This window comes from Pteronotus mesoamericanus, unplaced genomic scaffold (genome assembly GCF_021234165.1).
Source record: "Pteronotus mesoamericanus isolate MK-2021 breed Mesoamerican mustached bat unplaced genomic scaffold, CSHL_Meso_final contig_221, whole genome shotgun sequence".
Lineage (NCBI taxonomy): Eukaryota > Metazoa > Chordata > Mammalia > Chiroptera > Mormoopidae > Pteronotus > Pteronotus mesoamericanus.
In genome coordinates, this window is record NW_026555092.1 from 9,681,607 (window position 1) to 9,752,117 (window position 70,511).

Genomic DNA, 70,511 nt, shown 5'->3' on the forward strand with positions numbered 1-70,511 from the left:
CATCAGGATATATTGCCTAAGAACAGGGACATTCCCTTACATAAACCAAAATATGATTATCAAAGTCAGGACATTTAACATAGGAACTATGTAATTATCTAACTTACAAACCATATTCTAATTTTGCCAACTGTCTTTGTAATTTTTTTTCCCCTGATCTAGGATCACGCATTGCATTTTGTTTTCATGTCCCTTTAGTCCCTGATAGTCCGTAACAGTTCCTCATCCTTCCTTTGTCTTGAAAGATTTGACATTTCTGCAGAATACAGGCCAGCTGTGTTTTACTGCTCTTCATTTACTCAGGAGAAGACAGATTCTCAGAGAGGTAAAGACATTTGCTTGGAGCCACACAGCCTCTGAGTGTGGCCACCTGGATCCACGGTCCACATTCTACCTGGATGCTCAGCCACATTCCGACTAATTGAGGGCCCACTAATAGCCTCATGATGAGTGAGGTGCTTAGAGCCATGAGCTTAGTGCGTCTTTACAACAACCTTGTCAAGCTCAGAGGGGTGAAGTGGCTTGTCCAAGGTCACACAGCAAATAAGTGGGGTCAAGCTCAAGCTGACCACGACTCAGAGCTGCCTCTTGAAAGGGGTCTGGCTTCCAATTCTAGAGTTTGCCTCGACTTTTAGATTGCCCCCCCGCCCCCGAAAAATAGGGAGGGTGATTCTGAACTTACAGGTTTAAAGACCTGATACGAACACCATTTTAATACAAATTTAAGTGTGACTTTTTAGCTTTATGTCAAAAAGCTTCTAAAGCGTCCATCCCCTTGGTCCAGCATTGGAGGCCTTCAAGGCTCTGGTTCTATTTTTACCCATCCAGATTCTCATTCACTCTTTTCCTGAACTTCTGTAAAGTGAGGGTGTTAACCCTCAAGGCTACTATAGGTATAAAGTGGGATAGGCACCTTGGCAGGAGGCCCAGTATAACAGGCACTTGGTAAACCTCATTTTCTCCTCTGCACATTCTCTGCTCTAGCCTGAGTGGCCTTTTCCACACCCTTGGCCCCGAGTAATCCTGGTGCACGGCTTTGCACGAGCTCTTGCTCCCTTTCCTTCTGCCTCTCTGAATCGTTTCTTTTTTCATCCCTCAGCTCTGCCGACTGCTCCCCGTTTCCAACTCATGCAGCTCATACTGGCCTCTGGCCTCTCTGTGACTGAGAGTCTTGGTCTGTTCTCTCCAGCTGGAGTAGAATGGGCTGCCTTGGGAGGCGGTGCCCTCCCTAGGCCTATCACTAGGGGGAAGCCTTTACGTTTGCCAATGACTCCCGTGGCCCAGGCATTAAATCTCTAGTTGGTGGACAGTGGGGAGTTCTGGGGGTCCTGGTGGAAGGGCTGGGGCAGCCAGGGTGGTGGAAGATTATTCACGGATTGGGCAGCAGCCGGATACCAACCGGTGTGAATGGGCTGTTTGTGTCTACCACTTAGTGTGGCCTCACTGGTATATACTGGTAAATCTCAGACCTGCTGGAGGCGCCAGCCAGTCCCATTCTTTGGGCATCCTCAGGACCCCCTGGCTGGCCCCCACCCTCTGGCCCTGGTTCCCCTCACCGCGGCCCATCAGCCAGTCCCAGCCGGTCAGTGCAGACAGAGCTCTGCAAACCCCAGTGACTGATTAATTACAAGTTGGCTCCAGTGAAACAATGAAAGAGCAGCAATTCCAGACAATTAATTAGGAGGCCCAGGAGTAGAGTTGTCACAAGTGGAGTATTTACTCTGTAAGCCACTCGCCCAGGCCTTCTCAGGACTATGCCCTGAGGCCATGAGGTGAGTACACTAGGAGGGAAGAAATTGCGTCTTGGCTGCTTGCGGCTCCCCCTCTGCTGGGCAGGCCACGCTGACCAGCAGGATGACTGGGGCATAAAAGTGGCATCTGGGAGTTTGGAGGAATGAGGTCAGGGGAGAATTGAGGATGTGGTGGATGGGTAATAATTATATACAAGCTGCTGTGTACTGACCACTGACTTTAGCCATTCACTGTTCTACACACACGATCTCATTTAATTCTCTAGACAGTCCTCAGGAGGGAAATATTACTCCCATTTTACAGATGAAGAAACTGAGGTTCACAGAGGTTAAGCGCTTGTCCAAGGTGACACAGCAAGTGACTGGTGGAACCAGGATGCCACTCCAGGTCCACTTCACAAGCATCTATCTAGCCACAAAGAGGGAGCAGGTTCTAATCTGATCTTTGCCTTCAATTCCCTTTCTGAGCCTCTATTTCTTATTTGGAAAATGGGGATCATGATACTTACTCTTCAGGGCTGTTGTGAGGCTTAGCATGTCAAGTATCTGGCACATAGTAGGTGCCTGGTAAATGGTAGCTAGTATTATTGTTCCAGGCAGAGGCTGTAAATGCTAGGAAATCTGCGATGTGCAGGTGTATTTGGTTGTGGCAGAAGCACCCACCAGGGGAGGCCTGGTGGTAGAGAGGTCAGAAGGAACAATGTGAAGTACTTTGAATGCCAAGGGCCAAATGGTTTGGACTTGGTACAGAGGGCAGGGGAAGGTGCCAACTGCTTTCAAAAGGGGAGTTCCTGCCAGATACCCGGCACTGTGCTCAGTTCTGGGGATATGGGCACTAGCTAGATGTCCATGGTCCTTATTTGTATGCTGGGGACTAGGAACAATCCAACAAAGGCGTAATTATTTCCAGAGAGGTGTCCCCAAAGGAAAAGCCCAGGAGGCTCTGTGCCAGCATGTGGGCCCTGACCCAGCTTGGATCAGAGAAGGACTCCCTAAGAAAGCACCATGTAAGCTGAGCCACAAGGAGGAGTGGGAGGCAGCAGAAGAAGCGTGGGGCAGCATCCAGAAGGAGCTGAGTGCATGGCAGGCCTGGAGGGAGGCCTGTGTATAACTGGAAAAAGGGGGCGGGCTGCTGGGCGGGGGACGCGGTGGTGGAGATCTGTGTTTGGAAAGAGCTTTCAGAGGCAGAGTGGGGGACAGACCCAAGAAAATGAGGTTGGATGAGACCAGTGTGAAGGCTAAAGCTGGATCTGAGGCAGAGTAAATTTTGGTATGGGAGAAGAGAGGCAGGATCCTTGGAGATGGTTTCAGTAGCAAAGAGCTGGAAGATTGAGACAATGGCTCGGTCCGGTCCTTGAGCTCCAGGACCCAGCCTATCGCACAGGCCAAAGCCCACGTGCCTTGTATACATTTAGCGCGAAAACCTTCTTTAGCATCCAGACCTCCAGAGCTCCAGCAAGTGGCGACTTAGTTTCCTGAGCTCCAGCAAGTGGCGACTGCAGCCTGGGCCAAGCAGAGCCCAGGTTGTCCCCACCTTTGGCACATGCTCATTTGCGTTTATTTGCATAATGTTTCCCGCCTCCTCTGGGCCCAGTGCCTCCGGCCTTTCAGCCCGGGGTGCTGCCCAGCGCCCCCTGCCGGCCACAGCGGCACTGCAGCCCAACGCCCCCTGTGGGTCATCGAGCGCCAGCCGCCAGGAGTTTCTGAGAAGCAGTGGTAACTCCGTAGTGACCTCGGAAGCCTCGGCCCCGATGTCCTCCAACATCTCTACACATCCCTTGTACTCAGCCACCCCAACATTTTTGGCTCCCGCTCAGATCTTCCCGTTGAGGGTCTTTGAATATGCAGATCCCTCTGTCAATAATTTCTTTCCCACCTAGCGCTCCAGGGGAACTTGGTCAGGGCTCACTCCAATAGCGCCCCCTCCCTTTTCTGGGCAGCTTTCCCAGATACTCTTCCCTGAGCCCCTCTCCCCACCTCACCCTGGCGGGAGCGACAATCGTCTGCGTACCAGGGGGCGTTTTTAAATGTTGGGGCTTGAGGAGGGGTGGGCTGAGGCTGTCCCCTCTCACTCCCTACCTTCCCCTCCCGATTCCCAGGCCATTTATAAAATGGTTTCGTCGGTGATGAAGATGCCGGAGGACGAGTCGACCCCGGAAAAGAGGACTGAGAAAATCTTCCGCCAAATGGACACGAACAACGACGGTGAGAGGCAGGGGCGGGCGGGCGCCACAGCCCTTCCCCTCCTGCCGCTCGGCCCCGCCCCCCCCTTGCTTCGGGGCTGCCTTCGCCCCGCTCACTGTGCCCCTCGCCCTGCAGGCAAGCTGTCCCTGGAGGAGTTCATCCGCGGAGCCAAAAGCGACCCGTCCATCGTGCGTCTGCTGCAGTGCGACCCCAGCAGCACCTCCCAGTTCTGAGCGAGGAGTCAGGTTCCCCCTCCTCCCTACCCTCACTGGCCCTCTCCCGGCTCTCGGCTTCCTCCCCCTTGTGTCCATCCAGGCTGGGAGGCAGTTGGGCCTCCCCCCAGGGTCTGCACTCTGCGGGGAGCCTACGGAAAAGGGACCCCTGCAGTCCCCCCAAGGCCCAAGCACGCGGTTAGTACCCCCAATCCCAGAGGCAGTATCTCCCTTCGGCAATGAGAGGGAGACACAGGCTCCGAGTCAGTCTTCCCCTTCCTAGATACCGGAATTTCAGTCATGCTACCTCCCCACAGCACGCGCAGCCAAGAGGTCAGACTTCCCTCCCCCAACCCCGGCAAGCCCCCCACCCTTGTAGACCTCAGCCTGGGTGCAGAGGGGAGGGGAGATTTGAAGCCCACCTGAGGAGAGGTCTTTTTATTTGGCGGGGAGAGAAGAATGTGGGGCAGGAGGGGTAAGGAAAAAGCTTGAGTCACCCTTTCCTGCAGGAGGGCTCGACCCTTCCTGCTCTGCTTTTGTTGGCCAGGTCAAGCTGCCAATGGAAAACCTCCCAATTCCAGCACCCAGCCCTGAGTCCCGCAAACCCTGGCCTGCCTTTCAGCACTTGGATGAACACAGACCCATGGACCCCTCTGTGCAGTTTGCTTCCTCAGACACACACACACACACACACACACACACACACACACACAGATATGAGGGCAGACACACGCTGGAGCCCTGCCCCTCTCCCCGGACACTGCATCCTGCGTGGGAAAGAAGCACAGGCCCCCTGGCCGAGTCCCTCCTCCGCTGCATGCATCCTTGTGGAGCATCTCTGTTCTTTTTAATAACTTCAGAATAAAGTCTTGTTTCAGTGCAGTGGGCTGGGTGGCCGGGGTGGGGGTGGGGGTGGGCTAAAATCCCCACTCAGGTCCAGGACTGGCCACTGAGTCTTCACGGGCGGGCTCCAGGAATCCTGGCGTGGTCACGGTGCGGACTTGGTTGCAGGGCCCCAGTGGCCACGAGGTTTGGTGAGGCATCAGCTGTCAGAGGGTCAGTGGCCCAGAGCTGGAGCAACTCATGAGGTCATGGTCCTCCGCAGACTGTAGGGTCTCCTGCATCTGCAGAGAAGTGGGCGGCTGCCAGCCTGCGGACCTGTGTCTGGGTCTCCTCCTCCAGGGCACCCAGGGAAACGGGAGGAGGGGACGGCTGGGGGACCTCTGAGGCACAGGGGCATCACTGCATCTGCTCACCAGGCAAGAGCCGGGCTGTTTATACCCAATTCGATCCCAGATACCCTTCGCCCTCCCTCAGATCCTGGGCCTTGGGTAAACCAGGTGTCAGCTGGGAGACCTGACCTCTCTGAGCCTCCAAGCCACTCCCTTTGGTCCTGGGGAGAAAACTGCTGTCCTAGTTCTCAAGTGGAAGCCCTGTGCAGAGGGATGGGGGCTGCCTGGCAGGGGTTCCCAGAAAATCTGGGGAGTCAAGGCTGTGGAGGGGGTGACAGGCCTTACCGTGTGGTGGCTGTTTTTCCCCCACCAGGGCCTCAGCTCCAGCAGCTGGCGGGCCAGCTGGGCGCATCGCACGGCAAACACACTCTCTGCCACGCAGAACAGCAGTGAGATGCCCCAGAGGCACAGGCTGGAGCTCTGCAGGGGCAGGGGGCAGAGATGGTCGGTCGCAGGGGCTGGGGGCGGAGGGTGGGGCTGACTCCGAGACCCCTCCCCACTTCTGATAAGCACCTGGGTGAGCACCTGGGCGGCCCCCGCCCCACCCCAGGCCTGAGCACTCACATAAATGCGTGTGGGGTCGAAGGGACAGTCAGGCGCCAGTGCCAGTAGTTCAGGGCTCTCAAAAGTGCAGGCAGCCAGCAGTGCCTGGCCCTGGGTGGCAAAGGTCACGGCGATCGAGGCCAAGAGGCCAAGAGCACAGGTCAGAGAGAGAAGGGTACAGGCCACGCTCGAGCTAAACACTGCCCAGCGCTGGAGAGGAGAGGCCACCGGTCAATGGATGTCAGGCTTGACGCCCACGGGCAGCCCTGGCCCCCATGGGGTAAGCTCGCCCCCTCCAAGCAGGGGTTCCCAGGCCCAGGCCTTCCGACCCCTAGGCCCCATCCCAGGAGGTGCCACATACCAGGGGGATGCTGGGGAGGTAGCGTGACAGCACGATGGCTGCAATGCCCGAGGTGATGACCTGTGGGGAGGCGCACATCAGCCCTGACCCCCCTGCTGGAGGGGAGTGGGCAAGGGGCTCAGGGCTGCTCTGGGGTAAGGACTCCGCTGGCGCCAGGTGCAGCCCTCCAGCTGCCTCCTCCTCCCCAGCTTGGCCTCGTCCTCATTACCTTGATCTGCAGGGAGGCACTGCCTCTTCATGGTCCAGCCCCGAAGATGTTTCTAAAACAATCGCTTCCTGCCTGCAACCTTCCATGACTCCCCACTGCCTACAGCTGTGTATCTCAAGCAACGAATGAATGACCTGTATATCCCAGGACCACAGGGACATGTACCAGGATAAGTATGACTTGCCTCCCTGGAGTGGAAGAGATCTGGGAAGAAACTAAGTAACTCAACTGGCAAGGAACTAAAAACAAAATAAACAAATCAGGACACTTTGTGGAGCAGAATTCAAAATCTTAGAGGAGTAAATCATCTCAGGCTCTCTGTGACCTGGCCTCGGTCCCATGAGCTTCTCAACCCGACCCTGGCTGGTCCTGTCCCCCATTGCCCTGGATATGGACACCACACACAGCCTGCTCAGGATGCTGCCCACCCGGCGCCCTCTCAGGAACGCCCTTCCTGCTCCCCTTCACCTGCTTGCGTTCTTGCTCCTGCAGGAACCCCTAACCCCCTCAACGCCCAGAGGCAGGGGTCCAACCCACCAGCTGCACCCTGTTCCTGAGGGGCTCCATTCAGCCGGCTTCCTCCCTGTGCTCCCTCCCTCTGTCAGGCAGGGGCTGCGGCCACAGGAGGCAGGTAGGGCGACGGGAGCCCCGCAGCGTCCTTGGTTCACTGCGCAGCCACAAGGAGGTGCCTCTACTTGGGCTCAGTCCTGCTCCACAGGATGAGCTTATGGAAAAGACGCTGGCTTTGGTGTCAGACACAATTATTTCAAATCCAGCTTGGCTTTGTATCTGCAGGAGGCTGAGTCCCTGAGGCTCGGTTTCCCCCTGGAAAGTAGGGATCATAATGGCCCCATGTTGCTGTGAATGGTGAGAATTAAATGAGGAAAGGAGGGTAAAGCTGAAGTGGTCCAGCCCAGAGCCCATCCTTGGTAGACCTCCTAACCCTGAGCTCACTGCCTCCCCTGCCTTCTATCCAGGCTGGTGAGAGGAACAAACAAGAGTAACAGTAACTCTAAGGGACGCTGCATGCCGCACACGTCCGCGCGGCCCAGCCCTGCCCCACTGACTGAGGCTCCGGGACTCGCTGGCGCCCCTGCTCCTCTTCAGCCAAGCCTTGGAGCCCCGCAGGCCGCCCAGCTTCATTATGCAGGGAAGGCAACAGGCTTGGAGAGAGAAATAAGTCCCTTAGCCAGGAGGTGGCAGGGAAGGAGCTTGGACACCAATGTGCAGATGTTGCTCAAAGGCTGTGGCCGCCTCTACTAGGTGGGGAAGAACTTTATGAACTTGAGAATATTGAACCCCTTCATTCACATTCTCATCAAATAGGTACTGACATCCAGCCATAGCCGTGGCTACCACTAATTCAGTACTTACTATAGACCAGGCCTGCGGTTAAGCTCCTGATAAATTGTTTTTTTCAGTGTCTCCAGAACAGATCTTAGCCACTCCTACCGTCCACACCTTTGCGTCTGCCATTCTCTGTGCTTGAAATGCCACCCCAGCTTCCTCCACTACCTGGAGGCCCCAGCAGGCCACAGACCTGGGTTATGGTAATTGCAGCCTGTCTTTGAATTTCTACTCATCTGTCCATTCCCAGCTCAGGGGCCTCTACCTCTGTGAACCCTACTGAACCCTCCCAAGAAGAGCTGAGGCTCCTTCCTTCTGTGCAGCAGTGCCGTGCCTATTTCCCTATTGTAACAATAATCCTAGCTCTCAGGAGTGAGCACTGAGCGTGAGCCAGACACTGTGCCGAGCACTTTGTGTGGGTGATCCCATTCAGCACTCATCAGGACCCTCGGAGGCGGACACTGTTATGACCCCCACTTTACACATGAAGAAGCTGAGGTTGAGTGGCTCATGTGGATGGTAAGTGCGGAGCAGGGGTCAGTGCTCCAGCTTTCTATCTGCCCATTCCAGGCTCTGGGTGGAGACTCGTCAAAGACCTTCCAAGCCCCCTCCAGCCCCTCCCCCTGCCCTGCCACCCTCCCAGCCTGGTGGTCATACCACGATGGCAGATGTGACAGAGAGGATGTTGACCACGCAGTACTGCAGAGCCACAGCGTCGTGGGGGGCCACCACGTAGCGCAGCACAGTGCCATGGAGTAAGGCGGCTGCGATGAAGCTCACGTGTCCCAGCACCACCAGCACCAGCCCCGTCTTCATCAGCACCTTCCGGAAGTCACCCACACTCAGGCCACCTGCAGGGGACAGCAGTGTCAGGGCCGTGGGTGGGGCTCATTCTGCTGGGCAGAGGAGAAAACTAAGGCTTTGGCAAGAGTGAGGACATTGGGTTTTAAATAATTCTGGAGAATTTGGGGTCATTAACTTGTCTTCTCTGAGCCTCAATTTCCTCATCCAGAAAAGGGGTTCACAATATCTTTGTGAAAGTCCGTGGAGCCCTAAGGTTGGAAAAGCACCAGGTGGTACTTAATAAAGAGTGGTAGTCCTTGTCCGTTCTCAAGGTCATGAGTAGCCAGGCTAGGATTTGAACCTAGCTCTCTAGCTCTAGGCCTATGACCCTTCTGTAATGGGGTATGGAGCATGGGTCGCCAGAGAATAGAGGTACATACTCACAATCATGCCTTCATTCAGGCAGGATGTGAAGCAGGATTGGAGGCAGGGAGAGCGGATGTTACAGCTTTTAGAATAACATTGCATAACAAAAGGCAAGTTAGTAGCCAGGTCTTCCTGAAGGGAAGAGGGCCTCCGCCCAGGGCAGCCGAAAGAGGGTCGAAGACACTGGGGAGCTGACAGAAATGGCAGACAGTAATGCATCATAGGAAGGGCTGGATATTAGATCACACAGCAAGTTCTGAGCTGAGCATTCAAAATTGGAGCAGGAGGCCTGAAGGTCCAAGAGAGAGACAGACACGAGGTCAGAGAGATCTGAAGGTCAGTGGGAGACACAAGGTCAGGGGAGGTCTACCCGAAAGTCTACCTGGAAAAGACAGCGGCAGAGCTGGAGGTTCTGCGGGGGACATGCCTGGCCACCCAGATTCGTGAGAGATGCTTGGAGCTGCACTGTGACTGGGAATGCTGGGCTGCAGACGTCTGCTTTTCTGAAAGGTGGCACCTCTGAGTAGCGTACTCTGAAACTGGCCTGGTTTGGCAGAGCGAGGCAGGAATATGTTTCTGGGTGTTTTTAAAGGAAGTGGGACTTAACAGCAGAAATCTTCCATTATTCTAAATCTCTATAATCTTTAAAAAAACAACCCCTTTCCTTTTTCACCAAACTCTTGCACTGGGAGTCATGCTGCTTGGCGGCGGGCAATCAAACCCCACAGCTGTTCAGAGCAGCATTGGCCGGTTCTGTAACATTTCCGCTCAGCTCCCATTCACTGATTTATTTTCTCATGTGTTCATTACACAGATGTCACGGAGTGCCCGCTCTGTGCCAGGCCCTGAGGTACCACAGTGAGCTTGGCAGGTACTGTCCTGGATCATCAGGCAGGGGTCAGGTCCTGCTTGGGATTCAGTCTGGCGGATAGGACCTGGCACACAGCAGGTACTCAGCTCACAACTGCTGAACTGAACCGCCTAGAGGTGGGTGATTCAGGGCCAGAAACTCAAGCCTCTGAGTCTCCATTTCCCCATCTGTAAAGCGGAAAGGAAAAAAACCTTGTCTCCCAGTGGGAAAGGAGGGGTGTATGCTGGGCAGATGGATAGCAAAGTGGGCATACCCTGGGGGTGCTGGGAAAAGAAGCTCTTGGTGCAGGGGGCTCTGGGCAGGGGCCAGGAAGTGGTGGTGATGGGGTGGGGGGGGGCTGGGGCCAAAAGAACATCAGGGACTCAAGCAAATTCCCAGTGGCCAAGTGCCTGTCCAGATCCTCTCTGCACATCCCCAGGAGCAGGGTACCCTCCTGCTTGGGCAGCTCAGGCTGCTCCAGGTCTGTTCTCCGGAATTTCCCCCAAGGGTCCTGGATCTACCCTCGCAGACACACCATGCTGGTCCCCTGGCCCTGCTGGATCCCTTACTCTGACACTGGAAGGCCAGGTCCCCAGAACTAAACAGCCCCTTCTTCCTTCAGCTGCACCTGGTGGGACCTAAGTCCCTTCCTAGATCTCAGTCTCCCCATCTGTGGATCAAATGGGAGCATCAAATCACTAGCTTAAATGTTCTTGAGGACCCTGTCCCAAAAGACAGTTCCCCTGAATCAGGGAGGGATGGGGCCATCCAGTCACAGACACTCTGTGTGAGCTTGTACCAGCCCCTTTCCTTACTGAGACCCAGAGTCCTCCAGTGTAAAGTGGGGAGGCTTTGGTCTGGCTGTTCTGAGAACCTGGAGCCTATAGGACCCTCTGGAACTGGAGCTGGACCAGATGTAGGATAATCAGAGGGCAGATGACAGGCTGGACAGCCAGGCTGAAGAACTGGAATAGCATTGTGAAAATTAATTGCTAGGCAAGCAGGAAGGGGCATGGCAGCTTCATTCCAGGGCCCAGACCCACCTCACCCCACCACCCACCCACCGGGCAACCCAGACGCCACCGGCTCAGGGTTGACTGCGCTCGCCCTGAAAAACAGCAGCAGCCGCCCAGGCCCATGACTTTAGACTGGAGGCGCTGTGCCATCACTGGGCTGTGCTTGGAGCACTGGGCAGAGAGTTTGAGAGCCGTCTCTGACTTCTTTGTTTCTAAGTCACCATCCTTGGAACACTTAGCAGTGTGGCTGGCACTGTGGTAAGCACTTTATTCTTAGAGCTAACTTCATCCTCACAGTAGTCCCAAGGCGGTGGGGCTACCATCTCCACTTTACAGATGAGGAAACTGAGGCTCACAAGGTCTCTTAGCTAGAGAGCAGGGACCCCCAGGTCTGTCTGATGCCCAAGAGCCGCATCGCTGTGACCAGGGAGCGAGGGCGCTCCTCTGTCTGGAACCTGTCTGCCAATGGTCCTTCTCCCCAGCCTGTTTGCGGGGAGTGGAGGGTACGGAAGTGGGAACCCTTTACAGGGCTGAGGAAGCATGAGGCAGGCAGCCTCTGGCTCCGAACTCCCTGGGCCCTGGACCTCCTCTTCTCTTTCTTCTGGGCGAGGTGGGGGCTGGTCTCTCCAGCATTTCTTCCCGGGCTTGGGGGTCCCACCTCAGCAAGAAAGGAAAGTGGGGAAGAGGGGGGAGGGGCATGAAGAAGATACCAGCAGCCCTCCTCCCTCCATATCACTGTTGGGGAAACTGAGGCCCAGAGCGGAAAGGGACATGCGGAGAAGGCGACCTGGACCCCCGCGGTTCGGGGCTCTCACCGCAGAGCCCCACTCCCTGCCGGCGGAGTTGGGTGGGTTCGTGCCTCCCGGGGCGTACCCTCGCAGCTCACCAAGGCGCAGACACATCTTGTCTCCCTCGCGCGGTCTCGGAGGCCAGCTCAGCGGGGCTCCAGAGGCGGCGGGCCGCATGGGGGCCCCGCTCCCATCCCGGTCAGCGACCGCCGCGCGCCCCGCAGCCACGCCGCGCCCACTTCCCGCCCGGAGCCTGGACTCGCGGGCAGCCGGCCGGCCTCCTTTCCCGTCACCCCCCGGGCGGCCCTGCCCCGGGAGAGCCCTGGCGGCTTGCTTGCACCCGGAGCCGGTCAGACCGGCTGGGCAGGCCTTCCTGGTCCGACCGGCTGAGTCACAGCGCTGGCCCCACCCTCCCGCTCCCGCCAAGGATCCCGGCTGGTACCGTACGGCTGTCCACACACTTCCAGCCCACCCCGACTTGTAAAAGTGATGCCCATTTTACAAATGGACATTGAGGCTCAGAGGAGCCAGTTCTCCAGGCGAGGGAGTGTGGGGGGAGGGGGGAAGGGGCGTCGTATGCATATTAGCTGTGGTTATTGTGATCTGGTGGGCAACTGGGCGGATATCTCCAGGGTGAAGGCTGGGCAGGCACTTCTTTCTAGAGGATGGGGAGACTCGGCAGCGGGTGGTGAAAGAGCACTGCTTGGGAAACCAGGGCCTGTCTTTAACCCGCCATGCGACCTCAGGCAAATTGTTTTCTCCCCTGTTCCTGGCCTGAGATTTGCCTCTGTGTTGTGGTAGTGGTAGTGGTGTTGGGGGTGTCTCTGTTCCCTTACTGGAAAGTCAGGGATAACAATTTATGCCCCCTCAGATTGTGGTGACAGAAAATGAGATAAGAAAGTGCTTTGAAAACTCTCTAGAGTATCTACAAAGTGTAGACCTGGCAGGAGCACCATAGTAGGAGCTTTACTAATCATGGCTCTTGGTTCTGAGCCCCTTTAGTGTTCCAGGCTGGACCAGTGCCCCCCGTGTTCCATCCTCAGCATCCAGAGGTGGCCTTGCCCAAGAGTGGCCAGCGAGAAGGGGTGGAGATTCCCACCCAGGTGTCTGTGCCCATGTTCTTCAGTGGGTGGCCCTTCACCTCCCCGGTCAGGGCCCTGGAGGGCAGGGGCTGGTGCTGATGGCATCTGAGTGTTCGGTCGAGCCTGGCATTGCAGATGCCCACTGAAGGTGTGCCTTTCTGCACAACTGTACCCGTGCCTACTGCGTGTCTTGTGTGTTGGGCACCTGGGTCAGCACACGCAGGGCCTCTGAAGTGTTCATGGAGCCCATAAACACCAGAGGAGGAAGTGGAGGCATCTGGGACCCCTGTGACATGGGCAGGCCGCCAGTGTTAGGCAGACGGGTCTACTAGCCCCCGAGCAGACACGCTCCCCTGTCGTAGGCTGTCTGAAGGGGGACAATGCATGACACGTACAGGGGGGGAAAACTTGTAAGGTAAAAGGCAAGGTGGGGACAGTGCCTCAAGCCATCAGCTGCCATTTGAATGTTGATGTCCATGTGGACAGCCTTTTAGTAGGGCAATTGGGCAGGACTCATCCATATTGTAAATGGTCAAATACTTGTATTTGTGACCCAGCAATTCCATTTCTAGGCCTTTACCCTACACAGCAAAGAGAGCTAAGATACACATGCCTTTAACGATGTTTATGGATGAGCTGTTCCTAATATCAAGCAATCGCACGAAAATGACAACCAAGAGAGGTGTGGGCTGGAGGGGAGCAAGGGGAATGATTTTGTCTTGCGTTTGACACATGGCTATATTGTTGAAGTCTGACAATGAGCACTTATTCATGTATTGCTTTTGTAAGAAAGAAAAGAAGTCCTCCTCATCGCCACTACCCTGTCCTCACTCCACCAACTTTATTTTTATTTTTTAAAAGATTTTATATATTTTATTTTTAGAGAGGGGGGGGAGAGAGAAAGAGGGAGAGAAACATCAATGTGTGGTTGCCTCCCGCACACCCCCTCCTGGGGACCTGGCCTGCAACCAGGCATGTGCCCTGACTGGGAATCGAACCAGCACCCACTTTCGATTGCAGGCCAGCACTCAATACACTGAGCATGCCATCCAGGGTCCACGAACAACTTTATGATGACAAAGGCCACCTACCAAGGGCTGTCCTGGGGAGCACATCTGTCACTGTGAAGCTGATGTAGAATCTCATATGTATACGCACGTGGCTTCTTGATTGGTCAGACTCAGGCAGTCCCCTTGACACTGAGCACATCTGGGGCCTTCTGGAATCGGGCTGAGGACCAAACCTTTTAAATGCCTCTGCTTTAAGATGCATAGATGAGGGTTCTCTCTTTTTATCCTTGGAACAATACTGAGAGTGAAAGATCATCACCATGTGTTACAGGTGAGGAAATTGAGGTGGAAGGTGAAGGGCTCTTCAAAGATCACACAGCATATTATCAGTGGTAGAGCTGAGACTTGAATCAGGCCTGTGTAACTGAAGGCCGCCCCTGACTTCTGAGTGTGGTTGGGGACAGTGGGGAGCCATAGCCTTCAGAGAGTGGGCCTGCTTCCTGGGTCCTCAGGAGGTAGAGCTGCCCACCCATTTCTCCCCAGACACGGTTTCCTGGCCTGGGCCCAACCTTGGCAGCCTGAAGTTATTGCTGTTTCTCTTCCTTATTGCCAAGTGGCCAAAGTCCATTAGTCCGAGCCACGCAGTGTCCCTTGCCTCTGCCCCACCCCTCTACACACTGGCCTTAGGTTCCAAGAAGAATCCCAGGCCAAATCTCTAGTCACTTGTCCCCCACCAACTCACTGTGATATCCTGGCAGCTCACTGTCATTCCCTGGGCCTCAGCTTTCCCATCTGTCAAACAGGGATAATGATCACCTTCCCTGCTTTCCAGAGTTCTGAGGCATGACCGACTTGAGGGAGATGAGGGCGGGTTGAAACCGAGCCAGAGAAATACAAGTAGTAATTAATTCTCTCTCTTCCTGGGACATTTAACCACCAAGTACGGCACTGCACTGGAGGCTGAGTCTTCTCTGGGCTGCTCAGCTGGGGGTGCTGAGGATGGTGGGGATGATGGTTCAGACTTCTCTCTCTGTAACACCCCTCCCCACCTTAACCCCCCTTCCTTTCAAAAACAGTTCCTCCGTGTGAATAAAACAATCACACACAAGTCCTGCATATTCTAATTTAGGTACTTGTATACCTGTACCCAAAACCAAAGCCAACTTGTCTGACCATGCTTGTCTGAGAAGAGGAGACAGTTACAGGGGACTTTGTGAGTTTACAATGACAAACTCTAGATGGTGTGAATGGAGGTGTTTGTTATTCTTTGTATTTTTTTCTATCTTTTACATTTCTAGAAAATACTCAGTGTAGAAAATTTGAGGGGAAAACAGGAAAGTATAAAGAAAAAATCAGAACTACCCACAGTCCTCTCTGCCCCCACAAAAACCCACCATTCCCCGCCGGCTTTGCCTAGGTGCGCGTCTATTATATTATTCTTTTTGAGACTCCTGCCACCGGGCTTGACTCTGCCACCCTTTCTCGCCATCTTATCTGTCTCCCTCCCTGTTACCCATCTCCATCCATCGAAAACTCGGGTTTCCATATGTCCGTCAGGCAATAGGTGCTACAGTTCTGCGCATCCATGTGAATGACCCTCCAATACTCTTTCTTCACCTCCGCAGTGACCTTCATCCTGACCCCAGCCATCCTGTGCGGGGCCACGTCTTGAACAAGCCCCTTATATCCCAACCCCAAGCATCCCTAAAAGCCGCTCCCACAGCATGCCCGCCTCCGGACTCCCACGGCCTCGTCCTCTGACTCCACAGAGGCCACCGGCGCCATTCTGTTTTCTGTTCGGTGAGGCCCCTGCTGGCCTCGTCACCACCAAACCTACACCACAAGGTTGAGCGTGAAGGCCAGCTCAGTTGTTTAGGTGAAAGATGAGAAGCCTGGGGGACGTGGGCTTGGACCAGGATCGTGGCTATGGAGATGGAGAGCAGAGGGAGATTTGAGATATGTGATTTGAATGCACGTTAAAATTGGAAAACACTATTCTTAACCCACGCACCTCTTTTCTTCTCCCAGCCGCTCCTCCAGTCCCACATGGACACTACTCTATCCCGCATCCTCCCCCTTTCTGCTAAGACCTTCCCACCAGCCTATAAACACGCCCAAGTCTCTTCATCCTGCAAAAACACCCTCCTCTCGACTCCCTGTACATTTTTAGTTACTCCTTTTTTTACTGCCTTCCATTCCCTTCCAAACTCCCAGAGAGGATTATCTTTACACACTGTCTCCATCTTCTCAACTCCCACCTCCTCGGTCCGCAGCGGTGTGGTTCAGCCCCCTGCTGGAAGGGCCCTCCGCTAGGTGACCAGTGACGTTTAATTCCGCTGACTCCCATGGCAGCACTTCAGGCCACTCCCCCTGCACACTTCTTTCCTGGTTTTTCCTCCTACTTCTCTGGTTGTTCCTTCTCAGTCTCCATTGCCATCAGCTAAACCTTCAAACATTAGTATCCCTTTGCATCCTATCTGCTTCATTTATTGTTCCCATTGGTCTGTTCATGCATTGTCACAGTCCCCCTTTTATATGATGATTCTCAAATCACTGTCCCTAGACTAGGTGAGCTCCCTTGGGCATCAGACTCGAATGTCCAATTACCTTATCTCTTCATCTGCGTCTCACAGTCACCTCAAGCTCAACACGTACCAATCGATGGCTTCGTCTTTTCTCCCAAACTGCTTCTCATGTTTTCCTGTCTCAGTTGCTGGCTTCATGACGGACTCAAGCCAAAACCTGGGACCTATTCTTTACTCTTCCCTGTCTTTCTATGTAAAGCCAATTATCAAGTCCTGCTGATTTACATCATAAACATTTCTATAACAAGTACCTCCCTCTTTGTCCCTGCTATTACTGCCCTTGTTCATGCAGCACTCTTGCCCCTTCAGCCATTTTTCTATACTAAGTAATCTTCCTAAAGTATAAATCAGATCACATTACTCTTCAGCTTAACATCAAAAGTAGCACAAAATAAACTAAAGAAGACATATAAGCAGAAAGTCTCCTGGGTTCATGGATTGTAAGGCTTAATATTTTTAGGATGACAATTCTCCCCAAACTGATGTACAAATTCAATGCAAACCTTATTTTATTTTATTTTTTTGCAGAAATCAACAAGCTGATCCTAAAATTCATATGGAAATGCAAAAGATCCAGAATAGGCAAAACAACCTTAAAAAGAATCAATCACACTTCAGTAATCAAGACAATGTGGTACTGGCATAAGGACAGATATATAGATCAATAGAACAGAATTAAGAGTGCAAAAGTAAAGAAACCAGAAATAAACCAGAAATAAAAATACACACATCGTCAACTGACCTTTGACAAGGGTACCAAGATGATTCAAAGGAGAAAAATAGTCTTTTCAACAAATGTAGCTGGGACAAGTGGGTATCCACTTGCAAAAGAATGAAGAATGACCCCTACCTCCTACCATATACAAAAAGTAACTCAAAATGGATCAAAAACCTAAATGTAAGAACTAAAACTATAAAACTCTTAGAAGAAAACATAGGCATAAATTCTTATAACTTTGGATTAAGCAATGGGTTCTTAGGTATGACACCAAAAGCATAAGCCATCACAGATAAATTTTACTTCATCAAAGTGAAACTTTTGTCTTTCAAATAATGTAACAAGAACATTAAGAGCAGAAGCCTTGAGTATCTCATATAGAGCTTACCACTTAATACCCAGTGCCTAGAACTGTCATATGGTAGGCTTTAACTGATGAATAAAGCATTAAATCAGTGGTTCTCAGGTATGGCCTGGGGACCCATGAGGGTCCTCAAGACCCTTTCAGAAGGTCTATGAAGTCAAAACTATTTTCATAATCATACCTAGGTGTTATTTTGCTTGACAGTGAAACGGCAATGGTGGGTAAAACAGCTGGCCCCTTAGCACCAGCTATACTTACAGTCATTGCATTGTCATCATCATGCGCTCACGATAAGAGAAATCACTTAAGAATGTCTTGATGAAACAGTAAAAATTATTAACTTTATTAAATCTCTACCCTTGAGCATACTTCTTTTAAATATTTTGACAGAATGAAAAGCATTCTGCTGGATGCTTAAGTACCGTGGTTGTCTCCAGGAAAAGCACCTGTGTCATTGTTTGAGTTGCAAGCTGAACTAGCTGCTTTTTTTCATGAACACCATTTCTACTGATTGAAAGACATACTATGGTTATGCAAATATGGGTTTTTGCAGACATTTTCCCTAAAAATGGAGGAATTGAGACTGTTAATTCAAGGGGAAAAACTGAAAATATTTGCTGCTGCCCCGGCCAGGCAGCTTAGTTGTTTAGAGCATTGTTCTGGTACGTCAAAGTTGTAGGTTTGATCCCCAGTCAGGGCATATACAAGAGCACCAGTGAATGCATAAATAAGCAGTACAACAAATTGATGTTTTTCTCTCTCTCTCTCAAATCAATAAACAAATTTTAAAAGAGAAAATATTTGCTGCCAATGATAAAATTTGAGCTTTGAGTGAAAATAGATTTTTGAAAAATTCAGCATTTGGAAGATCTGTACAACTCAGTGAGCTAATATTTTCGAGGTGACCAATACGTGATGTTACAAAATCATGAATGAATAATGGATGCATTCAAAGTGCAAGATAGACCAATGGATTTTAATTTAATGAAAAGTTGACTGAGATATGGTTTCAGGTTCTATGCTGAAACTAAACTTTACAAAACTATCAGTTGTCAAGTTTTGGTATAGTATCAAGGAGGACTACCCACAATTATGTGCAAAAACTTTTAAAATACTCATACTTTTTTCCAAGTATATATTTGTGTGAGGCTGAATGTTCCTCATATGCTTCAATCAAAACAACATATCTCAACATATTAAATAAAGAAGCAGGTGAGAATCTAGATGCTTTTTATAAAGCCAGACATTAAAGGGACTTGCAAAAATCTCAAACAATATCATTCTTACTACTTAGATTTTGGAAAATGGAGTTATTTTTCATTGAAAAGGTATTATTTATATTAATATTAATAGATTTATTAATTTTAAATAAATATTTTTTAAAATTCTTAATTTTAACTTCTAATATAGTAGGTATTGGCAATGTAACCCCCCAAAACAAAAGATCTTTCAGGTCTTCAATTTTTCAGAGTATAAAGGGGTCTTGAGACCAAAAGGTTAGGAAACACTGCTATAAATCAATAATAAAGTTAATCATCCCCTAATATTTTGGTGCATTGGTGAAAGGAAAAGAAAGATACGTATTATAAATAAGCAACCCCATTTGGAAAAGGAGAGGAGTTGAAATGATGCCCAAAGGTCTAGAGTGTGGCCTGCACCCTGTGGATCAAGAACAGCAAGGAGTCCCTGCCTTGGTAGAATGAGGCCGGTTTGATTCCTGCTCTGGCACATGCCTGAACTGTGGATTCAGTCCCCCGCTGGGGTGTGTACAAGAGGCAGCAGATCAATGTTTCTCCCTCACATTGATGCTTCCCTCTCTTTCTTTCTCCCTTCCCCTCTCTCTAAAAATAAATAGATAAAATTTAAGAAGAAGAACAAGGAGGAGGAGGCGAAATAATAGTAATATTATTATTAGAATTTTGAGGATTTCCTGTTGGTATTGCTTGAAGCCAAGACATTGCCTTAAGGGTTGATTAACAGCAGGTTCCATGTGCCAGGATTGGGGTTTCTCTGGAAAAACCACTCCCTTCAGAGATGTGTAAGTTCTCTGACTATTCCCATTTGGATCATTCCATGGGCTATTAACCAATTGGGACAGAAGAATTGTGAATTATGGCCTTTGAATCTAGACCTTGATTTTGGTGTGCCAGGGAAAGGGAAGGAATCTCTCGTAGCAACAGGACATCCCAGTCCTCTGCTCAGGGCCTCCACCTTCACCTCTGCCTTGGAACAACTGTGAACACCAGGCATGTGGGGAAGGCACAGCTGGCTGCCCTTGACCACTAGGATGCATCCCAGTGGAAGGCCCTTTACAGAGGGTAACTGTCTTCTTAGTGGGGACAAGTAGGGAGAGCTTGGGAGGGGCTGTTTGCTGCCTCACTTACTTTAGTTTTGATGTAAGAGATGCTGCCATGCCTGCCTTGACCATCAGACTGTGCATCAGCTTTGACTGTGGTCTATAGGCAGCCTCTTAGCAAAGGTGTAGTGGCCAAGCTGCCTGATTCAAGTCATAGTTCTACCCCTGTCTAGATCTGTGACCTTGGGCAAATTATTCTGTACCTCAGTTCCTAAAATGTAAACTGGGGAATAATAACAGCACCCACTTCTTTGTGTTATTGTGAATATTAAAGGAATTAATATGTGTAAAGCAATTAGAACCTGCCATATGATGAGTGCCTCAGTAATGTTAGCTTTTGTTATTCTCTCTGCAAAATTTGTCTCTTTGACTCTGAAGGCTTGGGAAAATAGCCAACACAAACTCCTGACATATTTCTACCAAGTCCCCAAGTTTTCACCTATGTTAGGTACACAGTCTGAGCTTCAGGAGACCTTGGCTATGCAGCCACATCATGGAGAATGCTGACCCCCTCGCCTGGATGGGGAAACCTTCACCCATCTTTATCCCCTTCAACTCAGCTAATTTCACATGATAGAGACATCACTAGCAATGCCCTATATCAGTCAGAATTTGTTCAGTTACAGGTGGCAGAATCCTAACAGTCATGGGCTTTGGGTAGAGGGGAGGGATTTGTTGGATTACGGGAAAGTTCAAGTGCTTCAGGCACAGTTAGCTCTCAGCATTAAGACCATGTCATCCGGTGTGTTCAAGTGGTGTCTCTGCCTCTTGCTCTCTCTCCACTTCTCAGTTCTGCTCCCTTCTGCTGTCTTGGTTACAATGTCAGGTGGTCTCTGTCCACGTAGTGGGTGGTCCATACTTACATCTCCTCAGCTTAGGAACCTCAGGAGAAAGCAGCCTCTACTCCCTGGATTCCAGAAAAGTTTGGGACTGTCTTTAATTTCTCTAGCTCTAGCCTTGTGACATCCCAGAATGACATCACATGTGGCCTCAGAGGACTGAATCTGTACCACCAGGGAGGGGACGGAGAAATTGATTATTTACCAACCATCTGTTCTGTAGTAGGCAGTTTATATCTTCTCATGGTGAAGATTATCCCCTTTTGGGAAGGACACTAAATCTCATGGTCCTCTCCACCTCCCTCCAAGCCGAGAGGGCAGGGGCCCCTTCTTGTTTCCACTACCATCCCCTCTGCTGCACCCTTGATCCCATTCATCTCTCTTCTTATAGAGAAAAAGCACCATCACGTCCCTTCCTCACTTTTATATGGTGACTCTCCCTCTTTTTACTCTCTTTTCTCCTGAGCTTCCAAACAGGCTAAGGTCTATTCTGCTAAAAAAAAACAAAAACAAAAACCAACCACCCAAATCTCTTCCCCTTCTTAGAAGAGAGTTGACTACCATCTCTACCTCCTTACCTTTCACTCACATCTCCACTAAATGGAATCTGTTTTTTGTTGCTGAGGTTGCTCTCTCCAATTATTTCCCCCATGGCAAATCCAGTCCTCGGCCAGTGTGACTTGTCTCATGTGCCAGCTAACTGAGGGAGGTTAGCAAGAAGCTATCATAGGCAAGTGAAATGGGGAAACTGAGACAGCTAAACAAACTGGCAGAGCAATTTACAGCCAGATACAGAAGGTCACCAGGGCAGAAAGCAATGGGTACCTGGCAATGGGCAAAACTGGTGTGACCACTCTTCCCCTGGAATTTTGCTGGTTTTGTGGTTTAGACCCCCTTGCCCTGGCGCTGACCAATTGGTGGAGACCATGACCTTGAAAGGGCACACCTGGAAAAGCTGATGAATATTCTATTGAGATCCCCCTAAGACCTCCCGTAAACCCGCAGCCTTTAAAGCCCTCAAGATGAAGGATTCAAGGCAGCTCTTCCTTCCGGGGGCAGGCCCACGCTTTTCTCTTCCCCCTCTTTTTCCCCCACAGGCGTGCCTGTCCTAAACTCTAAGGGACACCAATAAGACTTGCAACCAGGGGGGCAATGGAAAGTGGCAGCTGGTTCTGGGTTAATCTTTTCTCTGACTCTCCAGTGAACTGATAGCAGCCCCACTTAGGTTCACTTCTTTCCCATAATGTTTCTAGAGCCACAGCAGCCGTGCCTAGGCGCTCTCCTGTGGCTTCTTCTGTCCTAGGCCCTTCCCTGTTTCACTTGTCCTCAGCTTCAATGAACATACTCTCAAAATCACCTGGACCTGTTGTGAAATCTTTCCTACACAAAGTCAAACACCCACATGATACTGGCTGGCCTTAGGCAGGCCAGCTCTGGGCCCAGCCCCCATTCTGGTATGATAATCATGCTTTCCTTCCTGAATTCTCACCTTGCGTGGCTTCCAGTTTTCTGTTTATTCCTGGTTCTCCTCCTCCCTTTCCTGGTTGCTCCTTTCCTGGCACTTTTTGGTTAAAGCTTTATGGGAAGAGAAAGACATTTCTCCTTTCCTTCACATCTATGGTTGCAAGTGCCATTTTTCCATTGGTGGTTCCACGTCTCCATGGCCTGGGTCCGTCTCTGGGTGTCAGTTTCTGTGCCCCAGCACAGAGCCCAAAGAGAGCAGCTGTCTATGTATAGTGAGCAATGGATGAATTTCTTCTAAGGCAGGTGCCTAAGGAATGGCAAAGCAGTATCCAGATCAGGAACTATATCCCAAGCTACTCACAAAGGCAGACCACAGAGGTCAAGTTACGCAGCATCTCCAGTGCAGCTATGTTCAGAGGACTTTTGATAATGGGGAATATGGTAGGGACACAGAGGAAGTGAGAGTATCACGGGAAGTCATCTCAGTTGCCCAAGCAGGTCCCTGGAGAACAGGAACAGTGATTTGGTGACATGCTGGTGACATGCCCTGGGTGTGCTCCTAGCACTTATCTCTCCCATACCAGACAGTCTCACACTGGCGGTTGGCCTCTATCACATCTAGGTTATTCACAGCAACATTTGGCTTGGGCCCAAATTCTGTGTCCAATCAGCTGCAGTACGTTTGACAGGGCTGGCCTCACTGGATTTATATGACCTAGATCACAGTGATTTCATGAAGATCAGTTCATGTCTGCTGACCTTGGGAGGAGGCTGAGGGAGTTGCAGGCACTCAGCTTCATGATTATTAATTTTTTTTTTTTCACTTTCTAGCTGTGTCTCAGTTTATTTCCTCATTTCATAAATGAAGGAGCTGGACCAGTTGGTCTTCAAAGGTGCTTCCAAATCTGACTTTCCAGGAATTTATAATTATTATAGTTTGGCTGCACGTCAGCTCTAGCAAAACGACATGTCATATCCTGGCTTGAAGGTTTCAAGTTGTGCTATTTCTGAGTCAGAGATCAGTCGCAGGGGAGAGAAACCACTCTATTTTTAAGCAGAAACACAGGAATCAGGTGTTTAAAAAATAGTTGGAAGGGCTAAAGGAGTGGGCTCTAGGATGAGCCTCCAAGAAAGACTCTCAGAATAAGACCACAGAATAGCTGCTAACTCTGACGCCATCATGAGTCAGGAGGCTGCTACTAGAACTCTGGCATTGAAGAACACAAGTGAGGAGACAACCCACAGAATGGGAGAAAGTATTTGCAAATCATATATCTGTTAAGAAACTTGTAACCAGAATATATAAAGAAGTCTCATAGCTCAGCCATTAAAAAGACAAATAGCCTAATTTAAAAATGAGCAGAGCACTTGAATAGATATTTCTTTAAAGAAGATATGCAAATAGCCAAGGAGTACATGAAAAGATGCTCAATATCATTAGTCATTAGGGGAATGCAAATTGAAACCACAGTGAAATACCACTTCATGCCCGCTAGGATGGCTATAATGATAAAGATAGACCATAACAAGTGTTGACAAGGATGTGGAGAAAGAGGAACCTTATGTATTGCTGGTGAGTGAAATGGTATAACTTCTGTGGAAAAGGATGGTGGTTCCTTAAAAAATTAAACAAAGAATTTCTATTTAATCCGGCAATTCTATTTTTGGGTATATACCCAAAATAATGGGAAGCAGGAACTTGGAGAGATATTTGTATACCAATATTCATATAGCATCATTTACAATAACCAAAAAGTAGAAATAACCCAAATGTCCACCAATTAATCAATGTATAAACAAAATGTGGTATCTCCATATAATATACAATGGAATATTATTCAGCCATAAAATGGAGTGAAGTATTGTTACATGCTACAATAAGGACGGAATTTGAAAACCTTATGCTAAGTGAAAGAAGTCAGACACAGAAGGCTACATATTGTGTGATTCCATGTATATAAAATGTCCAGAATAGGCAAATGCATAGGGACAGAAATTAGATTAGCGGTTTCCAGGGCTGCGGGGAGGAGGGTTTTGAGACCGACTCCTAAAAGATTCCCTTGGAAGTGATGCAAATGTTGTGGAATTAGCGGTGATGGCTGCGCAACTTTGTGAATATATTTAAAATCTACTGAGTTGTACATTTTAAAATGATGAATTTTATGTTATGTGGTAATATCTCAATTTAAAAAATTGGATGGTTAAATACTACACACAGCATGCCCTGCCTGGGTGGCTCAGCTGGGCTGTTGTCCGGATGCAACAGGGTTGCAGGTTCATTCCCCAGTCAGGGCACATGCAGAAGGCAACAGATAAGTGCATGGATGGGTTCAGCAGCAAATCGATGTTTCTCTCTGTCTCTGTCTCTCAAAATCAATAAAAAAAAATACAGCATTTTAGCTGCAGCCTAAGGATCAGAAAGCCACCTCTGCTACTGTCAGTGCTGCTTTTAAACAGCATGAAGCTAATGATTGAACATTGGAATGCTGCTGGGAGATGGCCTTGGTCTTGCTTCCTCCTCCCAATTCTTACAGAAATGGATGCAATTTATGGACACTAATTTTTATGTGGAATATTAACTGCAAGGGAGTCTGGGAAATGTAGTGCTTAACTTCACAGCCTTGGCAGTATGAGAAAAAGAGTAGAATGGATGCTGACAGCCAGTTCACCATATCTACGTCAACTCCCTGCCCTAAGAGGAAAGATTAAAAATTCTATTTGTCGTGTATCCATCTATGGTGATGTCCATTCTAGCTCAGTTACAATTTTGCCTTAACAGCTGTAACCAAAGAACTACCTTATCAAGTTATCAAAAATATCCCTGGCTGGTGTGGCTCAGTGGATTGAGTGCCAGCCTGCAAACAGAAAATTCACTGATTCTATTTCCAGTCAGGGTACACGCCTGTGTTGTGGGCCAGGTCCTCGCTTGGCAACTGAGCGATGTATCTCCCACACATCGATGTTTCTCTTTCTCTCTCTCTCTTTCTCCCTCTCTCTTTCTCCCTCCCTTCCCAATTTTCTAAAAATATATAAAATCTTTAAAAAGAAGTTACCAACAATAATACACCTTATAATACGAGGGAAAATGTGGGAGGTGGGGAAAAAACAGGTTAATAGTTATAAACATAAATATAGTACAGCAAGGAAAAAGTGAAATGTAATGTAGTCCTCATTTCTCAAGTTTACATGGACTATTTATATTTATAACTTTCTCCACTACCCATTCTAAGTTCCTTTTCTTTCAGTCAGTACCTCATCTGGATGAGGTTCTTTATCTGGTGTGGTGACCCAAATCTTTATTCCTAAAGGAATTGAGCCCTTTGTGGTTTAGCCTTTTAGAACGTTGACTCCTAAATACGGTAGTACTAGAAGTAGCCCCAGAGAGTCCTTTAGGTTCCAGGCACACCTCTTCCCACCCTCCACTGAGCAACAGTGAACCTATTTTCCTTGGTCAGTGGGACCAACCACTCCACCTAACACAGTTGTCCCCTTTTAGGCTCTTGGTTTAGTGGATGCAGAACCCACATTGGCCAGAAAACTTCTGGGAGATGGACTTGTTATGTGCCTGGGTGGAAGTATTTCTCTTGTGGGTGTTGAGAATTGTAAACCATTTGTAAGTCATTTGACTATTCTGTAAGGCTAGGTGCTTTGGGATGATTCTGTGGGTCTTGGCCCATTGCCTGCTTGATGAGGGGCAGGCAGTGTTGTGTAGAATACCACATGACAAATAAGGGATTTAGTAAGTTTACAGATAATAAGAATGATGATGATCATATACTAAGTGAAAATGAAACTAGCTAATACATATAGCACTTATTACAGGCCAGGCACTATTATATGTATTCATTTAATCCTCATAGTCTCCAGTGAAGAACTGAAATAGAGAGGTTAAATAATTTGCCCAAGGTCATAAGATAATTATATGATGGAGTTAGAGTTCCTTCCCAGGCTTTCTGGCTCTGCAGTCTACCCTCTTAGCCACTAAGCTTCTCAATGTGACTATAAAATCAAATTTAGAATAATAGGGGATGGGGGAAATGTCTGGCTTTATAATAATTGGTATTTTTCTCAGTTTAAAATTTCTTTGTGAATATTTTAGGCTTGGCATGCATGGAAACAATCCATATCTTGAATAAATGAATGCCTTTTCCAGTGAGGACAAATTGCAGCTTTCTCTATTTTGGAAGGGATCTGATATAATCTAACTGCTATTAAGTGTCCAGCTGGTCCCTCCAGATCATGGAGCAGGGCTCAGTAGTAAGAGAATAGCCATTGCCATAAGTCACATGGCTTCACTCCAAAGTCATGAGGCCCTGTGCTGTGATTCTCTTACGGGAGCTTGTCACAGTGTATACTCGTTCTGTATCCTCCTTTGCCAAAGGACTTTGCATACCACTTGATCTGCAAAGTCTTAAAACCAAACTGCATACTCTGGTTTCTCTTCAGAATGTGTAAATCTTTCACCTTTTACAACCAAAGTGCTTTACAATGAAGCCTGTACCCATTGCTGACTGTTCTCTTTTTGGGGGCCTATCAAAGCTGGCAGTCTTATGGGTTCCTTGGTAAACAGGTCCATGCAGCATAACCAAATGTGGTATGTTACCTCTAAAATCAAAAGTGATCCATCATATGTTCAGACTTTTTCCTTAGTGGCCAGGAGTGTACAATGCAGCTCATCTTTCCCTTTAGATTACCGGCCATGCTCCTGACTGCTCCTCTGCATCCCTAAAATTTCATAGAGAGGGAAGTGTCCTTAATTTTCCGCAGGGTTATTGCTTAGCCTCTAAAATACATTTAAAAATTTTTTTTTGTCAAATTTATTATTTTTTTCCAAGGCATTTAGATACCTACCTGCTACTTCTTACTTATTAGGTCCAAAAACATGTCATCACATGTCAAGTGACATTCTGCTGGGAAATGTGAGGTGCTTTAAATGTCTCTGATGAGATTTCAACAGAGCTGGAGAGCTGATATAACCCAGATGCAGGACAGCAAGAGGTACTGTTGATCCTGACAGGAGGAGGTAACCTGCTTGCCATGTTTTCTGCTCTTTGGGCTAGAGGGAGAAAAAGCATATTCCAGGTCAACAGTTGCATGGCTGCAGGTGCCTGGGGCAGGTTTCATTTGCTTTATAAAGAGATATCTGAAATAATAGCTATACGCCAAGTCCTGTACAGGGCGAATGACTTAAATGTGAATAGATGGGGGTTACCACGCCTGAATTTCTCAGTCTTTGATGGTGGTGGTAATATCTACCCTTTCCTCAGGGGTGCACTGCTGCTTTTGGCTTATGATTCTGGTGGGGAAGAACAGTTCCAGGGACTTTCCTTTGTTCTTCTTACATAGCTCTCATGCTCTATGTCAATGTGAAGATTCTTCCAGTTGCCAAGTATGTCTATTACAACTGTAACTACAGAAACTGGGAAATAACCACAGTATAGATATGAGGAATAGACCCAGGCCAAAGTTCCTTTGAAATTACTTGCCCCCCACGTATTAGTGTGGTAGGTATGCCTTAACAAAGCGCCACAAACTAGGTGGCTTAAACTCTCTTTTATTGTCACAGTTCTAGAGGTTAGAAGTCTGAGGTCAAGGTGTCTGCAGGGTTGGCTCCTTCTGAGAGCTATACAGGAGACTCTGTCTCATGCCTCTCTCCTAGCTTCTGGATGTTTTGCAGCAATCTTTGGCATGCCTTAGCTTCTGCTATATCAGCCCAACCTCTGCCTTCATCTTCACATGGTGTTCTCCCTGCGAGTGTTCCTATGTCCAAATTTCCCCTTTCTATATGGCACCAATCATAGTAGATTAGGGGCCCACCTACTCCAGTATGACCTCATCTTAATTACATCTGCAACAACTCTATTTCCAAATAAGCTCCCATTTTGAGGTACTGGGGATTAAGACTCCAATATATGAATTTTGGGGGACACAATTCAACTGACAACATCCTGTATGCCTCCATTCTAACTAGTAGACCACAGAGAACTTTTAGGTTCCTTAGGATTAGTGCTGGCTTAGGGTCAGTTTCCAGATATTCCCTAAAGGCCTTGGTATTTCCATTTTCTCAAGCACAGGAACGTAGGTCAACGGCTTGAGATTCTTTAGGGGAAGACTAGAAGATTTACAATTCACTTATGATGATATGCTGGATGCCTCCTTCAGGGTACCCAGCATCTCTTTATTCAAGGGCCTTGGGTCTGAGAATTGAGTGTCTATAACTCTCTATTTTGGTGATTTAAAACAGGCCTCTCTGTTAGACCTGGAGTTTTGCTTTGTGTTATACAGACCAAATAAAAATTTAGTGGGTTATATTTCATCCCCAGCTCTGTTGCCTTGGCACTGCCCCTTGGCCCATCACTCCAGGATCCCATCATCCCGACTGGTATCAGGGATTCCATTTCAATGGCAGCCATCTCTTAGCTTCATTCTCAGCCTATGGAGAATAAACACTCCAGTACTTTTCAAGAAAAGGTGTTCCCATTATCTACGTACTTTCCAATTCCTTAGTGAAAGGAATATTCTCTGAGCAATTCTGAAGGACAAAATTAGGAAATGAGGTCACACGTGATAAATCTGCATCAACATTTCTATCTTCATGTTTTGGGCTTTGTCTTCCAATGCTATAGTAAGTAATTTTTGGCAGTTCAATTGCAAGTGTAGACCATCATTGAGTCCAAGTTTCATCTAACTAGCCAGCTAAGAGGCACTCCTGGCTGCTAAAGCCAGAATCTCTAGATTAATAAATTCTACTCAAATGAAAATAAAATCAGGCTTTTTTCTTCCTGGTCTAATACCTTTGAATCTAGTTTACAAACATTCTTCAATCAGGATACAAACCTTGAATCAGGTTTCTGCTGATTCAAATTAACATCCTATACTACTTCTGTAAGTCTCTCAAATCAGACTGTGTTTGCACACTGGGATCTGATTGTAATTATGGATCTGGTGGCAATAAGGGGTAGCAGGCAATGAGAAGTAGTACTAGCATCGAGAAGTACTAGGGGCAATGAGAAGTATTAGCATTCGCTTCCAAGGCAATTACCCGAGCACCTCCAGGGAAGACTGAGAGGAAAAAGTTAACTGGAGCCTGTGGATTCAGAACAATAGGATTTATCCAAATCCATTCAGATGTTCCCATAGCTTATTTCAGAACCCCACCCTTTCCCAAACAATGCCCTAATTTTCACATAACAGACCTGGTAAGGCTGTGATTTTAACTTACCTTGCAGTTCGATAACCCAGAATCTCCACCTGAGTTTCATGTGCATCAGCCTTGTGCCTACAGAAGACAGAATTCTTTGGGGGCTCTCCCATACTTGCCTTGGGCTGAAAATGAAAGACTATCGAGCTTTTCATTTTCTTTAACCTTCCTAGCATAGCCACTACCATCTAAGTCTCCTCATCTTTCTTCCAAGACATTTCATTTCAGGTGACCACAGATGTAAGTAATCTTTGCCTACTGTTCACTATTTTCCAGTAGAAATTAGATTCTCATTTCTTTCTAATCTATCCCAGTCATAACTAATCTGAATCCCAGCTTTGTGGACCTATTGCCTGCAACCACGTTTGGAAGCAAATCCTTTATCAACCAGGGTTCAGTAGTTGAAGTAAACAAATCCCTTCTACCTAAGTAGAACAGGGTTCAATAGAGGTAAATTAGGTGCTTGCAAGAGTTGGAAAAGCATGGGTGAGTGGCCTCTAGGCTGGGCATCTAGGAAAGATTCCCACACTGATCAGGCTGGGTGTCTAGGAAACACCCCCACATTGATCCACCATGGGAGCTGCTACCTCTGCTACCATCAGGACAATAAGGAATCAAAAGGCCACCACAGACTGACTGTAAGAACACATATCACTGTTATTTATGGATCGGAGGCCCTTCGGTACCCACAAAACTTCTGCTGCGTAGTGGAATACCACTGAAGGGAAGTTTAAGCTCTCCACATCTTGCAAGGAGCAAGTCATAGCAGCTGAAGATGACCCCTGAATCACTTTTTCCTTCCACATCTTGTTTGTGCATCTAACTAGCAAAACTAAAATTACACTCAGAACGTTGGTTTCAAAGAAGTTTAAGATAAGTAATGTAGTTTTCAGCTTTCTAGCCTGTGGAATACAAGAAAGTACATTAGAAAGAGATTGGAATGAAACTACCTATTTATCACATCCAACAGATTGTTTCCACTGGCCCAACCAGGACTTGTGACCAGACACTCCCTTTCAGTTTTAGCCCCTTTCAAAGTTTCACAAGCACTCATCTGTCTAAGCTTTGAAGATTCTCTTACTGGCCAGAGAGGAACCTGAAATTCCTTGTCTTCAGAGTTGTTTTGCTAATCTACACAATCTTGATTCCAGCCACCTCTTAAACTTAATCTCTCTCTCTCCTCCTTGGTCCATTTTTTTCCAGCCATATAGGTCTGTATGGTGTGTGTGTGTTTAAACAGACTAAGGATGATTTGCCAAAGGGCCTTTGTACTTTTATTCCTCATGCCTGGATTCACAGGATTCTCACTACAGGATTTTATCAGGATTCTGATAAAATGTTACCTCATCAAAGAGGCTTATACTATTCATCTAAAGTAGCACCATCTGCAACTCTCTTCACTTTCCCTGTTTTCTTTAGGACACTTACCCTTATCCATATTATGTACCTGATCACCTTCCCCCACTTCGAAGTTACTTTACTTCCATGTGGACAGAACTTCTGTTTTCTTTATTAATGCATCTTATACCTGAAATATAGTAGGTATTTTGGAGTAAATGAAAGTTCTACCAAGAGGAAATTAAATGTTCCCAAATTCTAAACTGACCAATTTTTCTGATGCATTATGATCTCCAGGTAGTGAAGGGCCTTTCTTCTTATAACGTCTAGGAGATACAACAGTAGTGTTGCAGATTAGAATAAATTTAGTTTTTCATGGCCTCTGGTCTAGAGTTCTGGGCTTTTCCTAGATGACAGCCATAATTTCCTTTCCTTAACTTGTATTTCTGCAGGAGGAAAAGACAAGGGCCTTTACCAAAAGCATTTTTGCATCTGTCTTTACAACCCCATAATTAGGATTATTAGCCCCACTTCAGCTAAGTGAAAACAGACTCAGAATAAGTTGCCCAAGTCTCATAGCACTAAGAAGTAAAGCCTAGATAAGAATACAGGTTGGCTGCAAACTCCTCTCCCTCAACAGCCGTCCTTGATTTTGTCCAAGTTAACTGCTCTCTGAAGGCTTCAAGAGAATTATAGGTCTAGAGTTGATAATTTGCATTTCGGAGATTTCCAGACTGTCTGCCCCTTTTCCCAACAGGCTCCCTTTTTCACATGTGGACACTCTCAATGTTGCCTTTTTCCAGAGACCCAGAGTCCACTAACAGCATTTCCTGTCCCAGGTGCAGGGAAATGTGCTAGATCTGGCTGCAGTGCCCAAGAGGTAAGAATCTTCCGAGTTTGCTGGTGTCCAGGTTCAACATCCTCATTGTAGAAAAGCACAGGCCAAGAAGACAAAGAGCAGGTGTATCTGTGAAAGGATACAGAAAGCCATCTGGTCCTCAGGGAAAGAATGTTTTCAGTTCTTCCTCTGGGCCCAGGGCTAAGGTGATAAAGTTTGTCACTGGAAGCTTCTTAAATACCGCCTGAGTGGGAGAAATTAGGTGGCAGGAGAGTAACTAACTCACACAATGTCAAAGTAAGTTAAATCATGTCTCATGAATCTTTTACTCTGATATACTATGTATGACATTCATTTCTTAGACTGTTACTGTAGACAGAGCCAAAATCCCAAGTAGTACTAACTTACTTCAATTCTGAAAAATTTATGAGATCAGATAAAATTAAGTATGTTGAGATTTTAATTGCATTTCTCTTCTCATTACAAATTTTAGTCAGATTCCTTAGTCGCTCTTAAACTAAGACGGCAAAACTGAGGAAGCTTTTTGGAACAGGGAACGCATACCTGAGAGCATAACAAACACCCAGGTTATTCCTTAGTAATTAGGTTGTGCAGAATCAGTACATTTCTTCCTCCAGTAAGAACACTATGTCCCCCAACTTATAATCCTGCAGCATTCACTGGGATCACTCTAAAGAGCCACTGAACTACAACCCCTTCCTTCCCTCCTCTAGGAACACATTTCTAGAAGTGACTACAATACAGAAAAGGTTAAATAAAACTTTAGTTTTAGTTAGAGAACTGCACAGCTGCCTCTAGAGGGCAAACAAGGTCCATTTCAATCAACAGCTGCTTCTCTATTTGGTTGACTCAGCTAATTAATCAGTTTGACTACACAGTCCAAAACAAGCTTGGCTTTACTTCCTGTTATGCTAGAAATCTCTGATTTATAGACAACTCCACTGCAGTCAGATCAGAATATAATCCTTCTTCCCTGGGATTAGGAACCTCAGACCTAGAGACTAATAAGACGTAGTGGCCTGTTCAAACCCTTGGCTCTGAAGGACTACCCAAGCCAAGGAAAATGACATGAGTTGAATTACAACAGAAATCTTTATTAAAATGTGTCCTTCAGTAATGTTAGCATACATACAATATACACACATACATCTGTACACTCTTTGACACATCTCACGATTGCCACCATCAGTTTAACCAATAAATTAAAACTTAAAAAAGGGGGGAGCAGGGAAGGGTGTGGGACTAAGGGCAAAATTTCCCATGTTTTATCTGTAAGAAATTGCAAATTTTTCAGTTTCCCTGGGGAAACCTGTGACCAGAGAATCTTTGAAGTAAAATACATAAATCTCCACCCCCACCCCCACAAAAAAAAAAAAAAGATTCCAAAAGATGCAGTTACAAGTGTGCTTCTCGGAACAGGAGCTTTCATTCCCCTTCATACTCTGGCTTCTGCACCTTCTGGATTCAAGACAGTCTTCCCCTCAGCTGGGGCAGAGAGGTTCATATGGGCACTTGGGCTCGGCGCACCTTGGGCTCTGGGAGTCGAGGGGCAGGCTGCAGTATGGGAGTGAGGGGAACCACACTCATCTGAAGTGATGTCTGGGACATCATCTGACTGTGTATCTGAGCTCTCTAGGTCACTGCGGATGCTCTCGGGCTGGGCCAGGCTGATGTCCCAAGGTTTGCTGGCCAGGCAGTCTTTCTGTTCACAGCTTTGGTGTTTGCAGGGGGGATCCTCTTCATTGCTGCCACTGCCACCGCCACCACTTTCTTCTTCGTTCTCTGCCATCTGAGCATGAACATGGAGTGAGTCCTCTGTGCTACTTCCACTCACCAGCTGATAGTGGCTTGGTTTGGCTTCAATGTCCACTTGGATTTCCATATTGTTGCATTCTCTGTGGAGACAAAATTCACTGTGCTGAGTCATGCATGGGTCATGCTATACCTGTTGGTAAAAACAGTTCATAGGTTCAGGATTAGAAAGCCCAAAAGCACAGGTAAATCGACTAGAGCTCACTTTTAGTGAAAATAAAAATTTAACTTAACACTCAAATAGGATGGAGAAGAACAATTAGATCCTCTTTGTTCATTTAAACATACACACACCTCTGCCAATTTCTTTAAACTAAAAAAGAGCTTCCAAAATTCAACTAAGTGTCAGAGCCTCACACTATCTTACCCAAATATTAAAGTGAAAGATTTATAGCTTTTTACTACTGTGCCACAATGAGAAGAAACCAGGAACTCTCCAGAAGGAAGTGCTGCCCTCACGCCATACCAGATATACTAGTTTCTCAAAAATAGAGAGAAATAGGGTACAAGGAGCCACATCAAGCAAAGGGCAACATGAGAGCAGAAGCCATAGACCCACAGATATCAATGAATACCAATCTAGCTCTCAAAGTTCCATGTGAATAATTACTGTTGCAAAAGCCAAGAAAAGAAAAAAAAAGGAAAAAAGAAAAAGAAGAAAGAAAAAATCCTTTAAAAATCAAGTGCTAACAAAAAGAATCAAGAGCTGCCAAGAACTTGCTCAATGAAGTCACAGAATACACACACTATATATTCCACTAGATGGTACACAGAGCTCTAACATAAGGCATTGAGTTTCTGAAGGTCTAGTGTCTGACCAAAAAATGCAACCTCTCCTGGGCATCTGACTGGTCACATACCTGTCCTGTGGGTTGTAGGAACTGATTATGGAACCGGCCATAGCACGAGTACTTGCGTTGTCACTAATTGCACCAAGACTGGCTGTGTCTTTGGGGAAAATTTCCTTTTGGACATCGGCTTGGACTTCTAACCTGTGTAAAGAGGGGACGTTCAAGTTAATACGAGACCTGGGTATTCCAAGGCAGTCTGCTCCCTGGCACACATCTCTTCCATTATTCTCTTGCAAACTGAATTGATCTGATCTCCAACTGTCAAATAGCTCAAGTAGATGCCCACGCATTTTTCTCTCTTAAGTGATTTACTGAAATCGTCCCCTCCTTTCTATCCCCACTTTTACTGCTTAACTTTAGGCTCTCTAGATCTCCTGACTGGATAACTGCAACTGGACTCTCTCTGCAGTAGCCCTAAGTCCAAGTTAAAGTACTTCCAGATCAGTGCCAATGTGAACAAAGATCTGATCACTCCAACAGTCCTCTCTTGGCTCCCTATTGGACAACTGGCATTTATGGTCTTCCTGACCTGCCTCTGAGCTCTCTCTCCAGTTCCTTTCTCACCATAGGTCCTAAGTCATAATCACTCAGAATTTTTTCTTTCCTTACACACCTATATACATTTTCTACCTCCATGACTTTGGACACGGTATTCCCACTCTCTGGAAGTTTCCCTTCTCTAGATGACAAACTGATAGTCTTTACAAACACATTATCACCTCTCCTCAATCTTCTGGCACACCAGTCACTTCCTTAGTGCTCCTACAGCACCTACTTATTTATTAATCAATTTATACATCTCTCTTCCACTCATCTGAGCTCCAAAAAAGGAAAGACATCTCATTCACTTTACCCTCCATACCTTGCACATACTAGGAACTCAAACATTTGGCAATAAAATTACCTCCAAGCTATGAGATTGAAGGACATACAGAAACCAATCTCCTATAAGAGCAGCAAACTTTTCCAATGGTGTCTCAGAGCTAAGAACCTGTAACTATTTCCTTTCTTGGCTTTAACACCATTTTGCTGTACACTTAAATATTTCCTCATAATGGTTTTCACAGTCAAACCCATCTGACTCATTCACTTCCTATAGAAGGTTTTCACAGAACTGGAACAGCTGGACCGGCTAAGCTGCAGTTTCAGCAAGTCAGTCTCCAATTATGTCTGTCTGCTTATTTACAGGAGTGTTGATTTTAAAAAAGCACAGCAGTGAATTCTCCAGAATGTGGGGGGGTGGGATCCCCTAATAAAGAGACACCCAGAGTCACAAGACGCAGACGGGTCAGCAGCAGCCTGCAGCAGCTGTACATTCAAACAACCTCCAGCCAGCCACCCGCACCTTTGCTGTGCTGTTCTAGCCTCAGATGCCCTTCAAGAATGTGCCACAGCCCAGGAAAATGATGCCGTGCAATGGAAAAGTGCACCAGGTCAGAGATCTGGGTTCTACATGCAGCTTCAACACAGAATCACTCTCAGAATTGGAAGAGGCCTTTCATAAAGGCCACTTACATAGGTGGTTCCCAGATGCTTGTTCTTGCACTATGACAGAATCACTTAGGAAGTCCTTTCAAAATACAGATCCTTAAATCCCACTCCTGGAGATTCTAATTTACTAATACTGGGATAGGGCCCTGAAATCTATTTTTAAGAGGCTCCCAGGTGACTGACAAGCACTCAGGTGGGATCCAGTCCAACTGCCATCTGTTGCTTGACTCTTAATAGCCAAATGGCCATCTGGTCTCACTTTAAACACTTCCAAGCATAGGTAGCTGAGTATTTACTAAGATAATACATTCCTTCTTTGGACTTTTACATAGATTTTCCCTATATTTTCTATAACGAATCAAAGTTTCCCTCTAGCTTCTGCCAAGTCATCTTAATCTACCACTTAGCCACAAGTCAGATGTTTAATTCTTTTTTCCAGTTCAAGGCCCTTCAGATATATGAAGGCAACCATCTCCCCTATCTCCCTAACTTGTATTGCCTCCCCACCCTTCCCAGGCCTCACCAGACCTCTGTCTCTAGTGCATTAAAGTAACTGCTTCTCATGTAACATCTGTTAAGTTCCACTGAGTATGTTCTCATTTGTTTAACTGGTGAAATTACCAAGCAAGTCACAGCCTCTTTAGTCATAAAGCTTTACACACTCTCAACACAAATTCACAGAATTGATTTTCTTTTTCTACCAAATGGGAATACGAAGCTAATGAAGATGACAGCACCAATAAGCCAACAAGATACAGCATAAATGCTGTTCAACTGAAGGCCAGGGACAAGCCTAATGAAGAGCACAGCCTTGGAAATTCTATAAAAATATGCGCTTTCCCTTTCTGAAACAAGCAACCTAATATAGTAGAGGGAGAATCTAAACATTATCCTTTATATGGAACAGTGGAAAGAACACTGAACTTTATATAAGTCGCTTAACCTTTCTGAGCCTGTTTTCAAATTGTGAAAGTAGGGGGAAAAAACCAAAAACAAAAAACCACTGAAACCCTGACTGGTGTGGCTCAGTGATTTGGGTGTCATATTGCAAATCAAAAGGTTGCCAGGTTGATTCCTGGTCAGGGCACATGCTCAGATTGTGGGCCAGGTCTCTGGCTGGGGGCATGCGAAAGGTAACCGACTGATGTTTCTCTCCCTCCCTTACCCTCTCTCTAAAAATAAATAAAATCTTAAAAAACAAAAAACAACCCACTGATGGTTGGATCAAAATGAAATGATACATGGGACATGCCTGGCACAGAGAAATGGCCCATACAGGTATTGTGTGTTATAATTCCAACCGGTTCTTTCAGAAATGACCCATTTGCTTACCTGCTGTATTTTCCCTTGCCACTGGAAAGAATGCCACCACTCAGTGTGCCCCCAGAGAGGGCTGCAAAACTGGCTGTTTCGCTGTATGGACCCTGCATAACACTGAGTCCATCTGTAGGGCTTCCACTGGTGCTTAAGACACTAGTCAGACCTTCAATGCTACTTTCTCCAATGCTGGGATTCTTGAGGGCTCGCCAGGCATCTGCCACTGGGAATGGAACCAAACATCTCAACTCAAGAGAGCACAGCATCAAAACAGTCTGGTATTTTCCTACAATGCCTCTTCAGAGTAGAAAATTTTCATGTAAAAAAATACTCATTTATTCAGTTAATGAACAGCTACTATAAGCAGCCATCACATATCAGAGGTTTTATCATATATTTGTATTGTAATCTTTCCAATAACTAGGCATTAATAGCCTCAATTTTAGATGAGGATACAAAAGCTTAGAACTAAATGATTTGTCCAAATCATGGCTAGTGATCCAACACAAAAATTCTGATTCCAAGTCCACTATTCTTTCTAGTACACCATAGGTGCCATCTTATCAAACATAAAGATTTCAAAATATAATTTAGTTTAAGTGCTGATTCAAGTGAAAAGCTTGAAAAACCTTTAGAGATCTCTGTGCCCCAGATGAGTTAATATGATAAAGTGGAAACAACATCTAATTAGAAGTCAGAAGGCCTACTCTAGTCCCAGATCTGGAGAAGCTCTTAAACCCATTTCACAGATGTTGAGACAAAAGCTTAAAGAAGTTCCCATTAAACGAGGAATAATGATAACTCCCATCCTTCCTCTTCAGAAAGCTGTTATGAAAATACCAAATAAGATAATGACTGTGTAAAGTCCTTTGAAAATTATAAAGTACTGTGCAGATTTAAGACTTTATTATAATCACTACTATTACCAGTATACTTGGAATCCTACGAGTTTGTACCTGCTACACAGAGGCAGGTACCAGAGGAATTAACCTAATAACTCTGGAACAAAGAAATGAAAAGCTAAAAATACTTTACCCCCTACAAAGCTCATTATCCAAAGTAATCCAATGGCAATATCTCTATAAATGTGCTAAATTTTACTGATTTTTATCTATGTTCAATAAATTCAAATGGAAATTAAAAACCTCCTTTTACCTGTGATTGGGCCATCATCTTCATCAAACTCAATTTTCACTCCCTTTCCATTGGCTGTGCTAACTCCACAGCCGCCTCCACGACAGAGAGAAATGGGCACAACCCCATAGACATAAGCCAGCATAATAGGGACACCGATACCTGGGGAAAAAGAAGGAAGTATGTCAGCAGGCCATCCGGTTGCAACTGCCCTGAATTTTCCTTTCCAGCCTGAGCACAGACAAACCACTTTATAAAGGGCCAAGGAAAGGCAGAAGATGGCTATCCTAAAGAGGCAGATTGGTCCTAACAGAATGACAGCTGGCCTTAGGCTCAGAAAGGCTTGGATTAGAATCTTAGCTCCAACTCACTAACCACATGGCCTTGGACATCTATCTTTCCAGAGTTGTCAATGATCGAAAGAGAACATATATACAGTGTCTAGCACAGTAAGCGCATTTGCTTTAATTTTTCCCTTTCTACTCACTGCTGAAGTGCTAATCCAAAAATAAATAACCGGACATTAAATAAATGACTCCTGGGGTTAGAGTCTCCCCAGAGTGTTAATTCCAAAATCTTATTACATTTGAGGCAGAATGGCTTAGTTGTTAAGAGCACAGGCTCTGAGGTCAGCTTGCCTTCATTTACCTCCCAGCTAAATGACCTCGGGCAAATTACTGCACCTTCATGTTACAATTATGCTGTTGTGAATATTAAATAAATTAATGCATATGAAACACTCAGAACCACTCCTGGCACATGGAGAGCCTCATTAAATATTAGTTATATTACTATTATTCTGAAACAAATCTTCATGCTTCCCCAACATAATGGGAGGCACTAGGCAAATCAAAATAAAAGTAATTTTGTTTTGTGGGTTCCGTTGCAAATGGAGAAAAAAGAAGATATAAAGTGAAAAACTAGGTCTTAAAGTAATATTCTTTTAATTTAACCTTCTCTGAAAGATTCCCTAACTCTTGATAATTTAGTGTGATAAAAATAATAATAATAGTGCCTAACAGAGTTAACACCTAAGGTGTGTTTGGTATAAAATATAGGGGTTTTCAGGATGAAACATCTGGCCAGATGGCTAAACTGCTATAGTCAGAAAGCTAGTTGTGGAGGGAGGGGGAGGAAAAGGGGAGAGAGGCAGCAGTGAAGTCATGGTCCTGGCCAGCTTCTTACCAACACTAACTGCAGCAATAACTGGGGATGCAATGACTGACAGAGTCACTCCTCCTGTGATAGCCAAATTCCTCTTATGTTTGGAGGTTTTCCGTCCTTCATACCTGCTATGAATCTATAAATAAGAAAAAAAATCCAGGTCAGCAGGTTAGAACATTAATCTTTTTGCCAAGGGAGTAAAAGGGTAAGTGAATATTCACATATTAAGTTATCTATATTAAAACATATCCTCCATCCCCGGAAAAGCACCTTTCTTAAATTTTAACCTTGTCCAATGAGGATGACATAAACTAATGCAGAAAAAGTTAAACCAAGAAGGGACAAAATAACTCAGGAGGGTGAAGTAAGCATTTCACCTTTAAGTCACTGACTGAGACAAACCAAGTCCAGGATGTTAATAAGAGCTTTGATATCTCTTGAGGGTTTATGAAAATCCATTTAAGAAATTAAGGTTATTTTTATCCAAGAACCAGCTGGTTTTCAGGTAGCTCTGAAACGTAAGTTCCTTCCCATTTCCTTCAAACTTTTACCAACTAACCTGAAAATGGAACATGCACAGAACTCAGTATCTTACCTTCCTGCCAACATAAACAGGAATGCCGATGACCATGGCAGGAATGGCAATGCCAGCAATGAGGGAAATCCCCACTGGAGCACCAATCAATGTGCCCAGCTGCCAAAGAATTTTCTTCTTACGGCTCCATGGCTTCTTGCCCCAGAATGTGCAGCCAGAGGGGCTGTAGAGGAAACATGCTGAAATTAATGTCAGTATTACAAATAAAAGCAGCTATTGTGTCACCAGGAAGCCTGATAACAGCAAGAGCCTTCTTTTCGACAGGAGTGGTTAAAAGTTACAAGAAGTTACAGGAAATGAATATATTACATGAGGGGAGCAAAGGACAAGGCCGAACTATTGGAGCTCTGGGCTCTTTACTTTTTTTGTAAAGACTTGAAACCTCTTCTCCATTCTTTTCTGCTGAACTATGTCCTCCCTTGTCCAACACTGATTCAGCTTCCTTGACGGAGCCTCTGTAGCCTACAGACTTGACATCTCACCCAACTGCATTGTGTTTCCAGCTAATGAACACTCTGATTTGCAAAGTTTTCTTGGCATATGTTCTACCACATCTAATAGATACTGCAAACCATGTTCCTCAGAAAGGATATAAAAAGACTTGTCACAGCCTTTATGTCAGTTTCCTGCTCTTAGTTTGGCTACTTTTACATTCAACCCTTTTGAGTCCAACCATTTTTGCTCACTCTCTTTGTCCTGTCTTCTCTACCAGACGGGATGAACCATGCTGAAAGTACGGATCATGTCTTATGCACACTTGTGTCCCCATTAATTGGTAGACTGTAAGTACTCAAATGTTTGCTAAATTGGAAATTAAAGTTTTTCATCCATACAACGAATATTAAATTTATAAATATTAACTCTTTCAGGACAATATTTTAATATTCACTCAATAAATTCTTTGGAAAGTCACTATGTGTAAGAAACTTGAAAAAGTAATTCTAACCTTAAGAAACTCATAGTTTAGCAAAATTAGACATATACATGAAGTAAAGTGATCACATTTATAAAGAAACATTTAAGGAACATCAATGGAGAAGAATGAGGCAGAAAGGACTGGGGAAGACATAAGAGATGAAATAGCATTTAAATGGCCCTTGAAGGATGGGTAAGAACTGAACAGGTTGACATAAAATGGGGCTGATGGGAGGACTAGAAGATTAGAAATCATTCCAGGCAAAGTAAAGAATTTGTGAGCAAGGATGGAGGGTAGATGGCACAGAAGGGACACAGGGAACAGCAAGCCTAGAATATGTATCTGGAGTATAGCATGTATGAAAGCAAAATGGAGAAAGTTAGAAAAGCAGACTAGGGCCAGACTGTGGAAAGCCTTAAAAACCAAGCTAGGGAAATTCAACTCTATCTGCAAGGCCACGGAAACAGTCCCTAGAAATTGCTGAGCTGGAAAATAACATGATTTGAGGGGTGCTTCAGAGGAACTTTTTTACAGTTTCCTTATCCTGTAATGACAGGACAGACAACTATGTCTCTTTGACATCTTTTCCCCTAAATCAGTAAGAGAACAAGACTGTAAGAGCAATGGATACATTTTTCCAACTCACCTGAGGTAATGCAAGTCTGAGATCTCTTTCATACAAAGCCAACAGAACTCACAGCCACATACTGCACAGGTCATATGATTACAGCTTCCATCATTCATCTTTATAATGTAAGCACTGCATCGTGGGCATGGCTTGATGTCATCTGCTAAGGAGGGGAAGGAAGAATAAGCAGAAAAATAATTTACGTATATTGGTAAAAAGCCTTTACCAGTATATCTAGTTAAGGCTTTATTATTCCTAGAAGTATGTATAAAAAATGAGAAGTCAGTAAAGAACTCTTGACTGAGAATTCCAAATTGTGCAACCCACTTCACTGGAAGGCTGGCTGTGTCTAGACCTCAGGAAAGTTCATAAAATGAATCCTGCTTGTATAGATTGAGCTGCTCATCTCAAAAACAGGCATGTTACACACCATTTGAACCACACTCTGAGCAAGAAGACTTCCCTAGAGAAAGATGGTTCTAAGAATAATGAAATTTCACCAACCAATAGGCTGGCAGAATTAAAAGCATAGTCCAGCAAGATGAATAGTCTGCTGACTGGAATTGGCTTTAAGTTTCGAGAAAATTTAGTTCAGGAAATTCATTTTTCAGGCTCAGCAAGTATCACTGTGATGTGTTCTACTGCAAACCAGAGTCTCTTCCCAAGATTCTTTCAAATTCAAAACCTAAAAACAATTTGGGGTATGATATGTAGCATACACCTGGTAATCGTCATAGCAAACTAGGAACTATCCTATTAAATGACAATTTTAGAAGATTATGCTGTGCCAGGAAAAAATGAATGGTAAAATTTTTCCTACTAGCCTCTCCCAAATGACATCAGTGAATTAAGTACATTTATAAAAGGTAATAAACCCACTGACATTTTAAAATATTTTCTCTGACTTGTAAAGGTTAGAACTGAATGTGTGCTATTCCTACTTTTAAGGTTAATCATTAATCCATACTAATCCTTTCCTTAAATCTGTACTCTATTTCCAAAAGTGATGATACACTTAAAGCTAGTAGATAAACAGTACAGGTTAAAACACTTTCTGCTCACAATTGAAGTTTTTAAAAAGACCTTAGCAAAAGGACACAATTGCTTGCCAACCTAAGACATATTACTAAGAAGGACGAAAGGAGAGAATTCAGCGCTGGCTGGATAGCTCATCTGTTTAAAGCATTGTCCCAATGTGCCAAGGCTGCAGGTTTGATCTCTCGTCAGGGCACATACAAGAGAGCAACCAAGCAACCAATGAATGCACGAATAAGTGGAACAACAAATCAATGTTTCTCTCTCTCTCTGTTCAATTAAAAAAAAAAAAAATAGAAACTAGAAAATGCAATTTCTTAGATTCTGATTTACTAGAGTTGGATAACCTATAATGGTCAGAGAGGAAAACTATATACATCAATTATAATATTGAAAGTATAGCAAAATAATTTCTGATCTCTGGTCCCAAAAAATATTTGGTTATACAGTAATGTAATCCCTCCCAACTTTGGGTTCACATCATGAAGTATAAAATAAAGAGTTAAATGAAACAGTGACGATTGATACCTGGTCCAGATTCTTGCCCATAACTGAGACCTGAAGTGTGCTTGGTCCGTACTCGCAAAGTCTGCGCCCTCTGCTGACGGGCCATATCGCATGTTTGATTTGGATGCCATATCTGCTTGCAGTGGTAACAGAACTCAGTCTGGCAGCCTTCCCTCTCACAGGTCAGCTTTGGGCAGCTTGCACAGCCATAGGCAATAACAGCATAACTGGGTAAGGAAATAGGAAGCAATATTAGTAAGGTAAGAATGATCTAACCAAGACGGACAGATATTCATCAGTTCCAGTGGGGTAACACTGTTTGGCACTCCCCACTACCACATACGATGTAGAAAAAAGCACACACACACACACACACACACGTGTGCCTAATGTAAACTGTCAAACATATTCTGTGTGAGACTGTAAATTTCTTCTTGAGAATCTAAAATCACAAATCATTTATTTTTTGAAAAAATAGGGGGAAATATCACATTTAGCCTAAATTTCTAGCATGTATTCACAGTTTAAGCTGCTTCAGCAGCAGTTTGCCATAGCAAATTTCATAAATAACAAGGTACAAAACGATTTCCTTTAGTCAGTTTGCTGTATTTAGAAAGACTAGAATTTGACAATAAACATTAAGGGACAGAACATTTGTAAAATAAAGAACTATAGCAAAAACTAAAGCAAGTATGTATACTTTTTCATTTTTAAGTTCCACAGTGAAGCTGGTCTGATCATAGCCTCAGAAACAATAGCTTTTTTTCCTCCTTCTTCCCTCTCTTCTTCTCTCTTTCCCTCCCTCTTCTCTCTCTCTCTTTTTCTCTCAATTCAAATCTTTACCTTGAAATGTCTTTTTTTCTTGACTGGCCCCAGAATCCATGAATACCACTCATCTACCTCATTAATTGATACAGAATTAAGGCCATACCTCCTCCCCGCTCTTCTGACCCATATTCTCAGTAAAGATGGGCAATTCAAATCTGTCAACACCGGCATCAAGCTGCTTCTTAGAATTCATGTTTATTTACCAAGAATTACTCTCCCACAATGTCATATATTTACAACTTTTAGCCTTTTTGACTAATTCTAAATATTTCTACTAAGTGCTCAGATTATACTAACAAGTGAACACTTGTTTAAAATAAAAAAAAATCAAGTAATTTAAAGAAACAAATGAAAAAGGGAAGACAGCAGTTGTGAAATTTCACACAATTTTCAGACAGATCAGTGATTGCAGGATTAGGTGTTACTCTCTGGGTTTTGTTGTCCCCTATTCCATACCCTCTCTTCCAATAGCCAAAGACTTAAAACACTTATACAAAAGGCTAATAATGTTTTCTTGGATTTATCCTATGTTCATTTGAATGTACATTAGATGTTCATATAAACATCTCAAGTTCTCAGGTTTATTATAGATTCTGCAAGTTAATTTGAGAATGACTCTGAAAATATTGATGACAAGGTATCATCTATGTTATATAATATAGGCTCTATTAAAACTCTTCTCAGAAAGAGCAAAGTTAGAATAGATCAATGTATGAATGTAAATGATTCATATCCTGTAGGAGTTCTGAGCAAATCTAGCTGCAAAATAACTACTAAAGATAAACAACGTTTCTCCTGAAGAAAGTGAAATGCTTGCTATTGTGTGTTAAATGGGAAAGGTATTGAATGATCTCAGAAAAATATTAAGTCAACTTCTGATGACACAAATTAGATAGACTGCCAGTCAGTAAGCCTTGAACATTTCATGATCCATTTTTACTTTATGTGGTGGGAATAAGTATTTATTAACAGATTCCCTCAACCCCCTTCTTTAAAAATAAAAACATTTGATAGAACTGGCAATGTCAATTTTGGGTATGGAATTTGGTTCTAGGAAGTAAAATAAACCCAAATACTCATGAACCCAAAGCAACCTATTACCATGACACAAAATTACTCAGGGCATAAGATCTGGCATTCCTGTTTTTGGGAGTCTGGTCTGGACTTCTTGCCCCTGACTCATACTGCATGACACTCTGCTAATTAAAATCTCCATACCTTAGCTTCTAGTCCCAAAACGGAGGTGTAGGTGCTTGCCACTTTCAAGTATTATCAAACATGTTCTGAAACTGCATTTAAGATCTTGCCCTGACAGGAATGGTACAAAAACGAGAGCACAGTTTTTTTTGTTCTACTTCATGGCCTTTGCATATTCTATTCCTTCTGCTTAGAAATGTCCTTTCCTTACTTTCTGTTCTGCCAAATACTTATTCATGTGAGAAGCAGCCCAAATGTCATCTCTATAAAATCTATGTAATCTCTCCAGGCAGCTGGTTGCCTATTTCATGCCTGTGCACAGTTTATAATATTTATAATACCTATCATATACTACTTATAATACTTCATCACATTATATAGTAATCATCTGTTTACATGCATATTACACTAACCAGACTACACTAAGGAAAAGTATCACCCTTTTTTTAATTTCCAGGGTCTGACACACTAGTTTATGTTTAAAATACCTATGTTGAATGGATGATAGTCACCTTCTCCTACTTAGGTTGTTTTACTTTTCTCCAGGGCATTCTAGCTCTTCTCCTAAGCCATTACTCTGCTCCAAAACAATCTTTTAAACTTATTCATGTACAACTGGCTTACTGTATGTCAGGTATTATAATTTAATCCTAAAATTTCGTGTAAGACCACTTCAGGGGTAAACGTCTAAGTTCTAAATAGGGCAATCTGCCCTGGCTGGTGTGGCTCAGTGGATTGAACACCCACCTGCCCTATCAGGGCACATGCTTGGTTTGCAGGTCAAGTCCTCAGCTGGGGGCATGCAAGAGGCAACCAATCAATGTTTGTCTCGTATACGGATGTTCTCTCCCCCCTCCCTTCTTCTAAAAAATAAATAAATAAAATCCTTTTTAAAAATTAGGGCAATCTTATTCTCCACAAAGTTGGAAAAAACCTCATCCTTGAGAGACCAAATTTGCCTTCACCATCTTGTTCCTTTCGTCTCATGTCTCACACTAGAACCTCTCCTCTAGCCTGCTCTCTTAGCTTATAAGCATTCAGGTTTGCTTACTTAGAAGCTACATAGAAGATGCAGGAAATTACATGTTGCTAAGAATACAGATGCATACGTTTTCCCCTTTAAGTTCATACAACTTTCACTAATTTTGTTAATTTCCTAGTCTTCAAAAACATGTGTGACAGGCTAGACCACAGCATTACCTAACTTCAGCCCTGTGGGGAAAATCCGTTTAGTATGAATTTGATTATGTTCCAACAGACCCTGGTAGTTAAAGAAATGTGTTCCTATATTATGTCTATATTTCCCAGCTCTAGGCTGTGTAACTTCATTCAGAAATCAATCCTGAGCACATATACGGGTGGTAGACATGGGCCAAGTTGTCACAATGAGCTGTAGCCTTACTAGCTTTCTTTTTCCTGCCCTAGTTCAAATCCATGTCACCTCCTGGCCAGACAACTGCAAGAGACTACTATCTGGTCTCCTATTCCCCACTCCAATCCAAATTCCAATTCTAAAAGGTTATCTATCACATTACTCTTTTGCTTAAAATCCTTCAACCAAAAAAGAAAAAAGTCTTTCAAACCTAAAAATCTTTGCATGGCATAGGACCGCCCTATCAACTTTGATCCAGTCTATCTTTTCCGATTGATCTCTCGTCACTAACCAGATCATGTGCCCCATATTGCACATTTACAAGCTAACCAAACTAGACTCAAGACTTCATATTTTATTTTTATACCTCCATGCATTTGCTCATAACATTTTCACTTAAGATCCTTTTTTGTCAACCCGCTTCCTTGTTTGCCTGATACTAATTGCTACTCATATTTTTCAAGGTCCACATCAAATATATTACCACTTCTGTGAAGTCCTTCTTGACACCACCATGCAAAACCTTTCATCTATCCTCTAAGAGAATCTGTATTTTCTTTAGTATTTGTTATATTGCATTTATAATGATCTATCTATCCATCCATCCATCCACCCACCCCTCCATCCACCCACCCACCTACCTATTTCCTTTACCAGGTCAAATTCCCTGTTAAGCGGTCCACATTTAAGTACTCTTTGTAATATCTAGTACTCACCTAAGGTCTGTTGAATAATGACCAGTGTGTTCTCTTCTCACTCACCCTCTTGTTATCTGTTTCTTCTCCAAAAACTGTGCTGTTTGTATTCTTTATTATTCTTATCAAAATTCAACTATTTTTTCTATTCTTCTGGGAGCTAATTGAAAGAGCCTGTTCAAAGCATTGTAGAAAGAGTTGGACTATAGATATCCTAGTCTAGAGGAGCTCTACCTACTCAGATATCAAGATTTATTGTTAAATAAGGACACTAACAAAACCCTGACCAGGTAGCTTAGTTGGTTAGAGCATCGTTCAATACCTCCAAGGTGAGGGTTTGATCCCAGGTCAGGGCACATACAAGAAGCAATCAATGAATGTATAAATAAGTGGAACAACACATTGATGTTTCTCTCTCTCTCTTTAAAAAAAAAAAAAAAAAAAAGGACACTGACAGAAGGCAGGCCAGAATAACTATTAAGGGGTTTGCAAAACTGCAAATAGTCAGGGAGAGTTTCAGCTATGCCTTAAAGATGCCATAGAATACATGACTCCTGGTGATCTAAGTTTAGGAAGACTATGCCAGATTGAAGATTGACTGTATTATTAGCATTAGCAAGATTTACAGTGTACATCAGCATGTCTAAAGGGTATAAGACATTCACTAAAGCTCAGAAATAAACTTGCTTTACTTTGTTCGACCCAGTATTTCCCAGTCTTATCTGATCACAAAACATTTTTCTTTCCAGAAATGCCTATACTATACCTTGAGAAATATATATGAAAAATAAAAAAGATAAAAAAAAATTGTTGGATACTGTAAAGGGGCTTAAATTATAAGGATATATCACATAAATACTAAGTTATTAAAGGCATAAGGCCCTGGCTGGAGTGGCTCAGTGGACTGAGTGAGGGCGTGCAAACCAAAGGATCGTTCATTCAATTTCCAGTCAGGGTACATGCCTGGGTTGTGGGTCAGGTCCCCAGTACAGGGTGTGTGAGAGGCAACCACACAGTGATGTTTCTCTCCCTCTCTTTCGCCCTCCTTTCCTCTCTCTTTAAAATAAATAAAATCTTAAAAAAAAAAAAAAAAAGGCATAAGAAATCATCTTGCTCTGGCCTGGCAGCTCAGCTGGTTGGAGCATTGTCCTGATGCTCCAAGGTTGCAGGTTTGATCCCTGGTCAGGGCACATACAAAAAACAACCAATGAATGCATAAATAGGTGGAGCAACAAATCGATGTTTCTATCTCTTAAAAAAAATTTTAAAAATTAAAAAAAAGAGAAGTCATCTTATAGGTCAGGTATGAACAGTTCTAAGCAGGGGAGTGATATAAAATGTTCTGCTTTAGAATGAGTACTTTGGCAAATATGAAAAAAATGTATTGGACTAGAGGATGATTTAGATGGTGGGGAAGGGGGAGGAGATACAGCAAAGAGCTGTGAAATAGAAGTTCTGTTATAAATTAAGAGAAGAGTTCCAGGAAGGTTTCAGAAAGGAAAACTCCTTCACTGACTGAGAAATTTGTCTTGCTCAGGGAGCTTGTTCTTCTCTCATAAATATGGTAGAGATAAGCAGAAGCTTCCTGTTTATGGGATGGTCCAGTCCAGTTGTCCAGGAAGGCCAAACACTGATACTACCTGCTGTGGTCAGGTGGGAGGGGGCACTCTGTGGGGGGACTCTCCAATAAGAGGATGTAGTGGTGGACCTGCACAATGAATTTAGGTCAAGACAGCCTTATCTGCTATTCATTTGTAGGGGAGATCTGCCCTGTAGCCTCCTTTGCTAACCCCTCAGTCTTCTGGAGATTCTGAAAGGGTTTAAAGATTGACAACAGGGCACTTGAGAGGAAAACATTAAATATTTACATGAGCTGTGGGTTTCTGAAAACACCTCATTTAAGCAGAGACTCCAAGGGGTAACGTAACAGATCAGCTGCACGGTTTATTAGCTGTGAGACACTGGGTTCCACACAAACTTCTCTGCACTGGTTTCTCCCTTACAAAATGAGTTCACCACCATCTACCTGTATGAAACTAAAATGAAATGATTTCTGAGTGAGGCTGGAGTCTGAAAATTATAAAGAACTATAAAAATGTCAGTTATTTGTATTTTGAGTTAATTTTATCTCATTTAAAAGTATGTTTTAAAGATTAGAGTTGGTGGTATTGTACTTAATATTAAATGATATGAATGTTTCCCCTCCTAAAATTGGCTCCCTTATTTACAAATAAAATAAAATTATTTCAAGTATGGGAAAAGAAAAACTCAAAACTCTTTGTTCTCCAAGTATTTTGTAAACAAATAATGAATCTTGCCCTGCAGGGTAGCTCAGTTGGTTAGAGCAATGTTTCAATATGCCTAGGTTGTGAGTTTGATCCCCAGTCTGCGCACACACAAGAATCAACCCATGAATGCGTGGATGGGTTAAACAACAGATATTTCTGTTTCCTTCTCCCCAACTTCTTCTCTCTCTCTTAAAAAACTCAATCAATAAAAAAATTTTTTAAATTAATCTTTTAATATATAGTGTTCTCATTACCATGAGTAATCACAGTGAAACTAGTGATCAGAACTCAATACGATCACTTACATACTGATCCCTCACCCTGCCAAATACATGCACATAACCACACAAAGAGCAAAGGAAAGACCTGATAAATTTGGCTGGTAAGAACTTGATCTGTGGACAGTAAATATGGTCAGGTATGAGAAGAAGAGATAATTGGGGCTTAGGCTTCTGCTCTAGTGCTCATCCATGACTTTTACCAGACCCAGAAGAGTAGACCAGTTTGATTAAAACAAAACAAGTTGTTTTTCTCCTGGCATTAAAAAGAGACAAAAACCACTGGCCAAATCCCCAGGGAACCCCAACACCTGTTTGGGAGGTGACAGAATTTTAAAGTTACTCCCTGTTTATCTAACACCTTCAACGGAATATCTCAAAACACTTTGCAAACATTAATTAAGCCTCTCAAGTCAGCAAAGGATTAGGCCTATTTCACGTAAGAAAAATAAAGTAGGTAAGAGGCTGTTAACAGTAAGAATCAGAAAAGAAAATGAATTCTAGCATACTTGGCTCTCTCAATGCTGTCCTCCAGCTACACTTGATGAAATGACCCAAACAGTAGCATCCCCAATAATGCTGACAAGCCCGTGCTTTTTAAAACAGAGGTTGAGAGGAAAGAATACTGAACTTGGTTGGAATTCTGACCAGTGTTTCCACTAGTTACATGACTCTGAACAAGTCACTCAATTTATTTAAATTCTGGTTCCCTCACCTGCAAAACTAGATCAAATTTATCTTACCATGTTGCAAGGATCAAATTAAATTATGTATGCCTGGCACATGGATACTCAGATGCCAGCTTGCTTTCTTTCTCCAGACTTCACTCTCTTTAAACCCATAGATAACACATTTTTACAAAATTATATATAAAATTGTTATAATTCATTTAACTAATTGAAAAAAATAAACCCTGGATGATAACTGATGCAATACGTGGCTAAAATAGAAAATGGCCTAATTTTCTAATAACTTCCAAATCAGTGATGGTTTGGAGTTGTCACCAAGATTATAAATTAATTCCTGTCCCTTTTAATTGATGTGAGCAAAGTCAGCAACTGACTTTAGAGGAACTGAAAACAGAAAGGGAGCTTTTCCAGAAAGATAAGCAGTGGTCCCACATTTCTCAGTTAAAATTCAAGGAAACTCACATCTCAAAAATGGAGTTAATATACCATTCCCAAATTAACAGTGTTCACTTAAATTCCTTTGGTTCAGAAAACAGATCAATAGTGACGGTAAAATGTGAATATCACACAAATTAACCTCTTAAAGCCAGTCTGATCACCAGATATAAGTGAAAAACTTCTAAGAGCTTACACAGTTCTTTCTGATACTTATTAACTGAAAGTGAAAGTGATCTACCACAGATAAACACTGTTCTTTGACAACAACACTTCAAAGTAATTTAGAAACCCCCATCTCTGTTAGGTTAAATAACACCATCTCTAAACAAGTTTGGCAGAATAAATAAATAGAAGAAGCTTACTCTTCTTACTCCCCTAGACTGTCTATGTCGGTTTCTTTTGAAGGAGACAAACCACAGCATCATGGAAATCTTAAAACAGCCTTGATATATAGGCTGCAATTAAAAACTCTTCTTAACTCCTTTGAAGCAAAGATCATGAAGCTTTTTACTGGCATTACATTTCCCCATTGCAAAGAGTCCCTAGGATCTTTTTGTCCCCAAAATATGGCACACAAGAATAAAATGATTTGGGCACAGAGAAGGGCACAGTCCGACTCCCAACTACTTAGATGAGCCCCTCTCTGCAGGATGCACTCATTCATGGGATGTACTGACCAACACAATCAAATTTTAAAAAGTGGGGGGGGGAGGTCTCCACTGCATGCTCCAGATAGCTAAATCCGGTGGTATTATGTCCCTGCAGTTACAGCATATTTTCTCATTGACCTTAAAAATTCAACATACAGGCTGCATTAAAAAGACTGTCATCAAAAACTCAAGATCAGAGGGGCTGGGAGACACATTTTCCCGTAACGTACCAGTCCTCTGGGCATCCTTCTTCTGAATGTCCCATTACTTCCTGGACAGACAAAGGGTCCATTCCTCACCCTGCCCAAGGCAGCAGTGTAAGCAGCACAGGGGGCCTGCCAATAGCTTGGCGCAGAAGAGACAATGCCCACGGTGCCCCCAGAGCTCTGCCAGTGAGCTGTCTTTTCCCCCTAGTGCCGTTCTTGTCACTTCCATCCCAACTTTCACCAGGAGTGGTCAGAAGAACACACCTTCTCCTGCAATGCCACTAAGGCTGACACTAGCCAAACGGACACACCCCTCCAAAGCGCTGCCCCCTCAGAAGGATATTCTCATTTCGTCTTCTGCCATATATCCTCTCATTAAGAGACATTCCTTACCTCTCTGGACAGAGGGGAATTGATCCGACAAAAAACTGTCCTGCCTTCTGGCTTGATGGATAGCTCCTTCCCTCAACGACTACTCAGCCTCCGCCTCAAGCTCTTGGGCAGGGGTGGGGTGCTGGGTGCCTCCACAGCTCTCATCTGGGCTTACGGAGGGTTCCCAGTTACCAACCCACCGCAGTTGCCACCTCCCTCTCCCTCCCATGGGTCAACCCTCACCTCTCCCTCCACGTCTGGACACGGACACACACACACACGGCTGCGCCGAGGGCCACCTCTAGGGGCGGGTCACACGCCGGTCCAGTCCCGCCCGGGTCTCAGTCCTCGGACGCAGCTTGCCACCCCGGCGGCCACGCCCCCGCGCTCACCCGCAGTCCGGGGCCGGGCACCAGCGGCAGTCAGGGTCCGAAGCAAGGTAGCGGCGCAGCATGAACTCCTCGTACTTGTGCATGAGAGGCGGGTCCGCGAGCAGCAGGCGGATGTCATGCGGGTTGAGTCGCTCGCTGCATTCGGGGCAGCTGATGGGTACCCGGCTCTCGCTGATCTCCAGGCGCAGGTAGTGGCGGAGGCAGTCCCTGCACGAGCGGTGCGGACAGCTGAGCAGGCGCGGGGCCCGCTCGGGCGGCAGCCGCACCAGGCACAGAGGACACTCCACCTCCTCCGGGCCCGGGCTGCCGCCCTCCGCCGCCTCCTCCTCATCGAACCTGGGCCCCGCCGCCGCCTCGGCCTCCTCCTCGGCCTCAGCGGCCGGCTCGGCGGGCAGCGCCTCGGGCAGCGGGGCCTGGGCCGCGGCTGGGGCCGGGGCGGGCGGCGGCGGCGGAGCGGCCGGGGGCGGCGGCTCCGCCTGCGGCTTGGCCCGGGCACGGCGGCCACGGGCCGAGGCAGAGAAGACGCTGTGAAAGGTGAGGCGCCGCCGCCGGCCGCCGCTGCGGCACTTGGGGTCCGGCGCAGCCGCGTGTAGGGATGTAGAGCGCGGCGATTCGGAGTCCTTCTCTGAGCCCATGGCCCCCAGAGGCCGAGGGGCGAGCGGCGCCCAGCGCCGCCACAGCTCCCTCCTCAGCGCTCCCCGCAGCCGACACCCCGGCCGCCACCACCGCCGCCGCCGCCCTCCCGGAGATAGAAACCGTGCAGCGTCAACCAAGCGGTTATAAAGCCTCCGCCCCTCGCGCCGCTGCCCAGTGCGCAGGCGCTTTGCTGAGACACACCTCACAAGCCGCACCGCGCGGACGGAGGGGCACTGGGCGGGGTCAGGTGGGGAGGAGCCGGGCATTCTGGGGCGGAGCTTCACTGCCTCCCGGTCATGTGGTTCCAGGGCAGCCATCTTGAGGAGATACTTACCCAATGGCTTTTCTTGGCCTTCTCTCCTAATTCTGTCATCCTTGACCTGAGCACCCGTTTCATGGATAGGCTGAATGCCACTTACAGCAACTGATCCTTCAGTTACTTCACCTGTAAAAAGCGGGTGAGCATAGATCAAATGGTGATTTCCAGCTAGTCTGTCTTCCAACATTACTTTTCATTGTTGCTTATTAAGCAAACACCATTACTTAATAAAGAATACAGTCATTCGCTGAGCATCTACAAAGCAGAGGCATTACTAGATAAGACAGGGTCTTCCTATCTGCAAAACATGTGCAGAATAAAGTACAAATTCCTTAATCCAGCATTTAATGCTCTCTGTGAGCTAATCAACTTTATTCCTAGGTCCACCTCCCATTCAATGCTGATAGCTTGGTTATTTAGAATTTGTGGGAGGAGGTCTAACAATTTTTTTTGGTGGGGGGGCGTGGCCTGGAGGTGCATTTCTTCTGCTGGTTCCCCACACTTCTGACTGGGGAGAATATGGACTCCAGCTTCCAAATGGGAAGCAAGCAAGCAACTAAAGAAGAAAAAAAAAAACTTACAATAGACATTTATATCTCTCTTCATGAAAAATAAGCCCAAAGGTAAGCAGTTCAGGGCTGCTCTGCCATCCTCAGCACGTGGTTTTGAATCTTAAGGTTACCTATATAGTTCACATTCCAGACAGTAAGGAGGAAATAGGAAAGAATGGTCCACCTTTTTCCTTTTAAGAAAATACAGTCATGTGGCCATACTGGGAAATGTAGCCTTTTAACTGGGTACAATGTGCCCCTAAAAATTGGGGCTTTGTTATGAATAAAGAATAGTAGAATGAATAGTGGAAGGTAACCAGCTGTCTTTTTCATGGGTGGGATTTAAAACCATGAGAAAGGTCCCTAGGGCCCTGGTAGTTTAGCTCAGTTGGTTAGAGCAATGTCCTGATACGCCAAGGTTGCATGTTTGATCCCTGGTCAGGGCACATACAAGAATCAACCAATGAATGCATAAATAAGTGGGACAACAAGTTTGGTATCTCCCTCTCTCTCTCTCATCAATGAATTAAAATAAAATAAATTTTTAAAAGGCCCCTAGGAATAAGCCCTGAAAAACTGAAAAATTTTAAGGTGAAAGAGAAGAGACAGCAAAAGAAACTAAGCAGCAGAGACTGTGAAATAGGAAAAAAACCAAGCAGGTATGATGTCATAGACACCAAGACAAAATGTTTCCAGGGTTGGAGTTGTCAATTGTGACAAAAGCTGCTTAGAAATCAAGAAAGATAAAAACAAAGAAGGGATCACTGATTTGGGCAGTACCAAAGAGATTTATGTAAGGAGGAATATTTCTCCTCAGGGAGGAAGGAGGTCTGATGTTTGATGGCTAAAACAATTTTTATACATTGGTCAGAATAGGCTAGGCCCTGACATGGTAACAAGCAACCTGAGTATCTCAATGGCTTAAGACAACAATGGTATATTTTTGCCCGCGCACACACACAACCTGTTGTGTTCAGGCACTTTCTAGGGTAGCTCAAAGATCCAGACCACTTCCAACCTGGGCTCTGCCACCCCAACATGAGACTTTCAGGATTGGCTCAACAGAGGAAGAAGAGCTGGAGAATTGTGCACTCGCAATTAAATACTTCAGCATGGAAATGACACGTTACTTCTACTCACAGACTATTGGCCAGACTTGTCATACAGGCCCAAGTTCCCTGTAGCCATTTTTGACTATTGTTCTTTGTGCCCAATGGCCTCATCAACTCATCAGTTGAAGAACTCCCTTTGAGGAGGTCGGTACTTGTGGTGGGGAGGAAGGGTGGGGGAGAAGGCTGCCTTGTCCTTGGGTCAGATTGTGCCAAAGGAGATGGGGACCCCTGGCTTTAGGCAGACCCAGATGGCTTTTAGATGCTTTCCCTGTGCAGCCAACAGGAGTAGCTGTCAGAATCCTAGCTTGTTGAAAAGCTCAACATAGTAAATGTTAGTTTTGACTCTGGCTCCCAAACAAACTGCTCAGCTCAAAGCTGCCACCACCAGTGATTTGGAAGAAAACTGACCTCTGATAAATGCCACTGGACTTTGCAATGCCCCAGTTTCTACTGGGTTTTTTCCTCTCCTGAATCCATCACCCTTGAATGAAGGGACTAAAGCAGTTCCTCCTAGTTTTTCTTCTGTGTCTCTACTTTATAGAAACCAGGTAGTGACTCAGGGAGACAGCACGGAAGAGAGAAAGATTCTTACTCATCTATTCACTCACTCAGTAAACATTTATTATACTTTGTGCAAGGCCCTTTGCCAGGCAGTGGGGCCATGGGGATAAAAACATATCTTAAAGGGGGTTACAGACAAGAAAGCAGGTCATTGGGATACTAGGTGATGAGGACATGTGCAAAAAACTGTGACAGGCCCGAGGAGGGCATGGCAAGCCTTGCTCCGGGCAGTCAGGGATGGCTTTCCTGAGGAAGAGCTCTTTGAGTTGGGTTTCAAAGGGTGAGCAGGAGCTGACAAGTTATTCCAAACTGAGGGAGTCTGGAGGGAAAGCATAGGGGTACAAACACAGGATCATTCTGAAGAAACGTGAACAGGAGGAGAGAGTGTTGGGAAGGATGCGCAAGAGAAGAGAAAATAGAATGATTCTCTGTTATGACTCCACTGGATACAAGGAAAAGAAACCCAGACATGGACTAGTGAAAGGGACCAAAATATGCATTTTGGGATATTGATTTTAAGCTGGTTATTAAACAAAGGACTCAGAAAGAACCTTGGGCTCTCCCCCTTACCTGCTTAAAGGAATTCAGGTAGAAAATCCTGCTCAAAGGAAGGAAGCATCACCTTAGCATCATAGCATAAATGAAATGTGGATAACAAGGAGAAATCTAGCAAGGCCTGTTTCTCTCTGTGTCCTGTTGTTTCCAGGTGGGTTGAATTTATCGCATTTCTCATCTAGCTGTAAACTACTCTCTTTACTAGTGAAATCTCAGACCCCTGCCTACCTTTCCTTTTTCCAGAGTAGCATATAAACCTAACTGTCCAATGACTCTGTGGGTCTCACGTTCTTATGACACTGCCACGTATGTGTCCATGATAAATTTTGGACATTTTTTGCTGTTAATCTGTCTCACATTATTTTGATTATTAGTTCAGCCTCAAGAGTTTAGAAGGTGCGAGGAAAGTAATTTTTTTTTTAACCTCCTCACACTAGCCTAAGACTAGAGTATGATTTTTGGCTCATGTAACCCTTAAGACAAGTACTGTGGCAACTAGGCTTTTGGTCATGGGCATGGGATGCCATGATGGATAGTCCCTACCTGGACCACGTGGTTGGAGCAGGGGCAGGAGCAATTCTTGTGTTTTCACAGGAAAGGGGAGGCCAAAACATGAGCCAGTGAAATAGAAAATGTTCACCAGGGATAGGTTGGGAACAGGTGTGCCTGGGACACCAGGCTGAGGATCTCAGCCTTTATTCTGTTACGTAGTGGGACATTGTTGGAATATTAGCTCAAGGACAGCCATTTGTACAATAAGGTTGGCTTCCAAAACCTGTCTTTCTTTACTTGAGGCTCTTTTATGAGTTTTCTCTTGCCTTTCAAGGTTGCTCTGAAAGCTAATTTTAATCAGATGTCACCTGAATAGTGACTGGGCCCCAGCTCCCACTACTGGGCTTAGGAGTGATCTCTACCTGTTGTGGCCCCTACTTTTTCCCCCTGGATCAGGAGTGGTGAACGCCACTGAGCCTAGTCAGTCTGATTTGAGTTCCTGTCTCCTGCATTGCCAGGCACTTTCTCTTTGCTACCTGTCTCAGTGAATGGCCTCTTCATCCACCTGGAAGTCCTTCTGCCTCTGACCCCTAAGTCCAAATCTTATTTCTCTCCAAAGTGCTTATGGAACTTCCAGAGTGCTTATAGAACTTTTCCCCGATGCAGGCCTAATTGTCTCTTTTGTCTGGACTTGGCCCCAGCTCTTCAACTGGTTTCTTTTGTTAAGGTATTAGCTCATGTTGTTACCAGACGGGGGCCTGACCCTGAGCCTGTCTGCCTAGAGCCAGCCCATAGTGTGTGGGTTCTTGACTTCGTGTAGGAAAAATGTTACAACACAGGCTCAGGTGACTATGAGGATGTGTTTATTAAAGCTAGGGACAGTAAAACAAGGAAGGGCCTAGCACAGAGGAAGCAACAGGGGGCCCAGGCTGGGCTGCCTTAACTCACTGGGAAGCCAGAGAAAAGGGGACTTTGGGGACACGTTCAGGGGATTAGCCTCGGATGAGCTGCTGCTGCCCATTGCGCCCCTGGGTCTCAGGGTCCCTTAGAGTTTAGGATGTGTGTCTGTGGGGGAAGAGGAGGGGAAAGGGAATGGCACGGCTGATCCCCAGAGAGAGGGCAAGAGCGTGGGTCTTTTGTCCTGAGGCTTTTACCTTTTTCTTGCAGCAGGGAATTTTAGGGGAGGTCTCAGGGGAGGATTTCAGCAGAATATCATCAGTTTTCCAGGTGTATTCTTTCAGGGTCCTGGTCTCTATAGCATTGCCCACCTGATTTTGCTGCTTTTTGGGGCCTGGAGCTGAGATACAACTGATTTCAGCCTAAATGTGATCTCTAGGGAGGTGATCTTGTGTATCTGGCTATAAATTGCTTGGCCAGTTTGCTCAGCTCTCTCTCAGTTACCCTCTTCCACTTATCCAGGGATTTTTCCTACCTTCTTACTGTCATGTCTCAATGTGCACCCCTACTTAAAAACTTTCTACAGTTCCTACAGACAGCCTCATCTCCTTCCATGCATCCTGGAACCGAGCCATTTGAGCTTCTTGATGTTGTCTAAACATGCTCATAATGATTAAGCCTGATTCTTTGCAAATGCTGGCTTCTCGCCTGTTATGCCCTTCCTGTGCTGCTCTACTTGGTGTAATCCCATGCATATGTCCAGGCTCATTTCCATGGTCACTGCCCTCCTTTTTATAGTCAGACCCACCTCCTGGCATCATTTGTGTCCTCAGTGTACTCTGTAGGTGTCTCTATTGTCACCTATTACAAAGATGATCACATAATTTACTGCCCAAACCCAGGACACCCTTGAGAATGAAAGGAAATGCTATTATTAATTGTTCTGGTTCAAAAGGTGCCAATCAATCTGTTCCAGGAAAACTAGAAGGTATGGTCAACTACCTACTTCCAACATTGTCATAAAACCTGGCACTTGGTGATTTCATTTATTTCATTCACATCTTTCAGCCCTTTACGATAGTATTATTACTCTCATTTTTAAGATGAAAAGGTGGAGCCTCAGAAGGAGAGTGGAGACTTGTGGTCCCACAGCCAGAAGGTGGCAAAGCTAGCCTCGAAAGCCAAATTACGGGGTTCCAAATCCTGGACTCTTCCGGCTCCAGAAGTTGGTATGACCCCCACACCTGATCTGTCCAATACCGCACAGTCTTATTGTCTAGGTTAGTCATGCGTGGTCCCCCCAGATGAAGGGGGAAAGTAGAAATGGAGTCTTACTTATTTTGCACATGGGCCCCTCCCAGAGCCGAGAGGAGATGTTTAGGCTCAGGGCATGTTTTTTGGATAGGTGACTTCTTGAGGACAGAACTGAGTGTTCCATCTTAAAGTCTGTGCATCCCCTTCTGCGCCTAATACCTAGCACATGACTTGCTCTGCATCTATTTATTATTCATTAATGTTTATTAAACACCTATTATGTTTATTAAGCACCAATTATGTACCTGGTACTGTGTTGGTGAACAAAATAGACAAGGTCTCTTCTCAATGAACTTACAGCCCAGGGGGAAAAACCATACAAAAACAATCACAAATAAACACAGTTACAAATCCAGATAAATGCCAAGGGAAAAGGAAACTGAGTGCTGAGGTTTAAGAAATACTTTTGGGGCAAATTTAATAGGTTTTGGGCATAGATTTGGTGGCCGACGGTGAGATGATGATGACTTGGGTTTCTGCTTAAAATTGATGGGGACACCAAGAAGGAGCAGTTTGGGGATTAATAAAGTCGGTTTAGACGTGTGGGGCTTGAGGTATCTGTGGGATATCTGCTTTAATCTTTCCCACCTCCAGCCAGTAATTGATTTGTTCAAAACTGCAAAATTGTAGGATTTAACAGAAACCTGATTTAGTCAGGTTAAACAAAGCTGGCTTCCCGGTAGCACTGTAGGAAAAGCGACAGGTAGAGGAATGCAGGGGAAGGGATATGTTCATGGAGACTATCAGACCTCCCAAGCTGCAGCGAGGACCGTGGCGGGCAGCCAGGGACAAGGGTACAGGTTGCAGAGAGAGAGTAAGACGCCCGCTCCGCGCCAGCCCCCTCCTGGGTCTGCGCTGCGCCCGCGCACTCAGCCTGGGGCGCAGAACAAGGGGGAAGGGGTTGCTCTGTGCCGGGAAACCCTAGCAGGCCCGGCAGTCTCGGCTGCGTGACTCGCCAATCCAGCTGCGCCTAGCGGCAGCACCACGTGACCAGCCTCCCCTCCTCTCCCATCCCGAGCCTTCCAGGGAAGACCGGCATCCCGGCGATCCCGCCTCCGCCCCTCGCGTGTGCCAGCCTCCGAAGAGCGCTCTGCGAAAGGCCGGGATTCCGCCGCAGTCCGCCGCAGTGCGCGGGGAGGGGAGGGGAGGGGAAGCAAGTGAGTTGCTGCTGCAGCGCCCGCAATATTTTGCGTCAAGGTCAACCGTACCCATTCCCAGGCAAGGCTGCCTCTGAATCCCTCCCTTGCCGTTCTCCGAGCCATTCCCACGGCCTAGGCCAAGCGTCGGCTGCAGCATCCCTGGTCTTCCTGGAACGCTGACCCTGCTCTTTCGTTGGGCTTCCTGCGAGTTCAGGGCTGGGTAGGGAAGGGGTGGGGGAGTGAGGAGGGGGAGCGGTAATGGGAGGGTGCCAATCTATCCTGCCCCATGAGCTTCCCAGCTACTTTTCTCATGCTCTGTTGGCCTGCTTTTAACCCCACACTGGCTCCCAGTGCCCCATAAGGGAGCATTAATATATCTCCTAACCAAGTCCCAGCTTAACCCTTTCCAGCCCCACCGCCCCCTTGCACCAGAGATCCAGTCCCTTTGGACCCCTTACCCTTCCAAGAACAGCTACCACTTGCATACTTAAGTAACTACTTTTTTTTTTTTTAATCCTCTCCTGCGGACAGGCTTATTGATTTTAAAGAGAAGGGAAGGGAGGGAGAGAGAGAGGGAGAAAACCACTGATGTGAGAGAGAAACAAGCATGGGTTGCCTCTTCTAGGCGGCCCAGCCAGGATGATCAGATGGAACGTGTAATGGAGGCATGTGTCAGGAATCGAACCTGCAACCTTTTGGCCAGGGCTTAGGTGACTACTTTTACTCTACCTGCTGCCTGAGGTACCCTTATGAACTTAGCAAATTCATAGATCCAACTTTGAAATAATGCAATGGAGGGTGGAAACTGGCACCGACATGCTTCTTAGCAAAGGTCACAAAACTGAAAGCCTACAGGAGTCAAGCAGGAGAAATAAGTAAGGCCAGTGGATAGAGGCGTAAAAGACAGGGACCCTACTCTGCATGCAGGCCAACATGCTTTTTGGGGTGAATGTGGGTCCTATGATGACAACTCCAGATTTTTCTGTGTAATCTCCCAATTTTCAAATGTAGATTTGATTTTTAAAACATCCCTGAAGGGCCAGATGCAGGTCAGATATCCTCAGTGCATGGCCACCTCTCTTAGGGAAGAGGATGACTTTCATTGAAAAAATAACTGAAAAACTGTTTAAGATGAAGGAGCAACTGAGAGGCATCTTTTGTGGCGGCAACAAGGAAGGAGACTCAGATTTGGATGTTTTAAGCTCCCAAGGACTGGAGAATCTACCAGAAACTGGGAGGACTGGATTTGGGGAATGGGCAGGAAAGAAGGCTGGAGGCAGAGAAGTGGGGGTAGGGAGGTTGGGGGAGGAGTCAGGAATCTAGCCAATTTGGCTCAACCACCAGCATCAACTACCATAAATGATAGCAAACATTTCCTCCCATCCTTGTGGGGGTTTCATGAAGGCCTGAGAGGGGACCTCTGGCGCTTTGCCTTGCTGGAGGGTGAGAGGGTTGGCGGGGGTAAGGTAAGATAAGAAGGGAAGACAACACCAAAATGGGATAATACCTGGAGCGAAAATTGGAGAGCTCCTTAGGAACTGATTGTGGAGACAATAACTGAACACAGGACAGGAGCTGGCCCAGGGCTGAGAAACTGGGGACAGTGTACAAGTAGACGAGCCAGCTGAGGCTGTATTGGGAACCAGGGTATTTTTAGTTTGCCTTGAGGTTTTTTTGTAGTTATAATTGTTACCTCCTTCTGTCTCCCATCTCTGGAAATCTTCAAAAAAAATTCTTCTATACAGACTGAGGCCGCCCTGACTGGGGTGCTTGTGAAAATAGCTGAAGGGGACAAATTTTACATTTGTGTTGGTGTAGTGCCGCCCAAAGACAGTAGAGCCTGAAGTAGGAGCTGACCGAGGATTAATAGAACCTCCCAGGAATACATAGCAATCTTGGAGAAGGTTTGGAAGTGGGTGCTTGGGCCTATCCTGAGACCGGAGGGTGAGAAGCTAGGAAAATTCCTTGGCTAGTGGAATAGGGAAACTGAGACAGCTGAACACAGGGGCGGAGCAATTTATAGCCAGGCGCAGATAGTCACCAGGGCAGAAGGCTGCAGAGCCTGGCAGGGGGCAAAACTAGGAAAACAAGGGCCTCATCCCCTGAGTAAGTTATTATCCCCTGGCATTTTCTCCCTGGAAAAAAACATCTGAGCCTTAGTTGCATTTCAGCTCCAGGCCCAGAGAAGCAGCAAAACCAGGTGGGCGATGCCAGAGCCAACTGCAGTGACTGAAGAGCCCCCACCCTGCCACTGGCCAGTCAGCGGAGATGGTGACCCGGAAAGGGCGCGCCTGGAGGACTGAGGCATCGTCTACTGAAATCCTTCCCTGACCCCTTCCCTTAGGCTCCCACCTGCAAGGGAGAGAGAAAAGCCTCAAGACAAAGGACCCATGTTCTTGCTCTCCTTTTGGGGAGCAGCCTGTTCCATTTCCTTTACGATCTTCTTCCTCCCACTTCTTTCCCCACAGGCACATGTCTCCTAAACTCCAAGGCAATGGGCACCTGGCACCTTGTCCCAGGCTGGTGCCCTGAACTTGTCCCCAGAGCCCCTTTTTCTCAGACTGCCCAGTGGGCCAAGGCAGCCTAGCCAAGCCTCTTTTGTTGCTTCTTCTATGCTAAGCCCTTTCTTATTTCATTGTCCCCAGCTTTCATAAATGTATCCTCATAGTCGCCTGAACTCGCATTGTGAAATCTTTCCTACATGAAGTCAAGAAGCCACACACAACAGCTGGCCCTGGGCAGACCCGCTCAAAGCCAGGCTCCCTCCCTCGTAACAATTCCATGACGTCAAGGGGTCAGAGGCCCCCGATTGACATGTAGGCTACAGTAATAATTTACTTAGTGCTTACTTGTTCCAAACACTGTGCTACGTATACATTTTCTCTATTATCCCCACAGTGATTGTATGAGAGAGGTACTAATATAACCCCCATTTTACAGATGAAGAAATTAAGGCCCAGAGAGGTGAAGTGACTTGCCCAGAAAACAGTGGACTGGACCTGTTCTCCAGTTTATTGTCCCCAGCAGAAGAAATTGTCACCTTGTCTGGGGTTTTCATAGACAGCACTTACCATGCAGGGTTATAGGTATTGTATGTGTGTTTTTTGTTTTTGTTTTTTTTTGTAGATTTTATTTATTTATTTTAGACAAAGGGGAAGGGAGAGAGAAACATCAATGTGTGGTTGCCTCTCGCAGGCCCCCCACTGGGGACCTGACCTGGCCCTCCACCCAGGGATGCGCCCTGACTGGGAACTGAACCAGCGACCCTTTGGTTTGCAGGCCGGCGCTCAGTCCACTGAGCCGCATCAGCCAGGGCTATAGGTATTGCTTTAATGTGCACATCTGTTCTCCTTACTCATCTGTTAAGGGGACAGGCACCATGCCACTGGCAAAGAACATTCTGAGCCATCCTAAATTAAATTACGGCAGCCCAGAGGGTAGCAGGAAGAGACAGAAAGGGGTTAATCGGTTAATAACTGCAGTGTAAAACCAGCAAAAGACTGCTTGCACTGCTGAGTGAATGTCAGAATTAAATTAACTTCCAGGTGGCTATTTTCCAGATTATCTAAAAAGAGAATAGCCAGGTGCCCTTGCACTGCAGGAGCCTGCACTTCTTGTTCGCCCTGGAGCTTTACAGACTCAGCTGTGGACTCTGCTGTGCCTGTCCCAGCACTAGCCCCACTTCACCTTCAACCATCCCCGTTGTCTATGGCTAATGCAAATTCATTCAGAGTGGCTTACCTCTCCTCCTCTCCTCTCTACCTGATGCATGAAAATGCTCGCAGCATTCCAGGACCATGGGCATGTGTTCTTTACTACCCAGCCACACTACTGGTAGTTTGAACTCCATGCTCTAAGACCAGTCTTCTTTTTTGCTAGCAATGGCCTAATAAACACTTTCCTTTAAGAAGACTTTCAACTGTGGAAGCTTTTTGTTTAACACCACTAATTTTAAGTGCCTGGCACAAAGTGGGTGCTGGTACATGTTAAATCAATTACTTTACGTAAACTCAAAAGCAATGCCTTCAAGTCTCAGATCTGTGTGCGCTTTGGGCAAGTCATTCACGCTCTTTGGGCCTCAGTTTCCTCATCTGTGAAATGGTGATCATCATCTAGACCTCACAGGATTATTGTGAAGTTTCAGTGAGTCTAGGCCATGGAATTTCTGTAAATTGCCACACAACCTGCAGCTGCGGTTGCTGCTATAAAGATGATGGTGGTGATAGGGGCTAAGGAAGGAACAGGGGAGGCAGCCAGGATCTGGAAGTTCCACAGCTACACCACTTCAGACAGGAAAATCTCAGGAGGCCTAGCCAGTTCACAATTTCCAAGGCTGCTGTCTTCATTCATTTATGATTGCTGGAACACCTACTATGTGCCAGTGCTTGATCTCATTTCATGCAAAACTCTGTAGAACAGAGACCCAAATTATCTTTCATTTACAAGTGAGAAAATTGAGGTTAGAGAGATGACGTGACTTCCCCAAGGGGAACAGAGCTAGAAAGTGGCAGAGGCAGGATTTGAACTGGGATCTGTATAGTTCTAAAGTCCTTGTGAAGGGGACCAAAGTTTGCCACCCCCACATGTGTCTTTTGGGACATTGATTTTCAGCTGGTTATTAAGAAATAATAGAATCAGAAAGAAACTTGGACCCTCTCCCTTACTTGTTTAAGGAATTCAGACAGAAAACCCTGCTTAAAGGAAGGAAGCATCACCTTAGCATAATAATATAAACCCAAAGTGGCAGACAAGGAGAAATCTAGCAAAACCTGTTTCCTTCTGTGTGCCATTGTTCCTGGGTGGCCCAGCAAGAATTTGTTTATCACATGTTTGCTCTTTCCATCTACCTGTAAATTGCCTGCTTTCCCTTTTAAATCCCAGACTCTGCCTTCCTTTGCTTAGTCTAGATTGGCATATAAATCTCAATTGTCCAATGCATCCTGGGATCTCATTCCTATGGCCCCCCCCATGTATATCCATAATAAAATTTGGACATTTTTATGCTAATCTGTAATAGGACATAAACCCCTTTCTCAGGTCCTCTTTCCCAGAGCTGGCTGGACCCCATAAAGCATGACCGACCCTAACTGTTTTATGAGCCTTTATCCTCAGGACTAGAAAATTACTGGAAGCTCCCTGAAGGCGCAGAGGCTCCTGGAACTTATGAAACAGGACATACCAGACCACAACGACCTCCACCACTGGACCCTGCACCCAAAGATAACATCGAAACAGGTTGCAGCCTGAAACATCCTGCTCTGCACCTGCCCCATTGCCCGATAGAGACTCAGAGCCCTAGCCACCCCGTGCGGGCGCAGGCGCAGGCGTATGTCTCCATACCAAGCCCTTTCCCTCCCATGGGAAAGTAAAAATAAAAAAACTTTGCTCTCTGCACTTTCTTCTCTTTGTGAATTCTTTCACAGCCTGTATCACCAACCAAACCACCCTAACAATGTGTCTCATGTGAATTTGGTTATTAGCCCAGCCAGAAGAATGTGGAATTTCAACCCCATACTTGTCCTTTCTGTTTTCTATTCCACAGCTTTTTAAGTCTTCCCTTTATTGACCAAAATACTTATTAAGCATTGAGTAAGTGCTCGGTCTTCTGCAGAGGCAGCAGGTACAAGACCCGGGCTATTAAAAGATTGTTTCAGGTCAAACTGGGGAGGCTGACAACTCAGTGGACATTTACAATTCAGAACCGTAAGCTTGGTGGAAGTGCAGGTGATAAAGAGTGGGTCATTGCCTTAGACTTCCCTTTCTTCTTGATCTCGTTGGTTCCCCAAGGCACGTTGCAAACTCGCCAAGTTCCTTTAAGCCCCTACCCTAAAATGAAAGAAGGGACACACTCTCACCCCTCCTGTCTGGGGTGTTGCAGTGGGGATCAAACCATAACTAACAACTCTGTCCAAAAGAATCCCTTCTAACCAGCCTCTCCTCTCCCTGCCTCTGTCTCTTTGTCTCTGACACACATACTCCGTGATGACCAGAGATGGGTGATGGGTTACTGCTGGTCCAACCGGCTTATCCATCCTTCAGCAGACCCTGCTTGGGTGGTCCCTAGCATTCGTTGCCTCTGCCCCAAAGCCAAAACCAAAGGAAACCTGCTTTTAATATCCTGTTACACATGCATTAAAGAGAAATCAGGAAGGAAAGTCACCCAACTGTCAATAGTGATTATCTTTGGGTGGTGACGTTATGTGTAATCTCGATTTTCTTCTTTTACTTTGGACTTAAAATTTTTTCTACCATGAACATATTACTTTGACAATGAGTAAAAATATAAATAAAATTATCTTCTATTTTAGCAATTATTTGTGATCTCACCGATGTGGTAGAAGGTCTGTTAAAGAAATCTCAGAAGGGGCTTTGTCCTGAAAACAGCTGGCCCTGGAGAGGTGAGGAAGTGAGAGGTCATCGAAGATTAAAAACAAGAGCTACCATTCCTGAGAGCTTGCTCTGAGCCTAGGTTCTTCCTAGCTCTTAATGTGCATATTTCAGTTAACAATCTCAACCAGTTTAGGAGGTAAGCTATTATTTTACAGCTGAGAAAACCAAAGGTCCATTTTATAGGAAAAGAAACCAAGGCTCAGAGAGGTTCCATTACTTGCCCAGGGACACACAGCTAGAAAGATGGCAAGAGGATTTAAATCCAGACCTGTGTATGTTTAACTTGTGGACTTAGAGGCCATTCCAAACCCTCTCGATTAAATGTGCTTACATTTTCCCAGCTCTTCACACACATGCACTCATTCACACACTAGTTCTATGCAGAGAAGCAGGTGAGGTGAAAGTGTTCCACTTTCCAAATGAGACCGGCAAGACCGGGGAGGGGACTTGTTCAGTGCGGTCACTGAGGTGGTAGTACTCTTCCCAGAATCCAGGCATTCTTCTTCCCTTCCAGCAGCCCTCCTCCTTCTACCACTTTCTGCCAACTGCCTGGGCTTCCTTCTCGAAACAAATGACTCAAGGTAAATTGCTGGCTGACTTCCCCTTTCTTATAAGTCAGGAAGTCTGTGTTGTTTGCAACTGTGGGAGAACAATTTCAGGTCAATTACAAAGTGGCTGGGTCCTCACAAAGGACTGGGTCCTCTAGCGAGCAAGGTCCCCCGCCCCGCCGTGACCCTAGCTATTCAGAGACACCCGCATTTTTCCTTCCTGAGAGTTACGTCACTGTGTCTGCCGCAGTCAGGCTTGAAGTCCTGCCCCAAAGAGCTGCCTGAACTGTTTTGGTCTATAGAAAAATGAGCCCAGAAGGAGAGAGTGGCTAATAATAATAATAATAATAATAATAATAATAATAATAGTAAACTACTCACATATATGGCACATTAACCTCTGGACTAGGCACTGTGTTAAGTGGCTGACACATGTGAACTCATTGGCGCCTCATAACAGCCCTAGGAAGAAGATTCTATGGCTTTGGAGCCAAATAAATCTGGATTCAAATCACAGTCATGCTGCCTTCCAGTTGTGTGACCTTGAGAAAGTTATTTACATTCATTCAACAAATATTTTTGAGCACCTGCTATGTGCCACACACCATTCAGTGAACAGAACAAAGATCATTGTTCTTGTGGTTTTATGAGGAGAAGCAGACAAATTGTAAAGCCTCACTTAGAAGGTGATGTTTATACAAAGCCTTAAGGAGGTGATGGAGTGAGCCATGAAGGTAACTGGAGGAAATCTTTTCTAAGCAGAAGGAACAGCCAACGCAAGAGCCCTAGTGTGCCTGCCGGTTTCAAGGAACAGCACGGAGGCCAGGAAGGCTGGTTCAGAGAATGCGCCAGGAAAAAAACATCCTCCCTGCCCCCAAACACTGCCCCAGTCATCCTTTCTCCTACCGTGCTCTGTGCTTCCTTCATAAGTCTGACCATAATCTGTGATTATTTTATTTATTTGGGTGTTTGCTTATTTCTTGCTTGTTCTCTCCACTATCCCTAAGCTCCTTATAGGCGGAAGCCATATGAATCTTGTTCAGTGCTGATCACAGAGGACATAGGAAGTGCTTAATATTAGTTGAATGAATGAATTAAATCCATTCATCTATCCATCTAGTCACATTTATGGTAGAACCTCTCCATCACACATAACACTGTTTCTCAGGTAGTTTGCTCATTCTGAGTTCCGGTTCAGGATAATAAAAAACATAGACTGTAGTTAAGAGAACAAGTTCTGGAGCCAGACTGCATGGCCAGTCCTGTTCTACTTACTAGCTGTGTCATCTCAGGCAATTTAGGGGGAAAAAAACCCCAAAACCCCTCTGTGCTTCAGTTTCCAAACCTATAAACTGGCATCATAATAGCACCCCTCTCCCGGGGCTGTAAGCACTCAAGAGTCGTGCCAGATGTTTAGTGCTCACACGTGCGCTGGCAATTAGTGTTTTTCCTCCGAAGCTCAGTCACAGGAGCCAGAACTCTGCTTCTTTCCTCTTATACTAGAATCTAAATGGGAAGTGAGAAGGGCAAGGGGGTGCCATGGAGGAAGTGAGCCTGCAGAGCATTCCTGGTGCATGCTGCTGTATCTGCGCTGTGTGCTGGCAGTTGGAGGAAGTGTCGCAGGGGTGGGAGTGGGGTAGGATGGACTCTAGTGTCTCTACTGCAGTAGCATTCTGGGGGCAGTGTTTTTGCTCTGCAGCCTCCCAGCCTGATTCTCTAGCCCTTTCTGCTAGACAACTTAAAGCAGACTCCTGTTTACAACTGAGGACGCTAATGGATACGGATATCAACACAGGCATACCGCAGAGATATTACAGGCTCCGTTCCAGACCACTACAAGAAAGCGAGTCGGAAACTTTTTGCTGGTAGAGGGTCTTGCCTTCAATTTGTAAAAAACTCAGCATCTGTGAAGCACAATAAAGCGAAGCGCAATAAAATGATGTATGCCTGTTCTAACTACCTAACCTAGTTCTATGCCTGGTATTTTACATTCATGATTTCATGTATTCCTTATACAGCCCTGAGAGGTAGGTATAATTAACCCCGTTTTACAGATGATGGAACCAGCTCAGAGAGGTGGAGTGACTTGACTAAAGTCTCATAGCCAATGAGGGGCAGAACCAGGGTTCAGGCCAAGGTGTGACTCCAGATTGCTCTCTTAAGGTGCCTGTCAATGGTGACTAAAAGAGCCTGGCAGGGTTTTCTCCTCCAGCACTTGTTGCTGCCTCCAATGACAGCCCACAGCTCAGCTCTTCCTGGAGAGAAGACTCATGTGAGTCTGTCCCTAAGCCAGAAAGATTGATGATCTGAGCTGCCTGGGAGGAACTCTGAGACCCAGAGGGGAACAGACTGTGCCTTGCCTGGGTCAGCGCTTCAGCAAGAGAAGCCCTCCTCCCTACTGCCCCTTAAACCAGAGACCTTTTCTTTCTGAGGTCTGGGACCGACTGTCACTGGGTGGCCTGATTCCCATGGAAATATGGAGATAGAAAACATCTGGGGCTGCTGTAGTTGCCAGGCAACAAAGCTACTCCCTCATTTGACAGAGTCAAGAAGAGCGCCTGATGTCAGATTCTTGCATCTGAGGCCTGGAGACCCCAGTTCCAGTTCTGATTTGTTCCGTGATCTTGGGCAAGTCCCTACCCCTTTCTGGGACTCATTTCCCAGACCTTGTATAAAAAGCAGTCAGACTGTCTAAGTCGCAAAATGAGTAGATACCAGGTGGTCAGAATCGGAGTGATGGTGTGGCAGGGCCAGAGGCCCAGGGGCTGGTCATGGGTGAGGGAAGACTCACTTGTCCTCCTCTCCATCCTGCCCCAGCTTGTCCTGGCCCTGGTTACCAGCTGAGGGCAGGGACGTTTTCTTTCCCACCCTGAGCTAATTCAGACCCACTCTTTTAGCTCAGGGTAACCCACTAACTTAGCGCAGCCATGTCTTCCCAGCAGACTCTTTCCTATGGGGAGTTTCCTCTGTTCCTGCCAAAATGAAGCTATGCTGCTCTGGGAGTTTCCCTGAACACCTGTCAGAGGCCCTTCCGAGGCTGTTTGTAGAGACTGCACTAATGGTAAACCCTGAGGGCGTGCGTTTCACAGCAATCAGTAGAGTCAACACATTCCATGTCACGACCATTACAAAAAATGACAGTAGTTGCCATTTGCTAGGCTTGGCATAGCGACAAATGCTTTATGTATGTGATCTTGTTTAATCCTCATACAATATAATCCAGAGGATGGGAATGAAGGCCCCTGGTTTACAAATGAGAAAATGGAATCTCACAGAGGTAAAATGATTTGCCCAAGATCCCGGTAAATGGTGGAGTCAGGACTCACATTCAGAGCTAGTGCCACAGCCTGGAGTTTCAAACCTCTATAGGGTGCTATTTCTCTGAGTCCCAGAACTGCGTCAGAGCCAGAAGGGCTCAACCTCTGCCACTTTACAGATGGATAAATCAAGGCCCAGAGAGAAGTGAGTAGCCTGAAGTCACAAAGCAAGTCACTGTTAGAGCAGATTCTAGGACCACTGCCCTGAATTCCTCAGCATCCATTCCAGGAAACCAAGAGTGTCCTAGGCATAAACAAGAAACTGTCATAAGAAATCCCCAGAACTTACTAGGAAGTGGAATTGGGTT

The 70,511-nt window shown here is 45.7% G+C and overlaps 3 protein-coding genes across 8 annotated transcripts in view; 1 reads left to right on the top strand and 2 right to left on the bottom strand.

Moving 5' to 3' along the window:
• The window catches only part of HPCA (hippocalcin), an 8,116-nt gene extending 3,104 nt beyond the window's left edge, over positions 1 to 5,012 (top strand). Inside the window, exons 3-4 of one of the 2 annotated variants that reach the window (XM_054571534.1) lie at positions 3,851 to 3,956; positions 4,071 to 5,011. In XM_054571534.1, coding sequence (XP_054427509.1) covers positions 3,851 to 3,956; positions 4,071 to 4,168 — 204 coding nt within the window. In that variant the 3' untranslated portion in view covers positions 4,169 to 5,011. Of the gene's footprint in view, positions 1 to 3,850; positions 3,957 to 4,070 lie in introns of both variants that reach the window. The other variant, XM_054571533.1, reaches the window with a different exon arrangement.
• Positions 5,013 to 5,135: 123 nt separating this feature from the next.
• Positions 5,136 to 11,923, bottom strand: TMEM54 (transmembrane protein 54). 2 transcript variants are annotated; one of them, XM_054571530.1, is made up of 6 exons: positions 11,800 to 11,923; positions 8,496 to 8,689; positions 6,284 to 6,343; positions 5,944 to 6,132; positions 5,665 to 5,799; positions 5,136 to 5,271 (listed from the first exon to the last, which is right to left on the bottom strand). In XM_054571530.1, the coding sequence occupies exons 1-6, from the start codon at positions 11,876 to 11,878 to the stop codon at positions 5,197 to 5,199; spliced, it is 732 nt and encodes a 243-aa protein (XP_054427505.1). In that variant the 5' UTR covers positions 11,879 to 11,923; the 3' UTR covers positions 5,136 to 5,196. The 2 variants fall into 2 exon arrangements, with proteins under 2 accessions (XP_054427505.1, XP_054427506.1); XM_054571531.1 differs by having other exon boundaries at positions 8,496 to 8,734; positions 11,800 to 11,885.
• A 19,448-nt stretch (positions 11,924 to 31,371) lies between these two features.
• Positions 31,372 to 53,065, bottom strand: RNF19B (ring finger protein 19B). 4 transcript variants are annotated; one of them, XM_054571927.1, is made up of 10 exons: positions 52,373 to 53,065; positions 42,989 to 43,194; positions 41,444 to 41,588; positions 39,882 to 40,044; positions 39,308 to 39,422; positions 38,144 to 38,284; positions 37,004 to 37,211; positions 34,190 to 34,321; positions 32,917 to 33,412; positions 31,372 to 31,625 (listed from the first exon to the last, which is right to left on the bottom strand). In XM_054571927.1, the coding sequence occupies exons 1-9, from the start codon at positions 53,005 to 53,007 to the stop codon at positions 32,953 to 32,955; spliced, it is 2,205 nt and encodes a 734-aa protein (XP_054427902.1). In that variant the 5' UTR covers positions 53,008 to 53,065; the 3' UTR covers positions 31,372 to 31,625; positions 32,917 to 32,952. The 4 variants fall into 4 exon arrangements, with proteins under 4 accessions (XP_054427902.1, XP_054427903.1, XP_054427901.1 ...); XM_054571928.1 differs by lacking the exon at positions 31,372 to 31,625 and having other exon boundaries at positions 32,832 to 33,412; positions 41,444 to 41,585; XM_054571926.1 differs by lacking the exon at positions 31,372 to 31,625 and having other exon boundaries at positions 32,832 to 33,412.
• Between the last annotated feature and the right edge of the window lie 17,446 nt (positions 53,066 to 70,511).

What these genes read in the sequence shown, in the direction of transcription:
- TMEM54 (XM_054571530.1), bottom strand. Translation starts at nt 11,878, where the DNA reads ATGCGGCCCGCCGCCTCTGGAGCCCCGCTGAGCTGGCCTCCGAGACCG. An exon ending in CTGTCACATCTGCCATCGTG is followed by an intron (nt 6,344 to 8,495) that starts GTATGACCACCA and finishes GCCTCCCCACAG; the next exon opens with GTCATCACCTCGGGCATTGC. An exon ending in GGAAAAACAGCCACCACACG is followed by an intron (nt 5,272 to 5,664) that starts GTAAGGCCTGTC and finishes ACTTCTCTGCAG; the next exon opens with ATGCAGGAGACCCTACAGTC.
- RNF19B (XM_054571927.1), bottom strand. Translation starts at nt 53,007, where the DNA reads ATGGGCTCAGAGAAGGACTCCGAATCGCCGCGCTCTACATCCCTACAC. An exon ending in GGCAAGGGAAAATACAGCAG is followed by an intron (nt 34,322 to 37,003) that starts GTAAGCAAATGG and finishes CTCTTTACACAG; the next exon opens with GTTAGAAGTCCAAGCCGATG. An exon ending in TCCTACAACCCACAGGACAG is followed by an intron (nt 33,413 to 34,189) that starts GTATGTGACCAG and finishes TTGTCTCCACAG; the next exon opens with AGAATGCAACAATATGGAAA.